The 71,928-nt window shown below is 40.1% G+C and overlaps 2 protein-coding genes across 2 annotated transcripts; both read right to left on the bottom strand.

Moving 5' to 3' along the window:
* Nucleotides 1-35,850: 35,850 nt before the first annotated feature.
* On the bottom strand, nucleotides 35,851-66,621 carry LOC145456951 (sphingosine kinase 1-like). Its single transcript, XM_080335100.1, has 12 exons — nucleotides 66,458-66,621; nucleotides 65,869-65,986; nucleotides 62,501-62,613; nucleotides 61,800-61,946; nucleotides 60,483-60,577; nucleotides 60,303-60,421; nucleotides 46,187-46,360; nucleotides 42,800-42,932; nucleotides 42,225-42,415; nucleotides 40,715-40,881; nucleotides 38,993-39,285; nucleotides 35,851-37,810 (listed from the first exon to the last, which is right to left on the bottom strand). The coding sequence occupies exons 1-12, from the start codon at nucleotides 66,612-66,614 to the stop codon at nucleotides 37,586-37,588; spliced, it is 1,932 nt and encodes a 643-aa protein (XP_080191226.1). The 5' UTR covers nucleotides 66,615-66,621; the 3' UTR covers nucleotides 35,851-37,585.
* A 32-nt stretch (nucleotides 66,622-66,653) lies between these two features.
* Nucleotides 66,654-69,427, bottom strand: LOC145456956 (protein FAM3C-like). Its single transcript, XM_080335105.1, has one exon. It carries the CDS (start codon nucleotides 69,379-69,381, stop codon nucleotides 68,596-68,598), a length of 786 nt encoding a protein of 261 aa, XP_080191231.1. The 5' UTR covers nucleotides 69,382-69,427; the 3' UTR covers nucleotides 66,654-68,595.
* Between the last annotated feature and the right edge of the window lie 2,501 nt (nucleotides 69,428-71,928).

The raw sequence follows: 71,928 nt of genomic DNA, 5'->3' as shown, positions 1-71,928 counted from the left end.
CTCCGGACAGACCACCCAGACCAATTGGATACATCGGTCAATATCCATCGTGTTGTCGACACCGAAGTTTTCTGCTGAGGCTACAGTGTTTGATCTAGTACGGGTGCTCGAAATGATTGCGATCAGTCTTTCACACGATGCATGGATGTCACTACTCCCACATAACGACTCCAGATAAATATCGTGAACAGTGATTCTGCAAATCTCGGACTGATACTGTGATCCAATAAGGTGTGTTTCTGTGGAATGAAGACTGCAATCGTACACCACAATAGAACACTGCCTCGTGATTTCACACACAATCATAAAACACATCATCGTAAGGGTCCAGTTCGTCCGGTGACATTTCGAAACGGTCGTCGCCACAATAGATCGGTATCATTTTGAAACGACATCGTCACAAGTCTATTGACGTCGATTCTGTTGGTCATGTCAATCCGTTTCACAATCCACCGTTTTTCAACTCCCCGCACCATAGTGTTACGACACAGACAAGAAGCGTCGGTGGAAATAATAAAACACGGAAAGCACACTTTGGTGTTATTTGACATGGATTTTACACCCGACGAACCTTACATTCGAACGATGCATTGGAATGACGCATGTATTATTGACGTAGAAGGAACAGAAATGTATCGATTTATTGGTTTCGTACATATCCAACAAAAACCAGGGTATATGATTGTGCGTGGTTCGCATATTCGACTGTGAACGCCCTATTGGTATACGCTGTATAGTTCACTTTGACCGTCGTGCGAATAACCCATGTTACGGTTCCATGTTTGTGTGTCTGTATGTCATGCTTCAGATTGACTCAGAGTCATTGCAATGCGGCTTATTGGTATGACATTGTTATCGGGTGTGCTTGATGACATTAGATCTACATCAAAACTACCGGCTATAATAATGTCTGTGGATCGAAGGCTTACTCCCCGATGTTTGTATACCAACACATTGCATGCAATGTCACACACCTCCATTTACGCGTATACTGTTGTGGGTAAACAAGCGCGACGTATGTCTGGATGGTATTTTTTCGTGGAAACACAGGATGTAACATGTTTACTTTGAATATTGTTCATTGGTTTATCGATTCAGAATTGATATCCGGATCCGGTTACATACTTTATCAGGGTTTCCGATTTCAAACTGAATGTCGAGACATACATTGACCAATAAAGACACAATATAGTAAACATGCGGAGGAAAACTCGACCTGGAGTTGTTATCGCGATGGGAGACATAAATCCAACCGTTTTCCGAATACCGTTATCCACATACCAACCATCGTCGAGGAGGTGTTTTATTCAGACATTTTGACTCTGGAAAATCCAAAGCGTGAACCTGGACATCACAGAACTATCGAAGTCTATTGTCCAATTTTCCGAAACATGCATTTCTGTGTACAAGAGGATATTGTATGTGGTTAACCGATGATATTGATGTGATACGACTGATGGAGGTATACTCTGAAACCGGTAGTCCGTGTATATTTCCGTCACTGCTCGTTGTAATCTATTTCAAACTATCGTCAATACAACAAATACCAAATTGTCAGGTGTGTTTGTCAGATTTCAAAATGAAAATGGTTTTTGTTACTCTAGGAAAAGTTAGATGACCAAGAGAAAATGTATTGTTACACTGGTAAACGCCGGATCTCCAAAGGAAAATGATATTTTTACTAAGGTCAACGACGACCCACCAAGTGAAAATGGTTTGTTGCTCAGGGAAAAAATATATTCCCAAGTGAAAAAGGTTTGTTACCCAGAGAAAAAATATATTCCCAAGTGAAAAAGGTTTGTTACTCAGAGAAAAAATATATTTCCAAGTGAAAAAGGTTTATTACCAAGAGAAAAAATATATTTCCAAGTGAAAAAGGTTTGTTACTCAGAGAAAAAATATATTTCCAAGTGAAAAAGGTTTGTTACTCAGAGAAAAAATATATTTCCAAGTGAAAAAGGTTTGTTACCCAAAGAAAAAATATATTTCCAAGTGAAAAAGGTTTGTTACTCAGAGAAAAAATATATTTCCAAGTGAAAAAGGTTTATTACCAAGAGAAAAAATATATTTCCAAGTGAAAAAGGTTTATTACCAAGAGAAAAAATATATTTCCAAGTGAAAAAGGTTTGTTACCCAGAGAAAAAATATATTTCCAAGTGAAAAAGGTTTGTTACCAAGAGAAAAAATATATTTCCAAGTGAAAAAGGTTTGTTATCCAGGGCAAAAATAGATTTCCAAGTGAAAAAGGTTTGTTATCCAGGGCAAAAATAGATTTCCAAGTGAAAAGGGGTTTGTTATTCAGGCCAAAAATATATTTCCAAGTGAAAAGGGGATTGTTACACTGGGTAAACGATAAATCCCCAAAGGACAATGGTATTTTAGTTAGGTAACGGTGGACCTCAAAGTGAAAATGATAATTTCACACAGGTAAACGTCAGTTGTCCAAACCAGAATGATATTTTTACTTGGGTAGGTGTCTTGTGTTCAACGCTGGTAGTGTGATTGGTCTTGTTAAACGTAGTTACCTAGTTGTACAATTATGAAGGGGTGGAAAATGAAATTGCTATTATGATCGTCAGAAGATTGTTGTATGTAGATTTGACAGTAACCCTATCATTCGCATATGACAAACACAATCATGGCCATTAACTAACTTGCTCGGTCTAGATCAATGCAAAAGAGATGATTCGTTTTTTGAAACCGTAGCGAAGACCACATGTAAATCTATGCGATAGACTTCTATCTCCTTACAGTCAGTCGTGTCGTGAGTAGTATAGTAGATCGCACAACCGGTGGCAGGGGTTCTTATGGCGGGGTCGCATGCTAACGCGAAAACCGGGGGTGGCATGCTAACGTTTTCGTCTTATGGCGGGGTGGCATGCTAACGTTTTCGTCTTATGGCGGGGGTGGCGAGCTAACGTTTTCGTCTTATGGCGGGGGTGGCGAGCTAACGTTTTCGTCTTATGGCGGGGGCGGCGAGCTAACGTTTTCGTCTTATGGCGGGGGTGGCGAGCGGCTGGAAAACCGGGGGTGGCAAGCGGATTTTATGTCTTATGGCGGGGGTGGCGAGCGGCTATTGCGTTTTATGGCTGCGGTGGCAAGCGGCTATTGTGTCTTATGGGTGCGGCCGTGAATCGCCCTTTCGGTATAGGCATCTCTCGCACGTCGTACTTTCGCATGTCGTGCTTTCGCGTATAGGTTGTGTTGGTGATTCGCCATGTATTCTTACGGGATCTGTGGTGACTCGCCATGTATTCTTATGGGTGCGGTCGCATGCGGCTATTGCGTCTTATGGTGGGGGTGACGAGCGGCTCTTATTTCTTACGGTGGGGGTCGCATGCGGCTATTGCGTCTTATGGGTGCGGTCGTGATTCGTACTTTCGGTATAGACTGCGGGCGGCATGTCGTACTTTCAGCAAAAAAGGTGTGAAATAGTTTGCTAAGTCTAGGAATCACTTGCAAGGTAATATTTTGGTATTTAGTTTACCACAGAGCCGGCGTAGACGGTGATTCGAATATCAACAATAACAACGGTCACAAATTAACACTTCAAATAGCTGTGAAATAGTTTGCAAAACCCCGCGATCGCTGACAAGATAATGTCTCGGTCATAACCATCTTTCACGACTTGGTGTCATAACCATACCGATCACTCACGCGGTGAAATTTTCGTAATCAGTTTGACACAGAACTTGATTTCGCTGGTAAGATTTAACAAGTAACGAATAACAGACCGCCAGTGTCGGTAACTTGAATAGCGACAAATTGTCACTTATTTCCGCTCTAACCCTAATCCTTTGTGAAGTGAGCGCTTATTCAAAAGGGTGTGATATAATTTTAAAATCCGACGACCACTCACCGGATAATGCTTCAGACATAGCAATCCCTCATGCCCGCTCACAAGGTAATATTTCGGTAATTAGTTTGTCCCAGAACCGTCGCAGACGGTGATTCGAAAACCAACAATTTGTCACTTGCCCGCGATCGCTATATGTTTCACACCTCGCGAAAAGTGGCTGACTTTAGTTGCGTGATAAGATCCATGAAAATATTCAATCGATGTGTTAGTTTGTCAACTTGAAATGTAACTCACTACAAAAATCAAGTTGAATCGTATTTGAATGTATTGATTCGATCCAACTCAAATCCTATTAACGCGATCTGTTGAATCGAACGTAACCTGAATATTACTGACGCCAACATTCACCCTCATCGGATCATTCACACATTCCACGCCGCTGTTTTAACACTTATAGAATCAATACCAACTATCTCTGACCCGATAATATTCAATCATTTTGGTAATTTGCCAACTTTAAATCCATTCGCGGGATGTACTAAAGGTAAATCCAAATAATCCAGAATGAAATATTTGGACTTTGACATTGTGCGAATTGAAATAGGTTTGACAAACATGACTACCAACTTTCACCCAGTCACATTTCAAGATTATACTTTGAAACAATCCTTGAAACTGACAACTCTAGTCACGACTGAGTTTTCCGTTTATCAAATAGAGTTTCAGTAAATACTATCGCGATATTTTAATGTGTTACTACACACAATAGAATCAATCAATGAAATAACACCTGTTGTAAATATTTCTAACTTGACAACCACTTGAGCATACCGCGATCGACTTGTGACGCGATGAGTTAAATCGGAATATTTCAATCTATTTGTCGAAACCTTGAACAAACTATCGGGTTATTTTTTGTTGCAATCGAGTGAACGGAAATAGTATTACGTCTCGACATCTCGCCATCTTACCATATTCAAAGAGTCAACCACGAAAACATTGTCAAGTAAATCCGTTACCCGACCAACTCAAGCAGTTAGCCAAGCATACACGAGTCCATACAAACACTAAAACCTAAAATCCATAACAAGTTCGGATGTATTCGTATCCCTACGAATCTTTTTTAATCAACTTGAAAAGTCGTTACTATTCTGTAAGATAGAGGGATTACTACGCGGTATATTCTGCAAGACAAACTAATTACTACTCGGTATATTTTGTGAGACAAAAGTAATTACTCTTTGGTACAGGGGACTTGAGCTTAACATAATATGTTTGAGTATACGAGATTTGAAAGTCTGATCGACGTAGTTGCGACTTCATTTCTTACAATCGAACGCTGGTGTTACATTGAAAGTTATCATGCTGTAAACATAAGGATTGACACATCGATTTAACATATGTAATAGTTGATCATGACTTGATTATTAAATTATTCGCGTTAATTAGACCCGGCGTTGTGTTGAAAGTTATGACAGCAACAAACTTTTCAGTACCAATGTTATTAACATATTAAGCTGTAAAACTATGCGTGTCTGAAATGTTCTTGAATGGAAAATTATTCCACCTTGGTACATATCACCCTGCGTATCGCGGATATCAGAAAATATTTTACAAATGTAATTGTCCCCACTAACCAAGACTAAAGATGAAACAACAATTTCCTTTGTTAAACAATAACCGATACAATACTTTATCATCGTAATCAGCAGTGAGAATTGAAACACTTTCGCACATTATCCGGTGTCAAGATATCACACTAGGTGAATTGACATACCGCCGCTTGCATGATACCTAATCCGTTCACACCATTCACATACTTTGATCATTACAAAAGTAAATTGGAATATGTTTGCTAGATGCATTCAATTCAGTTAGAAATGTCTGGTGCACAACAATCGTAATATCAAAAAAGTACTTGCTACACTGTTATTTGCTAAACGTGTTTTGCATTGTTGTTCATTTGTAGTATTGATTGTTCTTGAACCCTCAAATAATAATCCCCGACATGAAACCAAGCCCCTGAAAGTCGTTACCATCACGAAGAAACAATGTGTACGATGTTTGTCAAATGTATCCTACCTGGCCACCAGAAAACAATTTTCACTCACTCGAAATGAAACCAATGTGATGGTCTCCATTCGATATTTTGTTTGTGTCAAATACTTTACAATGATCACATTTGAGTGGTTGAGCTTTACATCATCAAGCTGTTATTTGTAAATCAAGATTTCGGTAAACTTGTAAATGTATCGTTTAACTAACCAACATTTAGTGATTGTTGAACATACGACTTCGAAATACTGCGTTGATCGTAATTTCCATCATCGTGATAATCGAAGTACATTTCTTTCGAATTCGTAACAACCGGCGTTTCTACGACATGATAAATTTTTGACAAGTTATGCTTAGAAGATTGGTTGCATATCGCGAAAAATAATATACCACTCATATTGATACTGTTACTCCATTGATCGATATTTTCAAACGAGTAAAATTTATTACTTGAGTTTCTCCGCTTAATGTAAATGCAAACTCAGCCGTCTTTTAACATCACAAAGGCATTGATAAAAAGTAGGCAATCAAACACAACACTTTGTACGACACTAATTATTGTTCCACACATCTCATTTCATACTAAGTGTATACGAAAGATATTCACGACACATGAAAATATTCGCTCATGCTACGAACATACGCAATGATTGGTGGTGCTTTCAAACTGTTTCGATATCACAAGAACTTTATTGTCTGAATGGGTGTTCATGTATCTTAATAATCAAATAGTTCAACACAGAACTAGTACTAACAGAAACATCAGAGAGTTGTTTACACAAAAGTTTGTATGTGTACAGTATGCGAATACCATGTGTAAGTCCAGCACAATTGCAGTATCCATCCGAGTTTAGTCAACACAAATTTATTACAACGGAGCCACGTAAACTTTCGTGAAAGAAAAGCATACTCACTTCCAGAGGGTTATGTCAACACCATAGCAGTAAATCAGCTACTCCAACAACAAAGTACATATGTTTCTAGCCACGATCCTTACATCTTTCACATAGATCAATCTACTTTGCTAACGAAAAGTGCTGAGTCATCACATGATCGCCCTCACAACAAAACAGCTAGTAGATATTATCATTCAAAATATTCCTAACCCTTTACACACCAGTGACAAATCATACAACGAATATGTTTTGTGGGTCGAATTGTTGTTCAGTGTCAAGTCTACCTGTTGAAACGTACATTAAAACAGCGCAATTCAATTAAAATCACGAATCTATTTTCATTTCCTCACAAACTGTCACATACAGAAAAATAAATTTTATTCCGCCAAAACATACTTGTAACCAATCGCTTTCATTAAACACACAACACCATAAAAGTATTTACTTTCTACAACATAGACATTCCGATGTAGTCAAGAAATATTTTTATTAATCAAAATCATCGACTTCTGTTTACGGCGTTAGTGTGTGCATGTCATACATGTGGGATCCGTATTAAAATGGACACGACACGACTGAATGTAAGGAGATAGAAGTCTATCGCATAGATTTACATGTGGTCTTCGCTACGGTTTCAAAAAACGAATCATCTCTTTTTCATTGATCGAGACCGAGCAAGTTAGTTAATAGCCATGATTGTGTTTGTCATATGCGAATGATAGGGTTACTGTCAAATCTACATACAACAACCTTCTGGCACTCATAATAGCAATTTCATTCTCTCCCTTCGTAATTGTAGACTCACGACAAGTATATTGTACAACTCGACAGCTACGTTTAACAACACCAACGACACTAAACATACGATACCTACCCAAGTAAAATTACCATTTTCACCTGGAGGTCAGTCGTTACCAGAGTAAAAAATACCATTGTCCTTTGGAGATTTATCGTTCACTCAGAGTAGCAATACATTTTCACTTGGGGGTCTATCGTTTCCAAGAGTAACAAGCCCCCTTTCCTTTGGAAATCTATTTTTTCCCTGGGTAACAAACCTTTTTCACTTGGAAATATATTTTATCTCTGGATAACAAACCTTTATCACTTGGAAATATATTTTTTTCCCTGAGCAACAAACCTTTTTCACTTGGAAATATATTTTTTCCCTGAGCAACAAACCTTTTTCACTTGGAAATATATTTTTTCTCTGGATAACAAACCTTTTTCACTTGGGAATATATTTTTTCTCTGGATAACAAACCTTTTTCGCTTGGAAATATATTTTTTACCTGAGTACCAAACCTTTTTCACTTGGAAATATATTTTTATCCTACAGCAACAAACCATTTTCACATGGAAAACTACTTTTACCTAGAGTAACTAATCATTTTCTTTTGGAAATATATTTTCTCCCTGGGTAACAAACCCGTTTCGTTTGGAAAACTATCATTTACCTGAGTACCAATACCGTTTGCACTTGGAAATCTATCTTTTCTCTGGGTAACAATACCATTTTCGTTTTGAAAACTGACAACCACACCCGACAATTTGATATTTTTGTATATTGTTACAACGGGCAGTGACAAAATATACACCAACAACGACTCCGATACATTTGTGCAATCGCGTATTTACTTGTGTTGGTGCATCCCATCAAAATCATCGGTTACCCACATGCAATGTGCTCTTGTATATCGAAATGTATGTTTGGGAAATTGGACAATAGGTTTCGATAGGTCTGTGATGTCCGGGTTCGTGCTTTGGATTTTCCAGAGTCAAAATGTCTGAATAAAACACCTCCTCGACGATGGTTGGTATGTGGATAACGGTGTTCGGAAAACGGTTGGATTTATGTCGCCCATCGCGATAACAATTCCAGGTCGAGTTTTCCCCGCATGTTTACTATATTGTGTCTTTATTGATCAATGTATGTCTCAACATTCAGTTTGAAATCGGAAACTCTGATAAAGTAGGTAACCGGATCCGGATATCAACTCTGAATCGATAAACCAATGAACAATATTCAAAGTAAACATGTTACACCCTGTGTTTCCACGAAAAAATACCATCCAGACATACGTCGCGCTTGTTTGCCCACACCAGTATACGCGTAAATGGAGGTGTGTGACATTGCATGCAATGGGTTGGTATACAAACATCGGGGAGTAATCCGTCGATCCACAGACATTATCATAGCCGGTAATTTTGATGCAGATCGAATGTCATCACACCCGATAACAATACCAATAAGCCACATTGCAATGACTCTGAGTCAATCTGAAGCATGACATACAGACGCACAAACATGGAACCGTAACATGGGTTATTCGCACGACGGCGAAAGTGAACTGTACAGCATATATCAATAGAGCGTTCACAGTCGAATATGCGAGCCATGCACAATCATATACCCAGATTTTCGTTGGATATGTACGAAACCAATAAATCGATACATTTCTGTTCCTTCGACATCAATAATACAAGCGTCATTCCGATGCATCGCTCGAATGTGGGGTTCGTCGGGTGTAAAATCCATGTCAAATAACACCAAGGTGTGCCTTCCGTGTTTTATTATTTCCACCATCGCATCTTGTCTGTGTCGTAACACTATGGTGCCAGGACTTGAAAAACGGTACATTCTAAAACGGATTGACATGTTCTTCGATATGACCAACTGAATCGATGTCAATAGCCTTGTGACGATGCCGTTTCAAAATGTTACCGATATGACGAGCGCAGCCTCGATCTCTTGTGGCGATGACCGTTTCGAAATGTCACCGGACGAACTGGACCCTTACGAAAGTGTGTTTTATGATTGCGTGTGAAATCACGAGGTAGTGTTCTATTGTGGTGTACGATCGCAGTCTTCATTCCACAGAAACATACCTTATTGGATCACAATATCAGTCCGAGATTTGCAGAATCACTGTTCACGATATTTATCTGGAGTCGTTATGTGGGAGTAGCGACATCCATGCATCGTGACTGAAAGACTGATCGCAATCATTTCGAGCACCGTACTTCGATAGTTCACCTAGATCAAACGCTGTAGTCTCAGCAGAAAACTTCGATGTCGACAATACGGTGGATATTGACCGATGTATCCAATTGGTCTGGGTGGTCCGTCTGCAGATAGGGTCATGACTATCTTGTAATGTTACAACACGATAACACCATCGAGTAAATCAGTGAACGGTGTCGAAATATCGATGTAATAGCGCGGACTCAGAGTCATTGCAATGTGGCTTATTGGTATTGTTATCGGGTGTGATGACATTCGATCTGCATCAAAATTACCGGCTCTGATAATGTCTGTGGATCGACGGATTACTCCCCGATGTTTGTATACCAACCCATTGCATGCAACGTCACACACCTCCATTTACGCGTATACTGGTGTGGGCAAACAAGCGCGACGTATGTCTGGATGGTATTTTTTCGTGGAAACACAGGGTGTAACATGTTTACTTTGAATATTGTTCATTGGTTTATCGATTCAGAGTTGATATCCGGATCCGGTTACATACTTTATCAGAGTTTCCGATTTCAAACTGAATGTTGAGACATACATTGATCAATAAAGACACAATATAGTAAACATGCGGGGAAAACTCGACCTGGAATTGTTATCGCGATGGGCGACATAAATCCAACCGTTTTCCGAACATCGTTATCCACATACCAACCATCGTCGAGGAGGTGTTTTATTCAGACATTTTGACTCTGGAAAATCCAAAGCACGAACCCGGACATCACAGACCTATCGAAACCTATTGTCCAATTTCCCAAACATACATTTCGATATACAAGAGCACATTGCATGTGGGTAACCGATGATTTTGATGGGATGCACCAACACAAGTAAATACGCGATTGCACAAATGTATCGGAGTCGTTGTTGGTGTATATTTTGTCACTGCCCGTTGTAACAATATACAAAAATATCAAATTGTCGGGTGTGGTTGTCAGTTTTCAAAACGAAAATGGTATTGTTACCCAGAGAAAAGATAGATTTCCAAGTGCAAACGGTATTGGTACTCAGGTAAATGATAGTTTTCCAAACGAAACGGGTTTGTTACCCAGGGAGAAAATATATTTCCAAAAGAAAATGATTAGTTACTCTAGGTAAAAGTAGTTTTCCATGTGAAAATGGTTTGTTGCTGTAGGATAAAAATATATTTCCAAGTGAAAAAGGTTTGGTACTCAGGTAAAAAATATATTTCCAAGCGAAAAAGGTTTGTTATCCAGAGAAAAAATATATTCCCAAGTGAAAAAGGTTTGTTATCCAGAGAAAAAATATATTTCCAAGTGAAAAAGGTTTGTTGCTCAGGGAAAAAATATATTTCCAAGTGAAAAAGGTTTGTTGCTCAGGGAAAAAAATATATTTCCAAGTGATAAAGGTTTGTTATCCAGAGATAAAATATATTTCCAAGTGAAAAAGGTTTGTTACCCAGGGAAAAAATAGATTTCCAAAGGAAAGGGGGCTTGTTACTCTTGGAAACGATAGACCCCCAAGTGAAAATGTATTGCTACTCTGAGTGAACGATAAATCTCCAAAGGACAATGGTATTTTTTACTCTGGTAACGACTGACCTCCAGGTGAAAATGGTAATTTTACTTGGGTAGGTATCGTATGTTTAGTGTCGTTGGTGTTGTTAAACGTAGCTGTCGAGTTGTACAATATACTTGTCGTGAGTCTACAATTACGAAGGGAGAGAATGAAATTGCTATTATGAGTGCCAGAAGGTTGTTGTATGTAGATTTGACAGTAACCCTATCATTCGCATATGACAAACACAATCATGGCTATTAACTAACTTGCTCGGTCTCGATCAATGAAAAAGAGATGATTCGTTTTTTGAAACCGTAGCGAAGACCACATGTAAATCTATGCGATAGACTTCTATCTCCTTACATTCAGTCGTGTCGTGTCCATTTTAATACGGATCCCACATGTATGACATGCACACACTAACGCCGTAAACAGAAGTCGATGATTTTGATTAATAAAAATATTTCTTGACTACATCGGAATGTCTATGTTGTAGAAAGTAAATACTTTTATGGTGTTGTGTGTTTAATGAAAGCGATTGGTTACAAGTATGTTTTGGCGGAATAAAATTTATTTTTCTGTATGTGACAGTTTGTGAGGAAATGAAAATAGATTCGTGATTTTAATTGAATTGCGCTGTTTTAATGTACGTTTCAACAGGTAGACTTGACACTGAACAACAATTCGACCCACAAAACATATTCGTTGTATGATTTGTCACTGGTGTGTAAAGGGTTAGGAATATTTTGAATGATAATATCTACTAGCTGTTTTGTTGTGAGGGCGATCATGTGATGACTCAGCACTTTTCGTTAGCAAAGTAGATTGATCTATGTGAAAGATGTAAGGATCGTGGCTAGAAACATATGTACTTTGTTGTTGGAGTAGCTGATTTACTGCTATGGTGTTGACATAACCCTCTGGAAGTGAGTATGCTTTTCTTTCACGAAAGTTTACGTGGCTCCGTTGTAATAAATTTGTGTTGACTAAACTCGGATGGATACTGCAATTGTGCTGGACTTACACATGGTATTCGCATACTGTACACATACAAACTTTTGTGTAAACAACTCTCTGATGTTTCTGTTAGTACTAGTTCTGTGTTGAACTATTTGATTATTAAGATACATGAACACCCATTCAGACAATAAAGTTCTTGTGATATCGAAACAGTTTGAAAGCACCACCAATCATTGCGTATGTTCGTAGCATGAGCGAATATTTTCATGTGTCGTGAATATCTTTCGTATACACTTAGTATGAAATGAGATGTGTGGAACAATAATTAGTGTCGTACAAAGTGTTGTGTTTGATTGCCTACTTTTTATCAATGCCTTTGTGATGTTAAAAGACGGCTGAGTTTGCATTTACATTAAGCGGAGAAACTCAAGTAATAAATTTTACTCGTTTGAAAATATCGATCAATGGAGTAACAGTATCAATATGAGTGGTATATTATTTTTCGCGATATGCAACCAATCTTCTAAGCATAACTTGTCAAAAATTTATCATGTCGTAGAAACGCCGGTTGTTACGAATTCGAAAGAAATGTACTTCGATTATCACGATGATGGAAATTACGATCAACGCAGTATTTCGAAGTCGTATGTTCAACAATCACTAAATGTTGGTTAGTTAAACGATACATTTACAAGTTTACCGAAATCTTGATTTACAAATAACAGCTTGATGATGTAAAGCTCAACCACTCAAATGTGATCATTGTAAAGTATTTGACACAAACAAAATATCGAATGGAGACCATCACATTGGTTTCATTTCGAGTGAGTGAAAATTGTTTTCTGGTGGCCAGGTAGGATACATTTGACAAACATCGTACACATTGTTTCTTCGTGATGGTAACGACTTTCAGGGGCTTGGTTTCATGTCGGGGATTATTATTTGAGGGTTCAAGAACAATCAATACTACAAATGAACAACAATGCAAAACACGTTTAGCAAATAACAGTGTAGCAAGTACTTTTTTGATATTACGATTGTTGTGCACCAGACATTTCTAACTGAATTGAATGCATCTAGCAAACATATTCCAATTTACTTTTGTAATGATCAAAGTATGTGAATGGTGTGAACGGATTAGGTATCATGCAAGCGGCGGTATGTCAATTCACCTAGTGTGATATCTTGACACCGGATAATGTGCGAAAGTGTTTCAATTCTCACTGCTGATTACGATGATAAAGTATTGTATCGGTTATTGTTTAACAAAGGAAATTGTTGTTTCATCTTTAGTCTTGGTTAGTGGGGACAATTACATTTGTAAAATATTTTCTGATATCCGCGATACGCAGGGTGATATGTACCAAGGTGGAATAATTTTCCATTCAAGAACATTTCAGACACGCATAGTTTTACAGCTTAATATGTTAATAACATTGGTACTGAAAAGTTTGTTGCTGTCATAACTTTCAACACAACGCCGGGTCTAATTAACGCGAATAATTTAATAATCAAGTCATGATCAACTATTACATATGTTAAATCGATGTGTCAATCCTTATGTTTACAGCATGATAACTTTCAATGTAACACCAGCGTTCGATTGTAAGAAATGAAGTCGCAACTACGTCGATCAGACTTTCAAATCTCGTATACTCAAACATATTATGTTAAGCTCAAGTCCCCTGTACCAAAGAGTAATTACTTTTGTCTCACAAAATATACCGAGTAGTAATTAGTTTGTCTTGCAGAATATACCGCGTAGTAATCCCTCTATCTTACAGAATAGTAACGACTTTTCAAGTTGATTAAAAAAGATTCGTAGGGATACGAATACATCCGAACTTGTTATGGATTTTAGGTTTTAGTGTTTGTATGGACTCGTGTATGCTTGGCTAACTGCTTGAGTTGGTCGGGTAACGGATTTACTTGACAATGTTTTCGTGGTTGACTCTTTGAATATGGTAAGATGGCGAGATGTCGAGACGTAATACTATTTCCGTTCACTCGATTGCAACAAAAAATAACCCGATAGTTTGTTCAAGGTTTCGACAAATAGATTGAAATATTCCGATTTAACTCATCGCGTCACAAGTCGATCGCGGTATGCTCAAGTGGTTGTCAAGTTAGAAATATTTACAACAGGTGTTATTTCATTGATTGATTCTATTGTGTGTAGTAACACATTAAAATATCGCGATAGTATTTACTGAAACTCTATTTGATAAACGGAAAACTCAGTCGTGACTAGAGTTGTCAGTTTCAAGGATTGTTTCAAAGTATAATCTTGAAATGTGACTGGGTGAAAGTTGGTAGTCATGTTTGTCAAACCTATTTCAATTCGCACAATGTCAAAGTCCAAATATTTCATTCTGGATTATTTGGATTTACCTTTAGTACATCCCGCGAATGGATTTAAAGTTGGCAAATTACCAAAATGATTGAATATTATCGGGTCAGAGATAGTTGGTATTGATTCTATAAGTGTTAAAACAGCGGCGTGGAATGTGTGAATGATCCGATGAGGGTGAATGTTGGCGTCAGTAATATTCAGGTTACGTTCGATTCAACAGATCGCGTTAATAGGATTTGAGTTGGATCGAATCAATACATTCAAATACGATTCAACTTGATTTTTGTAGTGAGTTACATTTCAAGTTGACAAACTAACACATCGATTGAATATTTTCATGGATCTTATCACGCAACTAAAGTCAGCCACTTTTCGCGAGGTGTGAAACATATAGCGATCGCGGGCAAGTGACAAATTGTTGGTTTTCGAATCACCGTCTGCGACGGTTCTGGGACAAACTAATTACCGAAATATTACCTTGTGAGCGGGCATGAGGGATTGCTATGTCTGAAGCATTATCCGGTGAGTGGTCGTCGGATTTTAAAATTATATCACACCCTTTTGAATAAGCGCTCACTTCACAAAGGATTAGGGTTAGAGCGGAAATAAGTGACAATTTGTCGCTATTCAAGTTACCGACACTGGCGGTCTGTTATTCGTTACTTGTTAAATCTTACCAGCGAAATCAAGTTCTGTGTCAAACTGATTACGAAAATTTCACCGCGTGAGTGATCGGTATGGTTATGACACCAAGTCGTGAAAGATGGTTATGACCGAGACATTATCTTGTCAGCGATCGCGGGGTTTTGCAAACTATTTCACAGCTATTTGAAGTGTTAATTTGTGACCGTTGTTATTGTTGATATTCGAATCACCGTCTACGCCGGCTCTGTGGTAAACTAAATACCAAAATATTACCTTGCAAGTGATTCCTAGACTTAGCAAACTATTTCACACCTTTTTTGCTGAAAGTACGACATGCCGCCCGCAGTCTATACCGAAAGTACGAATCACGACCGCACCCATAAGACGCAATAGCCGCATGCGACCCCCACCGTAAGAAATAAGAGCCGCTCGTCACCCCCACCATAAGACGCAATAGCCGCATGCGACCGCACCCATAAGAATACATGGCGAGTCACCACAGATCCCGTAAGAATACATGGCGAATCACCAACACAACCTATACGCGAAAGCACGACATGCGAAAGTACGACGTGCGAGAGATGCCTATACCGAAAGGGCGATTCACGGCCGCACCCATAAGACACAATAGCCGCTTGCCACCGCAGCCATAAAACGCAATAGCCGCTCGCCACCCCCGCCATAAGACATAAAATCCGCTTGCCACCCCCGGTTTTCCAGCCGCTCGCCACCCCCGCCATAAGACGAAAACGTTAGCTCGCCGCCCCCGCCATAAGACGAAAACGTTAGCTCGCCACCCCCGCCATAAGACGAAAACGTTAGCTCGCCACCCCCGCCATAAGACGAAAACGTTAGCATGCCACCCCGCCATAAGACGAAAACGTTAGCATGCCACCCCCGGTTTTCGCGTTAGCATGCGACCCCGCCATAAGAACCCCTGCCACCGGTTGTGCGATCTACTATACTACTGTCGTGTCCATTTTAATACGGGCCCACATGTATGACATGCACACCTTAACACCGTAAACAGAAGTCGATGATTTTGATTATTAAAAATATTTCTTGACTACACCAGAATGTCTATGTTGTAGAAAGTAAATACTATTATGGTGTTGTATGTTTAATGAAAGCGATTGGTTACAAGTATGTTTTGGGAAATTAAATTTATTTTTCTGTATGTGACAGTTTGCGAGGAAATGAAAATAGATTCGTGGTTTTAATTTGATTGTGACTGTTTAATGTACGTTTCAACAGGTAGACTTGACACTGAACAGCAATTCAACCCACAAAACATATTCGTTGTATGATTTGTTACTGGTGTGTAAAGGGTTAGGAATATTTTGAATGATAATATCTACTAGCTGTTTTGTTGTGAGAGCGATCATGTGATGACTCAGCACTTTTCATTAGCAAAGTAGATTGATCTATGTGAAAGATGTAAGGACAGTGACTAGAAAACATATGTACTTTACTGTTGGGGAACTGCTATGGTATTGACATAACCCTCTAGGAGTGAGTATGCTTTTCTTTCACGAAAGTTTACGTGACTCCGTTGTAATAAATTTGTGTTAACTAAACTCGGATGGATACCGCAATTGTGCTGGACTTACACATGGTATTCGCATACTGTGCACATATACAAACTTTTGTGTAAACAACTCTCTGATGTTTCTGTTATTACTAGTTCTGTGTTGACTATTTGATTATTAAGATACATGAACAGCCATTCAGACAATAAAGGTCTTGTGATATCGAAACAGTTTGTAGAGTCTAACCAACCATTCTTTAGTTTTGTAATGCGAGAATATCGAGTAAAGTTAATTACTTAGTGCGATGTTAATATCCTTCGTACTTTTGTAAGAGTTGTGGGGTAACATACAAAGTAACTAATTGACACAAACAAAATGGTGATATTGTGAAGATGATACCGCAACAACACAACAAGTAATATTTTGTATCGGGTGTTTGTACTTTAGGAATAGCGGAGTGTGCGATATTTTGGATATGTGTGCACGGTTGTTAACTACGGTTGTTCTTGGGTCTTACGTTGAGTAAATCATAAATATGTCTAGAATTCAAACACATCCAAGTAAGTTCTTTAGCGACTATGATTACATCTACTTTGACGAGAGGAAATGGAAAAATTCAAATGGATACTACTAACGAACAAAAAGTGCAAAATGGTTTTATCAGATTTAGGTGTAGGATATCTTTTCGATTTCTTTACCAGAGTGTGTTTTACAAATATTTCTAGTACACCAAAGTATAGGGTACATTCATCAAACGTCGTACAAATTGTTTATGCGACGGCAACGACTTTGGGTTACTTGGTTTCGATCCTTTTGTAAAAGATTGTCGGACAATGGCGTTATAATCTTCTGTAATGATCGAGGTACGTGATCAAGTTTCCAATCAATTAATAATCGGACATACGACTTTGGTTTAACGAATCATAATATTTCTAAAATGCTTGCTGGTATCATAAGACACAAATCGAAATTCATATCAATCAAGACCTTTGCATGCTCTGAGTTTTGTGATGGCGTTTATTTCACCTGATAGAAATGAACTTGTATCAATAGTAGCACGAAACGCATTTATCATTTTCGGTGTTATTGTTCACCCACTTCGACTGGTACTCGATGCCAAAAGTGATATTTTCTAATAACCTTTACCACAACATCGGGTCTAATTATCGTGAATAATTTAATAATCAAGTCGTGGTCGAGCATTACAAAATCTCATATATCAAATCAATGTGTCAATCCTTATGTTTACAGTATGATACCTTTCAATGTAAAACCGGCGTTTGATTGTAAGAAATGAATTCTCAACTACGTTGGTCAGGCATTCAAATCTGGTATACTCAAATGTAATATGTTAATCTCAAACCACACACACCGAGTAGTATTTACTTTGGTTTATAAAATATATCAAGTAGTAATTACTTTGTCTTGCAAAATAGTAACGACTTTTACAGTTGAAAAACAAAAGACGCGTCGTAGGGATATGAATACAACCGAGCTTGTTACGGATTTTGGATTGTAGTGATTACTGGCGTAGTCTTGTCTACTTTTCATGCGGATACTTTTTGTTTTGGTTGGGTGAGTTAGAAACGGATTGACTTGACAAGGTTTTTTGTATTTTACTCTTTTGTGTATGGGGAGATGGTAAAATGTTGAGACGTAATACTATTTCCGTTCACTCGATTACAACAAAAAATAACCTGATAGTTTGTTCAAGGTTTCGACAAATAGATTGAAATATTCCGATTTACGATTTAACTCATCGCGTCACAAGTCGATCGCGGTATGCACAAGTGGTTGTCAAGTTAGAAATATTTACAACAAGTGCTATTTCATTGATTGATTCTATTGTGTGTAGTAACACATTAAAATATCGCGATAGTATTTACTGAAACTCTATTTGATAAACGGAAAACTCAGTCGTGAATAGAGTTGTAAGTTTCAAGGATTGTTTCAAAGTATGATCTTGAAATGTGACTGGATCAAAGTTGGGTAGTCATGTTTGTCAAAGTCCAAATATTTCATTTTGGATTATCTGGATTTACCTTTAGTACATCCCGCGAATGGATTCCGATGCGGTACTATAACATTTTTGATAATAATGACTTAAGGATTTTCAATCAACAATACTGGAATTTTTTGGTAATGCCAGAGTTGCCAAATGATTAGTTGCGTGTTTTTGTTAAGTGTTTGATTTCAAGTTAATAAAGACAATAACTGTGTAATGCACATACTTGTGATTCTTGATTCTTGTAGAGTTATAGTTGGTATTGATTCTATAAGTGCGAAAACAGTGGCGCGGAATGTACGAATAATTCGATGCGGCTGAAAGTCGGCGTCAGTAATATTCGGGTTACGTTCGATTCAACAAAAACGCGTTAAGGGATTTGTCAAAGGATTAGAGTTGTACCGATTTAAAACATTCAGATACGAATCGACTTGATTTGTGTAGTGAGTTTCATTTCAAGTTGATAAACTAACACATTGATTGAATATTTTCATGGATCTTATCACGCAACTAAAGTCAGCCACTATTCTGGAGGTGTGAAACATATAGCGATCGCAGGCGAGTGACAAATTGTCGGTTTTCCAATCACCGCCTGCGACGGTTCTGTGACAAACTAATTACCGAAATATTACCTTGTGGGCGGGTATGAGGAATTGCTATGTCTGAAGTATTATCCGGTGAGTGGTCGTTGGATTTTAAAATTATATCACACCCTTTTGAATAAGCGTTCACTTCACAAAGGATTAGGGTTAGAGCGGAAATAAGTGACAATTTGTCGCTATTCAAGTTACCGCGGTCTGTTATTCGTTACTTGTTAAATCTTACCAGCGATATCAAGTTCTGTGACAAACTGATTACTAAAATTTCACCGCGTGAGCGATCGGTATGGTTATGACACCAAGTCGTGAAAGATGGTTATGACCGAGACATTATCTTGTCAGCGATCGCGGGGTTTTGCAAACTATTTCGCAGCTATTTGAAGTGTTAATTCGTGAGCGTTGTTATTGTTGATATTCGAATCGCCGTCTACGCCGGCTCTGTGGTAAACTAAATACCAAAATATTACCTTGCAAGTGATTCCTAGACTTGGCAAACTATTTCACACCTTTTTTGCTGAAAGTACGACATGCCACCCGCAGTCTATACCGAAAGTACGAATCACGACCGCACCCATAAGAAATAAGACCCGCCGCCGTAAGAAATAAGTGCCGCTCGCCACCCCGGGTTTCGTATTAGCATCAATATAGCCGCTCACCACCCCCGCCATAAGACGCAATAGCCGCATGCGACCGCGCCCATAAGAACACATGGCGAGTCACCACAGATCCCGTAAGAATACACGACAGGCGAATCACCGTCACCACCTATAGTAAAAAAGGCGAGTCACGACCACCGCGGTTGGCCGTGAAACAATTCAGCGCGCAGGTCATTCGAAATATAGGTCGCACTGCTTAATCCTCACAACAAGCCACGTTTCCGTTTGCGCGGTTATTGTTGGTGACTCGTACATATTCAACACCGCGCGAGAGATGCCTATACTCGAAAGTACGAATCACGACCGCATCCATAATAAACAAAGACACATCACCAGAGATCCCATAAGAACCAATGGCGAGTCACCACAGATCCCGTAAGAAACAATGCCGCATCACGAGCGATAGGGGGTCTGAAAGGGTGTGGTCACCAACACGAGTTTCGCGGCAAGTCACGAGCGAGCCCTATATCGAAAAGGGTTACCGGTCGAGAGGGGCCATAAGACACAATAGCCGCTCGCCACCCCCGCCATAAGAAATAAGAGCCGCATGCCACCCCCGGTTTCCCAGCCGCATGCCACCCCCGGTTTTCCAGCCGCTCACGACCCCCGCCATACTACATAAGAGCCGCTTGTCACCCCCGCCATAAGACACAATAGCCGCATGCCACCCCGGGTTTCTCAGCCGCTTGCGACCCCACCCATAATACATAAGAGCCGCATGCCACCCCCGCCATAAGACGAAATAGCCGCATGCCACCCCCGGTTTTCCAGCCGCATGCCACCCCGCCCATAAGACGAAATAGCCGCATGCCACCCCCGGTTTTCCAGCCGCATGCCACCCCGCCCATAAGAAATAAGAGCCGCATGCCACCCCCGCCATAAGACGCAATAGCCGCATGCCACCCCCGCCATAAGAAATAAGAGCCGCATGCCACCCCCGGTTTTCCAGCCGCATGCCACCCCGCCCATAAGAACCCCAGGCACACCCAGAGCGATCGTATATACTACTGTGGTTGGGTTAAGGTAAGAACAGAGAACAGAAATGGACATTTGTCTATTTTAATCCTTTACTACTATAGTTTACGACAACGTAAGCTGTAAGCTTTGGTCGCTTTCATGGGTTTCACCAGCGTTTCGCAAACAATCCGAACATATGTAAGATACAGTGATTTTTATCGACAATGAATATTTGATGACTTGAAATTGACTCGTAAATTTTGCTCCGAATCACGAGTCAATCCACACTTCTGATACGCCAAGTCAAGTCAATAAGTCAAGTCAAGTCAAGTCAGTTTAACAAAGTGTTCCGATACCCTTGTTTGTACCACATGCCATATTGAAGAAACTGCAGAGCACGTTATTATCGAGTGTGCGAAGTACAGAGGTGGTCAGTAACGAAGTACTTCTACTTTTTCGAAGTACTCAAGTAGTTTTCCACTACTTCTGGTACTTACTCAAGTAGATAGAAGCTTCGCTACTTCTACTTCATAATATTTAGTGATCTACTTACTTACTTTTCGCTATTTTCAGTTTGTCAAGTAGAAGTAGTGTAACCCTCCAATTAGAAAGAGAAACTGGGGAATTCTCGGGCTGTTTTCACGGAGTTTTAACTTTCAATTTTAAGAAAATTTAAGTCACACCCAGAATTTCCGTCGCGCTTCTCATCGAGTAGATATTGAGTTACGAATATGTTTTCACGAAAGTGAATCTTATTTAGGTAGCAGGTTGCATTGTACCACATTGTCGCCCATATGACATATTTCGTCACAGTAAATATGGCCCATCATAACGTTTTAAACTACCGTTTCGCAATCTAGCATTTACCCATCATATCGTAATCTAACACCCCATGGCGTGTCCTAATCTGGAAAAGTGGGCTCTGACTTTTTGAACGTTAGATCTGTTTTAATAGACCACCGTTAAATAACTGTAACGAAAAAAGGCATAAAATACATTTTCCGCTTTTCTGATGTAGTACTGGAAGTTGTCGTTCGCAATTCGCAGTATCATTAGTTTCAGTTCTTTTGTCTGGAGAACATATATGTGTACGTTTAAAAGCAAGTGTAGCATCGCCGTCTATTTTCCTACGATACAATTACACTATATATGGCATTTTAACATTATGTCATATTTTTTATCGTCGTATACGAATCGCGCAAAGTGTTAACATCGTATCCATACAACTTCTCCGTATTGCTCTTCGACTAAATTAAAGGCCGTAATATGCGCGAGGGAACATGCGATGACATTTTCTAAAACGGGATGTTTTAGTAAACAAAAGGCTAGTATCTCATTTCCATAGCAAAACAATCATTTACATCTCCTGATTCAGTCGAATGCTCATGCTGTCGGAAATTTATACCTTCTGGGATGCTTCAATATGCATTGTACATGAAGCTCTCTGCACCCTCCTCATAGCTCAATTTGCAGCTTTTGAAAGTCCATGCAAACGTATTATGACCGTTTTCAAAACTACTTACTTACTTGAGTAGATTTAAAACCAGCAAATTCTACTTCTACTTCAAGTAGTTTTAGGTTGCTTATGTAAGAAGTACTTCTACTTGTACTTGAGTAGATTTTTGCGTTGCTACTTCTACTTCTACTTCAGTAGCTTTCTTGCCTACTTTGACCACCTCTGGCGAAGTAACACAACGAAAGATCCCAGTTTAGAGCCGCAGTACTGGACTTGAGAGTACCCTTCACCACGGAAAATATATTAACTACCGATTATATATTACCTTTGCTGTGGGAATTCATATCGAAGACAAAGAGACAGTACTAAATGTTTAGTTGACTGTATTTACTTATCGCAATATAGATTCGATTAGCAACTGTTAAGTCGTGACGCAAAAGACCATAGTTGTTATATGTGTCACTAAAATTTGTTTTTAAATATAATAATAATAATAATAATAATAATAATAATGACTCGAGTCAAGTCAAGTCATAAGAAAAAGGTGACTCGAGTCTGTCTCGAGTCAAGTCATGACTCGAGTCATCCCAACACTGACTTATATAGAGGCTTTGAATCATAGTTACCTTTGGTGTTTTATCGCTATTACGTATTTGAAAGACACAATGTCGATTTGCGGGTAATATGTATGTGGCATTAATTTTGTAAGTTTCGGCGGAAATCAAAACGTGATTTTATGCCAACATTTGAGTTGATATAATCTGATTTATTGTTGAAGGTGGCGACGAAACATTCTTCATTGGCTTGCTGCAGCTTAGATTATAGCACACAACAAAATAATTTGAAATATTTGAGTTTTGAGCGTTAGTCTCATAGGTTCCATGGTCGTGTGCCGTTGGACCAATGATACGTGATGTGTGATGATGCGTGATGTAACCTCCGGAATTCCTCATCGTGCCAGATTTGGTTAAAATATAGTTTTTTTTTTATGTAAAAATTAGTCAGTTTTTGGTGATCATGACTGGGTGTGTTCGGAGTTTCGGACAGCGTTGACTCTCGGGCATCGTGTCTTATTCGGACACACCATGTCTGGTATGTGTATTGAGAATATTATTGTGAACATGACTGTTCTTATTGTAAACATGAGACTGTTCTTATTGTGAACATGACTGCTCTTATTGTGAACATGAGACTGTTCTTATTGTGAACATGGCTGTTCTTATTGTATTATCATGTCTGAGGTATCTTCGGACTGCATTGACACTCTGGACATCATGTCTGGGGGTGTTTGGATATCATGACTGAGGTGTGTCCGCACTGCGTTGCCAATCGGAAATCGTGTTCGGACATCATGCCCCGGCCTGTGTTCATAAAATCATGTTTGGGGTGTCTTCGGACTGCGTTGACACTCGGACATCATGTCTGGGGCGTGGCGAGTTCGGACATCGTGTCTGGAGGATGTCTGGGGGTATTCGGACATCATGTCTGGGGTGTGTCTGGGGAAGGGGCGTTCGGACATCGTGTCTGGGGTGTGTTCGGACTGCGTGTACACTCGGACATCGTGTCGGGGGGGGGGTTCGCACATCGTGTCGGGGGTGTGTTCGGACTGCGTTGACACTCGGACATCATGTCTGGGGCGTGATGAGTTCGGACATCGGGTATGGAGGATGTCTGGGGGGCGTTCGGACATCATGTCTGGGGTGTGTCTGGGGGGGGGCGTTCGGACATCGTGTCTGGGATGTGTTCGGACTGCGTTGACACTCGGACATCGTGTCTAGGGGTGTTCGGGCATCATGTCAGGAGTGTGTTCGAACTGCGTTGACACTCGGACATCGTGTCTAGGGGTGTTCGGACATCATGTCTGGGTTGTGTTCGGACTATGCTTCCACTCGGACATCGTGTCCGGGGGATATGGTGGTGGTGCGACTGATGTTATTGTGAATACAACGACTGCTCTTATTGTGAACATGAGACTGTTCTTATTGTGAACATGACTGCTCTTATTGTGAACATGAGACTGTTCTTATTGTGAACATGGCTGTTCTTATTGTATTATCATGTCTGGGGTATCTTCGGACTGCATTGACACTCTGGACATCTTGTCTGGGGGTGTTTGGATATCATGACTGGGTGTGTCCGCACTGCGTAGCCAATCGGAAATCGTGTTCGGACATCATGCCCCAGCCTGTGTTCAAATATCAAGTCTAGGGTGTGTTCATAAAATCATGTTTGGGGTGTCTTCGGACTGCGTTGACACTCGGACATCATGTCTGGGGCGTGGCGAGTTCGGACATCGTGTCTGGAGGATGTCTGGGGGTATTCGGATATCATGTCGGGGGTGTGTCTGGGGGGGGGGCGTTCGGACATCGTGTGTCTGGGATGTGTGCGGACTGCGTTGACACTCGGACATCGTGTCTAGGGGTGTTCGGGCATCATGTCAGGAGTGTGTTCGAACTGCGTTGACACTCGGACATCGTGTCTGGGGGTGTTCGGACATCATGTCTGGGTTGTGTTCGGACTATGTTGCCACTCGGACATCGTGTCCGGAGGATATGGTGGTGCTGCGACCAGGGCTTTGGAGCCGGAGCCAGAGCCCGGAGCCGGAGCCCCGGAACCGTGGATTTTCACCGGAGCTGGAGCCGGAGCCGGAGCTCTATATAAAATTCAGCCGGAGCCGGAGCCGGAGCTGGAGCCCGTTCTTTGAGGAGTAGCTCCGGCTCCGACCTATTTCATAAGATGCAACTATATATATGCAACAACCACATCTGCTGATTTATCATAATTGAACAACAGGTCTGGATTTTAATGCTGTGCACAGCAATGGCATAGAGTAAAGTGCAATCTAGTGCAACTATGATGTTGTCGACAATTGACAAGTATTCAGTATGACGTCACAAGCCGGCACGGTGGCACCTATATGTCTTCGTTGCGCTACATCGGATGTTACTGATGGCTGACAGACTCTAGATTACTATAGATAACTAACCTATGGGTAAATTAGTAATCTATATAGACCAGGAATGGCCAACCTTTTCGGCTAAAGTGGCATATGCAATTGACGAACGAGTGTGCGGTCCACTAGCCGCGACAAGCGGGTAAAATTTTCTAAGTCTATAAATAAACTAGGTCAATAATATTATTACTTGAGTATTGCGGATCTATTGTATACCGCCCGCTAGGCTCAGTTTGCAAGGACGCGACTATTCGGCGTCTGGTCACATCGATATCGAAGGTCTCCGATAATATGCGACAATCATGTTGTGCCTACATTTCACCGTCGACGATCTTTATGCGAGCGCAAACGCGAAAAGCCTTTCTCCCGTAATTACGAATACAGTTAGACTCAATCGGGTAAATTAGGCGTTTTTTCACTTTCAGTAGGAGGTAGGCTACCAAGCAAGAAATCGTGTGACAAATAAACACGCGAAGCGTGAAGAAAAATTTCGCTACTATTTTAGTTTATTGTAATGTACGACGATTTACTGAAAATGTGACTGGACCCTGGATCTGCCAATGCGTCGGAAGTCGGAAAGGATATTTTACTAATCAACATCCCAAGTGTCGCAGCCAGAATTGTAATTTTTGTTTGGCATTGCAAGTTCACAATCTGAGCAATTCATTTTCGATAATACAATAGGAAATTACCTCGCGGGCCACGCAAAACCTCTCCCGAGCCACATTTGGCCCGCGGGTTGGCCACCCCTGATATAGACACGCCATTCGATAATTTCAGAGCCGGAGCCGGAGCTGGAGCCGGAGCAGTGGTGATAATGCGTCTCCGGAGCTGGAGCCGGAGCTAATGTATGATAGAAGAGAGCTCCGGAGCCGGAGCTGGAGCAGTTTAAATTTACGGCTGCTCCAAAGCCCTGGCTGCGACTGATGTTATTGTGAATACAACGACTGCTCTTATTGTGAACATGAGACTGCTCTTATTGTGAACATGACTGCTCTTATTGTGAACAGAATTGCTCTTATTGTGAACATAATCGAACCAACCCTGTAGCAAAAATTTGCAAACATTTTTATTTTTTTTTTATTTTCAAATTTTTTTTTCAGAGAATAACCCTTGTTGAAAAAAAAAAAGTTTCATCCGGAAATTAGGGGTAATTTGAATCTACTATAGACACCAAGAAAAAATTTCACTCAAAAATTTTGCCAGAAAAAAAAAATCACAAAAAAATAGTTTTAAAAATCATAAAATCGGATGAAAGTCAAAAAAACGTTGACCATTTTCCACCAAATTTTCACCAAACTTCGACTGTCCAACACAGCACCTTGTGTCAAAATTTCAGAAAGATTGCTTCATTGGTATCAAAGTTATGGTTATGTTACTGATTTCCCAGTTCGAGGGGTAGCCTAGCCCTGAGTATCCAGAGCAAATTAACATTCCACAAAACACGTCGAATCTTGAAAATGTAAACCGAATTGCTCGTATACTTTTAGATCGCCAATTTCCCGTTAAAACACTGCCGTCACGCTTGCTAGAGTTATTTCCAACAAAATGTTTCAAATTAGGTAGTATATCCTGCAGCGCACAGCGTGTGAAAATCGAAGAAGGGGGCACTGCATATCACGTTTGAGTGTGAGAGCCCCTTGCACATAAATAAATTTTGAAGCTTTGTGCACGAAATGAATTACTAAATATACTTGAATTTGAGAGCTACAAATTTAAATCGTCAGAATATTTCTTTTCGTATCATCAAGTATGATAATATCTAGTGCTCCGGTTCACAACCTCACATGAACGTTATTTAATATGAGTTAATTTGTTTGGAACACATTCATGTTAAAATTTATAACTGGGTACAGCACTAAATTCAATGTGAGCAGATATATGCATCCCATTCTCAGTTGACTTACTTATTGTTACACAAAGCACTAAGACAAAATCCAATACCTTGATTACCCCGTATTGCCAATCGCAGATGCGAATTCGGGATGGTCCGAACCACAGGGTATGAGACCGTAACCGATTGTTGATATAACAATCTTGTTCTATCTCTGAATATACCACACACAATTATTATATGGTTTATTATAGTCGAATGGTCCTCGAGCGCGAAATATTTCTAATACCAAAGTGCCGAAAATACCGACTGGACTTTCACCGCTTACCAGGACCGAAACTGCTGCAACTTAAACCCCCAATCGGTGAGCTCGAAGGGTGCCCTAAATTATTTCGGTGAATGAAGATAAATTACACTACATGTTTTAACGACTCCTCCACGGAAGAATACTCATAATTATAGAAAATAGAAATTCATATTTCAGCGTCGGCCATTACCACGCCACGATGCACGAAGACATATGAAGTTCCGGTCAATATGGGACTCCGAGAAGTGTGTCAATAAGATCGTCAGCGGGGAAACCTTAGCTGAAGAGGATTGCCTTTATGTTGACCATGAACTTCGATGTATATAAGTATAATTGTCCTTAGGTGCTTAAATCGCTCGTGCCGAATTATCATGTCGTCGCAATCTGAACCCCACATGACAAATAACATCCATCTGATAAAATTATTTGCTAGTGAAGAAATACCAATTTTTTATCGTGTGCTTACTTTGGTTTATTATGAATATGCGTTTCAATATCTTTTGACTATATAGCGGACAAGAGGTAACAAAATAGCATCACGTAACGAACCAACGGACCGACGGACACGCCAGAATATATTCAATTATTAGATACGTGGCCGCTCACTCAGCGCTACTGGTAAATCTGATTACGTGGGTTGAGAGGATAAAAGTCTATAGCGACATATATATGCAATTACCACCTATTCATTCATGCATTAGATAAACTTTTGGCGCCTAGGATGACAAAGTCCCACAAACTTTGCTGACCATCGAAAGCACGCGACGGGGTTCTTGGTATCCTGAGTCCTCAGAACTTCGCGTCTCTCTGACGGAGGATATACGGAGGAGGCTTTGAAGAGCGCTGGACCGAGTTCGAGGTGGCATAAATTTGTCTCCGTGCTTCCATGTATGTCGCGGAGAATGCCAAAAACATGCAATATAATCGTAATGCGGCACATCGCACTGGCATCAACGTACAGAACACATCTGGTCGATGGATAACGGCTCTTTTCATTGCAGTATATATTGCTCTAGTCACCATTAGTTACAAGTCGACAACAAATACCAAGATGGCAAAAAAGTGCGCACTGAAAATTTACTGGAATAGGGGACCAAACGATCGTTTATTACATCGATTCGATTTGTGCGAATAGCAATCGCATATTCTATATTGTATTTATGCAAATATATAAATTAATGCAACATAAAAACTAGTCCTATGAATAGAGGCCAGCTAACAATTGTTAACCTCAAAGGTGTTTTATAACAAACACCCCATATCGTATGATATAATCTGTAGCAAAAGACTTCTATTTGATCGCTTTGATATTTGATCGTACATTTCATCACATGACTGAAAATTGTGACCTCAGCACGTTGGACGCGACCGTTCGTAGAATTACTCGGCCTCGGACTGATTTTGCGACAAAATGAAGATGACTCGACTTGACGCGGGTCAAATTTTACATAAGGACTATTAGTGACCAATGTTCCGTCTAAGTTGCGTACGTGCGCAATTGCGCAGTGCTAACGCGGTCTCGACGCACAGAAAATCTAAACTGCGCACAAAATATCCGAAGTGATGACCTTTTTTTAGTCGTTACGCCTTGTTGTCCAAGGGACCGTGCAGTGAGTTGGTGAGTGCGCGCAGATTCGTGACTACTTAAAGCAGAGGTCTCAAACTCAAATGTGCTCGCGGGCCAGTTTTCCTGTTTTGACGACGCCGCGGGCCGCAGCATTTATAGGGGTATTCTATGTCTTTCTAAGTAGGTCTTATTTTGCGGGAATGAATCGTCCTATTGAAAGTGAGCCGATCCAACAGACTGACAGTGAACACACATCGTCAAAATGTGATTTATTCTTGTATCAATTTAGGCATGGCACGAATAGAATATGATCACATTTTTAACTATTTGAATAGAATTGTTGTTGTACTTGATATATATATTAATTATAAATAAATATAGACACCATATGGGGGACAAATGTATGATACCATCATAAAGGCTATCGGGTTATTATTTTTCAGCTACTATGAATATTTTGAATTTAACAGCTTGATAATAGAGACCGATCTGATATCAAAACATTTTTAAGTTCAACATTGTAATTCCAATCCATGATTCGGGTATAATTCTGATAAGTAGGCTATTAATCTCATGGCCATATATCTTCAAATATAGGAGCAGAAAAGAATATAAATATAATATAAATATATTAATGAATGTGTCCTAGTGATTGAAATGTCGGAACGCCGAACGGCCCATTGCTGTTACATCGTTGGAGCGTCCCACTACGGTACTCGATACCTTTAAGTGGCCATGGTTTAGCGACCAAAGATGTAACTAACACATTGCCTATGGTTGCCATAACAACTTGATCAGTTAGCGAAATACCAAGCTGCAATCTTCTATATTACTCCCCTGATATACTCGATTAGTTTGTTGCGTCCATGGTTCTAAAAAATTCACTGCATTCCGAGTCACCACAAGTTCACTCGAGTCATTTCCATTTTGCCATCGAGTTAGCCCGAGTCTGAGTAATTTAGGAAAGGTCGCGTCTAAGTCCAATTCACAAATTCCAGTCGCGAATCGTCTAAAGGTCACGATATGTCACCATGAATTGGAAATGTGGCGAAATAGTGGATCTTCCACTGCATGGTAGCGTTTGCAATTGATGTGATAGTAAAGTTTGATGAATAGTCTGAGGCTTTCGGAGCAATTTAAGAGGGCATTTTCCTTTTATAACCTGAAAAGATATATGTGACACTTATATATTGTGAAAGTACTAAAAATCTTAAATGTCGTCGTGGGCCGCGTGCTTGAGACCTCTGACTTAGAGGGAAGATTGCTTGTGACTCAGAACGCCGCCACTTGGTCACAACCATGGACACAGCGAGCTATTCGAGTGTCATCGAATTAATAGATCAGAAGGTCGTAGATTGGTATTTCGCTACCTAGCCAAGTCGTTATGGCAAGCATTGGAATTCTGTGGTCCCTGTCGCCGTGAATGTATTTGGTAGGCCTATTGCATTGTATCAGCGGTATGGTGGCCAAAACTTTTCGTCTTCATGCCCGGACGCAGGAGGGGTTGGCCTCGAAATTGCTGAGTCTTAAAGGCCCGAGCTCGTTCGTTACACACCCCTAGATCTACACTAGTTACTCCCAATGGTCTGCAACCATGTTTTCCAGAGAAACCAGTCGGACAAATCTTATCATGAATTCAGACCAAAGGTCAGCATGTCCTCATGATCAAGCTATATTTTCTGCGTGTCTCGCTTATTTGCTGGGCTTTTATGGTACCCAACACGGTGACCTTGGATTTGTAAAAACTATCACAGGATTTTTTGCAATATATTCTACAAATATTACTTACATATTAGGGCAGTGCATGGACCGGAGCCGGACTATAGATATCCGTCTGGATTTTTTTCAATTTTGGCAGGAGCCGGATCAGTACTTTTTCTGGTACGGCCGGAGCCGGTTCGGAGCCGAATCAGTACTTTTATGATCCGGTTAGAATCTTTATTGATAAGCATGACTTTTGTAATTAAATAACTACCAACCAACCAGACATGGGGTAATCGCGATTAGTAGCCTAGTCGTAATCGATTACGGCGACTACAGCATTTTCAAGTAATCGTAATAGCAATCAATTACATTAGAAAATAATCCGAAGTAATCGTAATCGTAATCGACTACTTCCCATATCTAATCGATTTCTTTGTGAAAGAACGATTACTTTTTATTTGTATACGGACTATGACATAAACCAGGCTCGTGATAGCACAAACGTCTGATTTTCAAATAGGCCTACCATTGCTCATTATTACGTCAGAAGTAGCCTATTAGCTTTGCTAGTCATTGCGTAAGAAGTATCCACAGCAAATAGATATATTCGATGTACCTACATTAGTCTGATTGTAAGAACACCCGCCGTGCTGTATACAAGTTATCAAAACGTTCCACACGCCAGTACCTCGCAGCAGGATAATTAATGACCACTCTGCCTAGTATAAAATAGTAACTTGTGTATTGATGTTTGGTTATGCTTATAGTTAAACGCAGTTTGACCGATGCTGCTTGGCGAGCAGTAGGCCTACCGGACAAAGATTTGAAATTTTGTACCCGTCAAATAAAACATTACGGTTTCCACAACGAATCATTCAAACTCGACAGCTGCATCATAACCGAGCCGTTTTGGCCGTTCCTCGTAACGAGAGCTTGCAGTACATTATCTGTATTAAGTTGAAGGCAGAATGTTATGTTCTCTGCATCTTATTCTCATATGACTCTACCTGAAACGTGCGCCAATCCTCATTTCACAATTCTTTACTCAGCATTGGGACCTGCCGTCATTGCCATGGGCTTATATACCATGTTAGCGTGGGTTGTAGCTAGAATCAGGACCAAAACAAAAACAGCAATTCGTCCCCCAGTCCAAACGTTGGTCTTAGGCCCTCATAGGGTGATTTTTTCAAGTTGAAGACTGAATTTCGTCATTAATATTGGTAATCGCGTTTTTTATTATTAATTGGTAATCCTCTCTCTACCCTGATGTTCAGATTTACCTGTAGAGCTGACACGTAATTCATAATTATAACGTCTGATATCCTGTTTTACTTTGTTAATTCGTGACCTCCGGTCTGTTATATAATCAAAAGATATTGTTGTATCCCAAACGTAGCACACTGAAAGAAAAACTTTCGTGAGACGCAGACATAAATTGTCATGTCTTTAATGCTCTGTGGGTGCCCGGGTGGCATTTTCATTGTGGGCTCAGATTGGAAGGACCGTGGACTATTAGTCACGCCCACCTAGCGCGGCTATTGACAATGAACACATACCCTAAGTTTCGGCCAAGGTCTTTCTTTAGTAGCACACTTCGTGAAGTCGCGTGTTGGTCGAAACTGCATACGTCTCTTGGTGTAGCGTGGCACGGTATTGCCTATTACTATGAACTAGGGTTGCATTTAAAACAAAAATCAATTTAAAGCAAACATGTTTGAATCATGTTTTTTTTTAAGCCATGACGTCAAGAATGTGGATTGACATTGACATTTACAAATATAGGATAAATATAGCTCCTTTGACGAAATATCTGTCCTATAACTGTTGAACCGACTATTTTGAGGGTTCCAACCATCCCATATCGATGTACGTCGGCTAAATCGGGTGGTTATTGTCCGTATAGGCTCATACAACATGTTTTATGAAAAGTATTTACACAATTTACACAACATAATTTTACAACCTAAAAATCGCATTTTTTTTTAAAGTTTCTGTTCAAAACATGTTTTAAACAAAGTGTTTTAAACAACCATTTGTTTTAAATGCAGCCCTACTATAAATAATGTAGGCTATGCTTTTTTTGTTGAGGGGAAGACGTATGCATTTCAAAATCATGCTTATCTAGAAAGAATTTTCAAGTCAATTTAATCTCTCGAAAATACTCAATAGTTTATGCTGGTCTACGAAATACTTGGATTCCTCTTCGAGCTCGCTTCACACCCTATTGGGAAATTTGGGGTGCGGCAGTGATGGACCTGACAAGAATGCAAATCGTTGGGTGCGATAAATCGTGACGCAACAAGCAAATGACGCATCTTTTTTTAAAGGAAGTTTGTTATCTCATTAGGTTTTTTCAGCGCAACCCATATATTGTCTTCCAATATAACTTCTAAGATGCAAAATAAATGTAATCGTGAGTAATCGTGATTACTTTTCCAATGTAATCGTAATCGTAATCGACTACTTCCTGATTTTGCTGTAATCGTAATCGCAATCGATTACATCCATGAAGAAATCACCCCATGTCTGCAACCAACCAACCACACGCAAGTAACCGACAAGCCAGTGCGAAAATAAACGAGCCATATTTATAAATTCACGGAACAACCGCACCGAGTAGGGCGGAGCAGGATTGGACATCCGGTCGGACTTTTTCATTTTTAGCCGGAGCCGGATTCGCTCGGCACTATTACTTATTAACAGATCGCTCTGACACCGTGTCGACCTAAAAGTATACTCTTTGCGACCTATACTTTATTAATTCTTGAAGGAGTAAAAATTGCGTTACAATAACTTGCAAATATGAATCTGCAATGATGGCATTTACTACTATCCTCGTGCCTCGCGCTAATCGAACTGTTATGACGAAAATATGATGATTGTTCAACGAAAGAAAGCAGAAATTCAATTTGGCCTCATTTCAAGAAATCAATAATCGTCCGATTATTTTATCTGAACAAGACACACACAATGTACAATGCGATGTAAAGAACAGATAGGATGCCGAACGACCAGTTGCGGTTGCAGTTTTGGTCTCTCTTAAACAGGCATCCGCCTCGACCTAGTGCCCGATGTCACAGTACTCTTTATCGATATTGGTCTCTATTCCGCAGCTCTTTCTTGATCTTTCCATTCCTTGTGAGTACGCTCTTTCATCGGGTCTTTTTTGTCGTCATATAAGAACAGCTCAGAAGGGCTGATACACTGTTAGCCTATGTCTGCCCCCACCACACCTGCTTTCGAACCAGGCTTTTAATTACGTAATAACTATACGTCATGTTTTGAGATACTATTGTTGATATACAATGTTCCTTCCAATTCTCTACTAGTTGCTGACGATTACCCCTGACGAGTATCAGCCGAAAATATTCGGGTTTATTTCAATATAAATATAATATTAAATAATAACTATAGTGCCCAATATTAATTCCATACGACTTGTGAGAGACAACGTTATTGTTGAAGCTACGATTAGTGGTGCGTCGTAAGTCAAATAAGTTTATACAATTGTGTCACAACTACAAAAGTTAAGGAGCCACTGCACTCGAATATCCTATTAGGTAGGCTATATTCGAATTATCCCACGAGAGAAAAATCAACATTTTTTTGCGATTGTCATCCACACCACCTTCGTTATCCGCGCCGCATTTTTTTTTTCTTCGCACAAGTGCGTACCATCACACGGGTTGAAAAGCACTGGCATACCAGTATCATTATCCGTTTAGTAATATTTTCATCATTTCAAAACACCACAAAACTGCGATACAATGATGAATAGCTTATATCACATGGAACTCACGCTATGAACATTGGAGTCGCAAACATACTATATATTGCGGAAGGCGTATGTCGTCTGATACACCTGCTTAGAGTTGTGACCTGAGTGTGACGTAACTTGATCTGACAACTCAACGGGAATGCAAGGACAGTGGTCGAATGTATGGAATAATGATACAGTAGGATATGGCGAATGAGTCTGGCGTATACAAATATACGGGGCTAATAAATGGTAAGTCACGTGGTAGCGAGAAGAAGGATATAAGTCACGTGGTGAACAGGTATGGGCGATGCACCATAATGAGAGCGCAGGGCGACCTCCAATAGGCTTGAAATTTTCAAATAGCCCAACCCGGATATTTTCGGCTGACGCTCGTCCGGGGTAGGCTAATCGTCAGCAACTAGTAGAGAATTGGAAAGAACGTTGTATATTAACAATCGTATCACAAAATATGACGTCACCCGCATGAAATTTCAAATAAGAGATCGTCCGATGTACTATTTCAGATTGTACACGAGCTCCTATTGTTGAGACAGCCTTGGCTAATGTATTTTGATAAAAATCCGCGGCACACAAATGAAAGTGTGAACAGCCCCTATTGACGACGCGAAATCTGTAGCCTATATAATTTTTCGCACAAGCGGGACCATTCAGCAGATGTTTGCCAATGGCAGAATCGAGGCAAATACCAAGGATAGATAACTCTCACACCAGCATCTCTGGACCCAGCTAGGTTGCCGCACTGCGCGCCAATCTCCTCGTTGAGACTCTGGATTAACTAGATTCCCTTTCGGCATCGGCATGGGTAAAGACGTGAAACGCCCCCATTAAAAACTGCACTCGTATGTTTCTTAGCGTCGACTGACTCATGTTTACCCGTTGTTCATATGAAGCGATTCTCCGTTTCGACTTTCAAATCCCCCATCTGAATATTCACCACTGCGACCGCGGGCGAATTATTTGGTTCTCGCGGGCACCGCGTTGTTCGTTCCTGCACTAAACCAAATCAATTAGACTAAGTTTGCTGGAAATGACAGTGAAACAATGACGAACTCACGAATATACCTACGGTACTATCAGGGATATATAGTTCTATATATTCCTGGTTTCTGTTTAGTAACTCATATGCTACAACGCGAGCAGCACATCGCAGATAAACTAGTGGCGTACCCAGAAATAATATTTGGAGGGAGGCCAATTTTTTATGAGTTCACAGCACTGACCTGATATTTTGCTACAACAATATAACATTGCTCGAGCCCCCTGAATAGCATGGGTGACTTGTTACATTCGATCGGGTACTAATACGATTGAAATTTAAGAAAAATAAATACTTATTACAATTACTAGGTAGGCATAACGAAATCATCCCTAAACGACAATGCAGTACTCATTAGTTGCTAAATTTCGACGTTTACACATATTATCGCAATTAGGACATGTACGGAACCAAAATCAAATCACACAGTATCAAACGGAAAGCAGCAGCTGCCGTCAAACTAAAAAACAGCGAGCGGGAAACGTGAAGATATAGCAGGATGCGGAATGATAAATTTCGAAGCGAGTAAGGGGAAGAAATTATTGATAATGATAATAACCACCGAAATCAAGTCCGTCACGAGAGTGCTTTTGCATATGTAACCTGTGGCGGAGTAGCCAACAAGGTGTGTTCGAAATAACATGATTGAAAATACCTAACTGGTAGAGCTGGGAATGAGCGAGCACCTGAGTAATCCGATTCCGAATCGAGTATATGAATACCACTGTTTATGATGTTGTAACAGTATGACATATGTAACTATGATGCGACCACAAAAAAAAGAATGTCAACTATACACTACATTGGACAACATGTTATCGCTACGTCTATTCAACAGGGCGTTTAAAACAATAAGGAGGGTTAATCACTATTTCAGAGAAATATCGCTTCCGCCAACGTGAGCGGCAAGGTTGTACAAAAATACCTTTTTTTTTCCCGAATCCCGGGGATTCACTGATTATGTTGTTGGGTTGCCTACAAAAGGCCGCACGCCAAATTTTGCTCAATTCCAACCGGTCAAAGTCGACGCAGAGCCAATTGAAATTTTTGAATTTAGTATGTAATTTTTAAAAACATTTCAAATGTTACTGTCAACCCGATAAAATTGTTTAGTGTCTACCGAAACGATGCAAAAAACGAATTTTACGTAATTCCAACCCATTAGAAGAAGCCATTCGAGTTTTTCATTGATAATTCTGGGATTTTTTACCGTCTATGCTATTTTTGCAAATCATAAACTTTCAGCTGCAATAACTTCCCTTCTACTGGTTTTAATTGAACAAAATTGTTAAGCATCGTTCTTTTAGGCAGCTTAACAATTCTATGGGGTTGACAGTAAAATTTGAAATTTTATTTTCATTTTATATCGTAAATTTAAAAAATTTCAATTGGGTCTGCCTCGGCTTTTACTGGTCTGAATCGAGCCGAATTTGATGAGTTTTTTTTTTAGGCAACCCAATAATATATTCAGTGAATCACTGGAATTTGGAAAAAAAGTTATTTTTGAACAGCCCTGCGTGGCTTGGCTTTGTGCCACACCTTTTGTCGATGAGATTTCAAAGCTTGTACAGCTAGAAGCGAGTAGTAAAACTGTGGTTCTCGCTGATAAAAAAACTCATTTGAAAAAAATGCTTGAAAAAATCCGTCTCTTACCCTCCTATTTGCATCGTCCCAATCAATACTCGATTCGGATTCGAGCACTCGAATCACTGCGCTCTCAGCCCTACAAGCTAGCAGTGTAAATCCATATTCCATACATTGAAGGTAGACAAACTAATATATGCATATATTCAAATTTCATAATGATTATAAGCAGTAAAGTGCCTCGACGAAATAGAATAATATATGATCTCCGACAGCCGCGCGGAATAATTGCAGACTCTGGCGAGGAAAAAATCGGTTGTAAAAAGCGTAGGAAATCACAGGATAGCGGACGTGTTTTTAATCGGACACGCTGGACATGATATTCACTTTATGCGGGGTGATCGAGGCTTGGATGGAGCAATGCGACGTCACTTCGCCGTCAACGGTCATGTGACCAGTGATGAAGTTGAGAGGTTCGAGACGGACAGCCCGGCACGGGATGACGCACGAGAAGTCGCCCCCTTTCTCGATGTGGGTCCCGTCCTCGAAGCCGAGAAGGACGCTGACCATCTGGGCTTTGCTCTGTCCGAATGGTTTAGACATGAACAACACTGATACAAAGTAACGTTACCACCGCCAGCAGGGTTTCTGTCGACATGGTTTAAAAACCAAAGTCAGTGAGCTGATGACTGTTGACTAAAAAAAAAAACCTTGGTTCGACTCCCGGCTTTCCTGATTTTTTACGAAACTGACGTTTGCTGCATCGGGGTCGAGTTCTTGATCGCATTTCAGGACATTTTATAGAAAAAGAGGACAAATTCCCAAAAAGAGGACATTTAGGCGTCCTCCGTTGACACTTTCAATTTATTAAAAAAAGGGCAAATCCGTACGGTAACCCTAGCTTATGGTGCCACAAATGGATTAAATTTCAAGAGTATTTATCAGACAACGGCTTCGACGATTGCGATGGCATAAACTTACGAAAAATAACTATCTGTTTGACATCACTCAAGAAATTTCGTTAGCAAGTGTTGAAGTAGCCTGGGTCTTAAACCTTGTTCAGTACTAGGAATAGGTATAAGAACTTTGCTGCCAACCAACGACCCCCCACGAAACACCACACGGCTGGCATTTAATTTCAGAGCTTACAAATCCCAGAAGTAAGCGATGTAATTAGATTCAGGCGTTGACATTTCAGTCCGATTTGAGTTGGCCACAAATACTTTACTGCAGGAGCGGGCAGCCTGCGACACACAAGCTATATGGGACCCACAGTGAACATATAGGATACTACTAATATTTCATAATAGTCAAGGAGGTTTAGCCTATTCGCATTACTCACTTGAGTGGTTATGTTTCTCGACAACTTTTCACTTCGACTTAACTGCATTTTTTAGGGAAAGCAACTTACTTGTTACACAGTAGATCTTGTAAAGTTGACAGAAATTTTTGGATATTCATGTATCATTTTTATGTAAAATTGTCGCCACATGTCGTCAAAATAGCCCTGTATCACGGTTACCAAGTATATTTTCAAAAATTGAACTTATTTGTAGTGTGATTAGTTGTTCTGCACGTTTTTGGAATACTGAAAAGTGAGCAGTTTCGACCCTAAAAAAGCTGATTGATAGTAGGCTACACCAATCAAGTTGGTGCAAGTTGGCAAAACCAACTTGAGTACTCAAAAAATGTAGAAATATTCCACCACTAACCACCCGTGATGTGACGGCTATGTAAACGCACAAAATAACAAGAACAACTTACAATTCCCTTTCGGAGCGTGTAAATGTAGAGAATATCTTCGTCAAGCTTGGCCTGAGGCACGCCCATCATTTCATTTCCGATATGGCTCAAGTACATGGACGTGACCCAAACGAATTCGGACTCGATGACGGCCCAATCTTCGGGCGCGGGCTCGCTGCACGGAGCCCTCAAATGGTAGACAATAGCCGAGTCCCGCCAAGCTGCGGGTATCGCGTCCGGCACTTCCACGGGCCGCGTTGCAATTGCGACTTCTGCAGGCTGGTCGACTTTGACCGGTGTCCGTGTACCGTCGCCTACAAAGACAGAAACAGATGGAATTAATCGACCGGCAGCCAATTCTATGTAGGTGCAACTGCTCTCTAAATATGACGTGGCCTCAAAACATATTTTAAGGAGTGAAGAATAGGTTTGGGCAAAATCGAATATCTGAATAATATGACGACGGAGCAGCATCAATTACGTGGAAAGTCAAACATGTACCTTTTATGCAAACACAAAGAAAATAATGCCAATTTTTCATCACACTAAAGTTTATTTGGTATTATGTCGATTAGTCGAACACGCAATGCTGTATGACATTGCTGTAGCTTGATCACTACTTCAGAAATATATCATTTCAACCAATGCACATGGCGTTGTACTAGATATGTTGCATGCTGCGATACACCCAATCAAAGTTTACAGCAGGGGTTCTCAAAGTATGAGTCGCGACGGCACCCGAGCGATCTTTTCATCGAAGTGATATTTGCTGAATTTGTTGCAAATTTTTCTTCTTTTATGCGGATCATTTGTACATATTCGAGGTCACTGTGTTGAGTACTGTTGACAATAAGCGAGACACACAGAAAAGTCTTTGCTTCATTATGTAAATGTGTCAATCTTTGTATTACACAAAATTAGTTTGAATTCATGACAAGATTCAACTGACATTGGTTTCTCAGGAAAATACCGTCGGAGACCGTTTGGATGCTTCAGTGTAGTGGTGTGCAATGAGCGGGAGCGAGACTATGATGCACAGATGTTTTGAGGCCAACCTCTTACGCGCCGGTATACGTGAAGACACAAAATTTCGGCCGGCATACGGCTGGGCAAAGTGCGGTGCCAAACAGATCGGTGGCGATAATACCGTGGTCAAGAATGACTGTTGCTGGTTAGCCAAAACCTTAGACATTGATATGTCCGATTGTTGAAATGGTCTGCACCTGTACAGTTCCGTCGTTGCAATCTGAGTAGTACAAATGCGACCGTAGAGGAAAATAATGCGTCCCAATTGGACATCGATTGCCGCTGAAATGTTCCATACAGATGAGTTGACTACCCTACAATTGCTGCCTGTGCTGTCTACGTCATATGTCCGAAAAGCAGAGCATACAAATATTAAAAATACATTCTATTTGATGTTTGAGGCTTGGGTCGCGACATGCCACTAAACTCAGATTTGGGTTGCGGCCTAAAAAGTTTGAGAACCTCTGGTTTACAGCCTTCCGCATCCGAAGCAGTATCAAACTCTCATTGATAAATTCACTCTTAGTCGCAAGAAGCATATAATTTCAGAACTAGAAAACAATAATCTCGATTCAGATTCGAGCACTCAAATTATTCTACCCAGCTCCAGCGGCCGTAAAGCATGCATCACACTTTTACAGAATACAATACCAAGAGACAGCGATAGTATTGGTGATTTTGAGACAAAAAAAATCTGCCACTGGTCGTAATATTCACCTTGCACATCATGATGACTGTCATCATCTCGATCTTGCGCTGTCTCATCTTCACCAGAACGGTTTTCCGCATTAGGTGCCACATCAGCGCTATCAGATTCTTCCCTGTCACTCGCGTTTGACGTCGACGGAGTGTTGCCATCTTCCGGACTAATGCCGCCGCTTTCTCTGAACACAAATCTCGATTTTCAGTGTTTTTTCCCCTTATGAGCTACGCACATCCAGATTAGAGTAGAAAACACTTTACAGACTAGGGAAGGAAAGAGATCAATAGAACCTGAATATACAAGAATCTGAAATATCAATGGAACGATTATTTATGGATGGACAGTAGGGTTGTCCATAATTTGGAAAATCTTACAAATCCTCGGTTGTAATGTCTTATTCGATAGATTATTGATAAAAAACGACACTGAGCCTGAAAGAAGCTCACAGAAAGGCCGTTAAGATTTCGTGCAAAGCGTTTGAAAGTAGCTGCCGAAGAATGGGCGTGCCACCGACCATAGAACGGCGAGAAGACTAGTAATCAAGAAACCACGGCTCTTGATTGGATAATCGGCTATGCTTCAATGACCACATCAGCAGCAGCTTGCTGATTAGGTGAACAAGGAGTCTGCTACTGGCGGCGATTCTGAAAGCGCATTGTATATAGGTTGACAGATAATGATTTAGGATTGATTAAGGGTATGTTGAGGTACGAAATACATGATGAACAAATAACAGCTGCTTCACAAAAACGTGTAAAGCATGACTGCTTTATTGTGAAAGAAACCGCCGTAGCCTATATGCCTTGTTTTCAACGAGGGAAAGCATAGGCGCTTATGCAAGTGACGACGGATTCCTAGTTTCAGAAATAATATATCATTATTGAATACAAAGATAAAGCTTAACAATGACACTATAAGTTAGGTGATCTTATTGCATTCTAGACTTTAATTTTTCACTTCTACAAGAAGTAGATTGACATGTCTTGGAAATCAGTGCTTGTACTCATACTCGAGTAGAAATTTATGACGTCACTTCCTCCGGTAACAATCCTGATTACTGCGGCCACATCTAGGTATACTGTATTCAGCTTATTGCTTTCACCAGGATATCCGATGTAGTACGACACAAACTTTACTGAGTGAGTTTAGAGGTCTTTGAAGATCTCGGAGGTACAGAGCTTCAATATACAATTGAATTATATATTCATGAAATGAATCCGAATATTTTCTGCTGACACCCGTCACAGATAATTTACTGGTTGCTGACGATCACCCCTGATGTGTGTGTCAGCCGAAAATATTCGGGTTTATTTCAATATGAATATACTATTTAATTTAGAGTTCGTATGAAATATACAATTTGGTTTACCAAAATCCCGATATCTTGAAACTAGTTCTAGATATCCATGAGCAAAATACCAGCATAGCTGTAAAGCTAGGATTTTAATCGAATAATGCGGTTCTGATTCAAGTTATTCTCTGATTTTAACTTTAACTAGCTGAAGACAAAGCAGAGACAAGTACCCATTTTGCAGCACCTCCTCGTCTGGTTGATGTTTTGTGGCATTCACAAGATGGACATCGGTATGTAAAGCGTCCTCCTTGACGCAATGTTTTGAAATCGACCTTCCAAACACGGAACGGCGGTCGTAAGAGATGGAAGAGCTTTTGCTGTTCGCGGCGTCACGGCTTCCTTTTCGACTCGCAGAGCTGTCCTGTTGGCGAACAGGATCATATGATCAAGAGCTCTGGTAAACTAAAGCCTAACAGCATGCGGGAATTCAAATTTCATGAAATTGTTTCAATGTAGCGTGATTACATTTAGCCTAAATGATTTACACATGGGAGATCGCCATATATTCAAATCTAAGGAACACACTTGCGACTATACAGATGGATAGCGATATTTGCAATGTTAGCGCATATTCAAGAGGTGGGAAGACACAGTTACTGCTGTTTGATAATAAATGCATTAAGTATTAGATGCATGCAAAGAGGTATTTCACCTAATAAATTAATTTGAAGTCAAGTTCTAGTCAAATCACTATAAAAACATAAATGAATATTCTTATTCAGAAGTTTTCAAACTACGAACTTACGAAATAGGATACTGATCGCCCGAACGAATACGCGTTTTTAACAGCAGGTAAATACGATATCCGTCCGTGATAGAGTCTCATATTTGCTACCCGAATCGCACAGCCAATGGCAAACCGCACAGGCCCCAATTTCCTGAAAGATGCAATACCATTTTTAGATGACTCACTTCTTCACAAGTACTTTATAAATTACCAAAGTGCTATATGTATTAAGATTAGTATTGGTGGTTATTGATCATGAAAAGTTGGTGGTCAAACTAGATTGGAAGTTAAATGAGTATGACTGATTCTGTAATATCCTATGCTAGAACAGGTGATGCAAGAGTGGAGTTACGAAAAGATACTGCATGGCTGGATAAGTACAAAATATGTAGCTTTAAAATGTAATTTGAGGCATCAGATGTTTTTGAAACTAGTTGCCACTATTTATGGGTTAAAATGACATGTTAAAGTGTGAGCGGAAGTATATAGTGCTCGGTTAAGATCTTGTCAAGATCTTCATTATTATCATCGGTTGAATCAACATAACATGGTAATGCAACCAGTATATCAAATATAGTGAAATAAAACTTACCAATTTATTGCACTCTTAGCATTTCTGCATTCCCCAGTGAGCTCACAATTTTGGAAGTTGCCTTGGGGTATCAGCAAATAGCCTAGTGCAGTGGTTCTTACCCTGGGGGTAATTACCCCCAAAGGGGTAATTTACCGATTTCCGGGGGGGTAATTCAAATTGTCATTTCATATTAACTTATAACGCTGCACTGAAATATTTTCAAACGTAAATATTAATGTAGGCTAACATATATTGTTGCCAGCTTGTAGACTTTAGTTTCACTTAACACACCATGCCTGCTGTGACAACATAGTAAACATAACCAATAATGATTATGAATAACAGGGTCGAATGTAGTTAAGTATATTGCTAGGTGATTCCAATTTATTTTGCAGTAGTGCGGATCATATATTGTTACGCATGCTGGTAAATTGAAAGACAACAAGGGGCGTTTAAGTTCAGCTTTACACCTATAATCAGGGTTGCCATACCGTCCTTATTTCTAAGATTTGTCCTTCTTTTGAAGGGCCAAGTCTTAGAAAACTCATCCGTCCTTATTTCTAAGAAATGTCCTTATTTTCGACTTGCGTCCTTATTTTTTCTTATTTTTAACCACTACAGAACTTCGATCGTTTTCCTCTGGTATCTGTGTTCCATATTATTCTGAAATTATGCTTTTGCGTGGAGATTCTATGACATCATAAATGAAAGCAGTTTCGTCTGCTACCGCAGCGGACGTCATTTTAGCAGTAAACAGCAGTACCAGATTCCTGCTGTTAAGTCTACCGCAGAATAAGCTGTGGGGAAGGCAACAGTTACTGCGCAGTAAAAAAAGGCGCAGTGCAGTCGACACTTGGGGAAAAAGTAGTAAAGCCATAAATCATTGATAAATTTATTTGCATTTTGTGATACGATTGTTGATATACAATTACCCTACTATTCAATTATGATAAATTTATCTAAATTACATTGCACATATAGTTTTACGGCTTAATCTGATTAGTTAAAATGAGCAGGCGCAAAAACATTTTTCGTGACAATTATATAAGAGAGAATTCAAAGGCGAGTGTTTCGCACATTGCAATATCTGCAATTGTGAAATTAACCTGGAGGCCATAGTAAAGACAACTATTTCAACTCACAATGATACCCAAAACACAAAAAGTGTGTCATAATGATTAATTCGAGCCAGTTGAGGAATAATTTTTTCACAAGTCGTTCAGCACCAACGATCACAGATTACAAGGCAGCTACTGGTGATGGTCTGATGGGCATTCCATAACACCAGCAATCATTCCTCACAAACGATTGCACATTGCAATGGTTCAAATCAATATTCCCCGATTCAAACATCGTAAAGTTTCCTTCGGTCAGGACCAAGACTACAAGCATTGTTACTGGAGTTCTTGCTCCATGCGCTCAAAAATTATTTTGTCTAAACTTGGTGCACGGCCTTTTCTCATCTTGGTTGACGCCTCTAATCACAACGAGGTGAAGAAGTTTGGTGTATCACCCTATGGTGGCCCAAGACCATCGTTTTTTGGGTTACGGAGGGGGGCTGACGAAGTGCTGTTTCGGCGCTGCGTAAAAGTAAATCTAGACCTGAGCGGTCGTGAGATCCATGAAGCACTTTCTAATACCAAAGAGTTGCTGGAGCAGATTGTTTCTGGCGAAAAGTATGGAATGCTTTATGCCACGGCTCGCATAATTACAAAGTATGCACAAAAACGCTTTTTATTGCTAATCTAATTTTCGACTGTCCTTATTTTTGGTTCCATGTCGATGGCAACCCTGCCTATAATGCAGTAACAATATCGTACAAATATAGTTGTTAGTATTGAAAAGTGCAGTGTGGTCTAGTCTAGTCCGAAAATTAGGTCTGACATCATCAAAATGCCTTCAAAGAAGGGAAGATATTGGAACATTTTGGGTTGGCCTTCAAAATGAATAACCGATCTTCATCATAATGGCACTGAACTTTCTGACTGAATTTCCTTCGACATATTGCTGTGAAATAGGATTTTCTGCGGTGGTAAACCGAAATATCGAAATAAATTTGCGATTGACAATTGCATGAGATGCTGTCAATTATGCTCCCCTTTGCCTAGATGTGACCACTTGATAACACAAAAACCAGCATCAGCCTTCCCATTGACTTGATATTTTTTACAGTCACTTGAGTGTACGTTGTGACGTCACTTTGTGTTGTTTCACAATTAATTGAGTGTTAGCGGTAATTTGTTATTTTTTGAAAAGGGGTAATTCCATCCCGTCATTTTCTTCTTGGGGGTAACGGTATGAAAAAGGTTAAGAACCACTGGCCAAGTGTGTTGCTGCAGACTGCCTTTTTACCGCCATTCGGGTTTTGTTCATTAATTTCAAATTGTTTCAACAGGAAATAACATATTGCTGTGATGCTATAATTGGAAATAATTTGTACGCACGTGTTTGAAGAGGATACATCTTTCAAACCAATGTGCTATTAACCGTGATTAAACCATATTAGGCATTTTAATTGCCATATCTCAGTGTTTTACAACCTTTTTCAAGGCGCAGAACATGTTAGGAACTGCAATAATATTGAGAAACACCAAACTGACACACGCGTCGATTGCTGAAGGTATAGGCGAACTTAGCTCACGCTCACACAACGACATTCTTATTATAACATAACAGCAAATTGAAAGTTCTAGCTAATGACTGTAAGTTTTCATTGGGGAAAGTCCATCTCATTAGCAAATCATGTTGCATAATGGTAAGCACGAAATGTAAATTTCCTCGTGGAACACATGATGGTTACTTGTGTATTCGTTTAAGTAATCAGTTCTTACCTTAGCCTTTCACTCTCAATATCTACATCCGCAATGAAACCCCAAGCGAAGTTGAGAAACGAGTAGTACTTGTCACGGTTCTCTGTTTCAATGGCTGCTAGGCTCATCTTTTTCTTTTTCCCTTTCAGAACTTCGAAAATGGAATCCAATTCGAGGTTATTTGAAAGAGCTTGCCTGGGAAAAGAATTCAAACAAATGATTCCTATATGTTATTGGTCTCAGTACACAGAGAGGCGACTAAGTCTCAATGAAATGATCACACCACGCAAAAACATGTAACTACTAAGCCTGCTTTTATAGTTGTCTCGAGTCATTTTCAATTCACCACCGAGTCAAGTCTGAGCCACAGTATTGAGACACGAGTCCAAGTCATTCTTTCCACTGTTCAGTTCCAGATTTTAAGTCATGTTCAATTCACCATTTTACAACTCTGCTTACCTTGCATTGATAGTGCAGTGGTTTTCCTCACTCTCAACGGTTTCTGGCCTCATTTTTCAAGTACCATTACCAATGCCAATCTACTAAATACCAATAAATTGGTAACTTGAATATTCTTTGCCATTACAATGAAAGGCCTGTCTTGACCGACCTAGTCTCGAGTCCAGAGCAATGACTTTGAGTACAAGTCGAGTGAATCCACTAATTACTCCAGTCAAGTCGAACCATTTTCCGTATTTAAGAAATGACTTGAGTCACCAAAAAACCGACTCGAGTTGAGTCATGACTCGGGTCATAACAACCCTAGTGTTGCAATAATTTTATTGAATGCAGCTCAATGAGCTTTAATGAGCTAGAACAAAAAGGTTTAATGAGTCTAGGCCAAAAAGACAAGTAATTACATCCTTGATTTACGGTCAATCCGTGAAATTGTCATCAAGCGATCAGGCAGTAGATAATTCTGCACGAAAAAGACGTATTTTCAATAATCAGCAGATTTTGGAATCTGTGAATGTGAGCCCCAATCTGTGGATTTAACAAAATGACTTGTACGTTTCAAGCTGCAGCCATCATAACCTATTATTGAGCTTTTGACATTCCAGCAACATTCAGTCGTTTTGTCACAAGCGGATTCAGTCTCCAAGATCGCATTTTGGTTTATTGGTAGAGAGAGTAAACAGTCTCTAATCACTTATCGAGTATTTTGATTAACGGTCAATAATGGCATATAAGTTGTCCTAGGCTTCACTGAAACCAGTCACATACAAGATTTGAGTGTTTTCAAACATCTGACTAAAAATAATCTGATGTTCTTAATAAAAAAAACTGCTATCATGACACTATATATATCATAATGCCTTCAGCTCCTCTGCTTACACACAGAGCTAATATTGGAAAGGGTCGTAATGTCAAAGTTTTTGTCCTATTATCCGACATACTTTGCTCAAACACGCTACATACTTGCCATAAAACGCACGAGACTGTGAATACAACTGCAACCTAGCACGCAAAACGTATTCCCTGACGACATATTTCAATGAATCACATAATTTAATGCGGATATCCCAGTTCACCCCAGGAAAAGTAGTTTTCAGGATACTTATACATCTATATAATCATAATATAATCATAACATATAATGTTACAAGCACACATGTAAAATCATAAATGTGATTGCAACAAAATACAACATTAGGAATGTAAACCGACCACAATATTCAGCTCGAATCTCTAACATTGAATTTGAAAGGAATTAGATACAACAGTACCATATCGAAGAACTAATGATCACTACTTGGAATCGGGTTAGGGTGATTAGTAACAAAACTGCAAATGCATAACTTAGTTTCACAATGTTCGTTATTGAAGTGAATGATAATAAATATTTTGGAAGAATTATAGTCGCCACTTGATAATGGACGGTTAATATCACTTGGCAGCAATTCAAGTATTCAAGTCTTCAAGTAGGGAGTATCGCAATGCCTTTAAATTCATTTGGACAGGTCTACCACTACTAATACTCTCCAACAACTCCACCAGGACCGAAGGGAAGGGAGTTAGCAGAGCAGGGGTTTGAAGTAAATAAGATGTAATCTTGTAAATAGTCCAGAATGGACCAGGATGAAAATTGAGTGCTTTCACTTCCTAGTTGAGTGTGAATCAGTAACTGCAACATAGTTTTTAGGAGTCTTATTTGGGTCCTGTACTTGACAAGTTCTAGTTGCCTACAACAGGGGTACGCAAATCGTCATCATCACCCTCAGTGAAAAGCTCACCATTGATTCATCCGTTCAAGATTGATGCAGAACAATCAAAGGCCTTAAATTCTGCAATTGGCAAACATTTGTTTGATAATCCCGCTTGTGTGAAAAATTATCGAGACGACAGATTTCGTGTTGTTGCGAGGGTCCGTTCACACTTTCATTTGTTTGCCTGGGAGTCGACTTTTATAAAAATACACCAGCCAAGGCTGTGTCAACAAAAAGAGTTCGTGTACCATCTAAAAATAGAACATTGAACGCTCTCGTATTCGAAATTTCATGCTCGTAACGTGATATTACGATCGTTGATATACGATGTTCTTTTGAATTCTCTACTAGTTGCTGACGATTACCTCAAATGAGCGTCAGCCGAAAATATTCGGGTACATTTCAATATGAACATACTATTCAATATACAAAAGCGTATACAAAGCATAACTCTTGCTTCACAATAACATGATACATCATGATGTAAATTGAAGCACACTACCTGGTAATTATTCGGTGTTATTAATCACAGTATAGTTCTGGAAGATTAGGGAAGAAGAAAATTCAGAATCAGGTAGTAACGGAGTAACTTTGGAGAAGGTATATGTACAGTAGATGTTAAATAATTCGGCGCTTCTTCGATATACGCCCGAGATCGAAACAGTGTTTCACGTAACACCAGCAAGTGCTTCCCATGAGCACGATACAATTTTATAACCGTCAAAATAATTTTTTTTGCCTTTGGAGAGACAGATATTAGGGTTGGAGGTGGGTTAGGGTCGAAGTTGGGTTAGGGTATCTCAAGATTACGGTTGGGGACGGGGTATTAGGGAAGAGGAAGGAGGGATATTTCGGTTGGATGTGGGTTAGGGTCAAAGTTGGGGTTAGGGTATCCCAAGATTAGGGTTGGGGAAGGGGGATATAAAGGTTGGGGGAGGGGTATAAGAGTTGGATGCGGGTTAGGGTTAGGGTCAAAGTTGAGTTTGGGGTATCCCAAAATTAGGGTTTGGGAAGGGGAATATTAGAGATGGGGGAGGAGGGTTTTAGAGTTGGATGTGGGTTGGGGTTAGGGTTAAAGTTGAGGTTAAGGTTTCCCCAACCCTAATTTCCCCCTCTCCCCCAACCCTACTCTTGGGATACCCTAACCCCAACTTTGACCCTAACCCACATCCAACCCTAATCTTCCTTGTTTCTCTTCCCTAATACCCCCTCTCCCAACCGTAATCTTGGGATACCCTAACCCCGACTTTGACCCTAACCCACATCCAACACCAATATATCCATTCCACCAACCCTAATATCCGTCTATTCAAATGAAGAAAAAATTATTTTGACGTTTATAAATTTATATCGTGTTCATGGGGAAACATTTACGGGTGTCATGGGGAACACTGCTTTGATCTCGGGCGTATATCGAAGAAGCGCCAATAATTCTTGGTACAACGCTAACCAGTCGAAAGAATTATGGCATGGCTAAACCTACCCATACAGAGGTGAGAGGCTGGCAGCTGTCAATTGCTAATGAAACTGAAATCATACATGCCTATTTCATTAAAATATCTGACGCAACAGCACGTTACAACTTCCACAATCAGCATTATTAGAATCGATGAATTATCAGGTCAAATTTGCTAGGTTAAACACGAGTGCAATCAGGATGGCTTGGAGTTGGTACGCAATAAATAAATCGTGGACCTAAATTCAGATCACCATCCAATTAAATTGTGATAGAGAGATGTCAGGACAGTTAATGGCATGCATCGCAATTAACACAACATCAAAAAACGGATGGTACCGAATAATAACAAAGTGTCTCTATCATATCAAAGGTATAGTCATGATAATGTTTTCAAAACATGAAAAAATTCATACTGCACATGAATGCAGAGTAGTACTGAACTATGATAGAATTGACGAATTTGAAAGTGTAGCGCCTTCCAATAAGAACTAGATAACCACGGCACCAGCTTATGGAACTGGAGCAAAGCGAATATTTACCGGATATTTCAATTTTAGGCACCAGTCAGATCCATGCATATTCTGATATGGTCGGACTACTAGCGATTGAGACAGAGCCTCATGGTGGATATTGGCGGGATGTTTTTTATTATTTTTTGGTCGGAGTCAGATTTATACTTTTTTTGATAGGGCCGGAGTCAGATTCCATTCAAAAGAAACAGGAAACTCGTCAATCCGACCAGTAGTACCTCAACTATTCGACCATAAATCGGAACTGTATTCAAAATATGTCTATGTAAACTTTTTGAATGGAGAAAGTCAAGAAAAAATACTAACGCAGAATGTCACTATTATCGCGCCTGAAGGATTGAATCTTCACATACTCGAAGGGACGCTAAGCATTTCGAGACGAACTGCAGCACATTAAAATTGGGAGGTGATGGAAAGAACTAGTGTGGCTTTGGCAAAGAAGATTCTGTGGATAAAAAACGACAAGAACCGACTACCTTGTAGCGAAGTGTCCTAGAACAGCGGTTCTCGACAGCTGGTCCACGGAACAGTCCCGTCAACTTTCGGCCAGCTCTATATATTCTCAATTGCATGAAGAGTTTTTAAACAGAATTTGACAAAATTCCACAGTACCATGTAGTGACATTTGACAGTGTAATAGAATCTTGTGAACAGCGAAGTCATATTTCTTAGGAGAGCTTCTTGGAGGCACAGAGGTTCAGTGTACAATTGAATAATATATTCACATTGAAGTGGATGCGAATAATTTCGGCTGACACTCGTCAGAGACTATCATCAGCCACCAGTAGAAAATTGAAAAAAGAATTATACATCAACATCGTCACCTAGCTGCTGACGATTACCTTCAAAGCCTCTGCCGACAATATTCGGGCTCATTTCAATATGAATATATTACTTAATCGCACTTCGTTCAAAAGAATCCCAACAGTCGCGATCGAGTCTCAACATGACATTGACTACAATACAACCATACTAGTAGGTGTAATATCAAAAACAAAACAAATTTGTCATTAAACTGAAGTTGCAATCCTCTAATTTTGGAGTTATATAAATAAATTCTGGGTCGATTTTGATTTCTGAAATCTTACCAGCCGTCAGCCAAAGAGCTCTAGAACCACTGTCCTAGCACACAAACATCTCAACCCTTTGCTGAGCACATAACTCTCGCCACGCCAGGCACCACCCAACAATGCAGCGCTCCGAAAGGCAAAGCCTCCCCATCCGCCGTAATCGCATGCCGTCTCTCTTTCGGCACGATACGTATCGCCCTGCATTCGATGGTGCGACCCGCGCATTTGTCTGGATCGTCAAAATTATGCAGTCCGAAACCGTCAGTCATCAGGTTGTATGCCTTGATGCATTCGCGACGGCTCGAAGCGCGGTCGTTCAAGGTGAGGTATATCTTCCCGCAATCGAGCGCGCACTGCTTTTGAACGAGCACGTTTGTCGCTAAATGCGTCAGGTAGCTTGCTAGCACGAGGTTGTACCTGTCGCGTTCGGTTACCCAATCGCTGGACATCTCTTTTCCGTCATAATATCGACAATCTCGGTTTATGCCTGGATCGCCAGCTTCATTCAAAACTTGACTTTGAGCGTGATGAGAGGTGTAAGGAAGATAGCTTACTTCTATGTCATATCTTCTCAAAAATATGATCCTAATAATCGAGTAAATCGCAGTTCTAAGTTCCCCTCCCAAACATCGGATAGATTCGCTTTCCATATCAATATCAGCTATCAGACCAAGGCTGAGTCCCATGAAAGAATAATTTATGTTTCTCGCGCCGTCTCCGTCTCCAGAATCCCCGGTATTCGCGCCGTTCAAACTACTGGTTTCCATAGCGACGAGGTCCATGGGCCTAGACAGGCCGCGGCATATTTCAAACATGCACAGCGTAGCCGACCTGGCGACGTCGTGGAGCCTAAAATGCACAAGTAATTGGACTCAATCGCATTTGGCACTGCTTATCAGGCTTAGGCGTTGTTAATTAACATTCGGTTGCAGCAAACTTTTGCTGCAAGCAATCTTAGAATCTTAGTAGCATTCGCGATAGACTTGATTTCTTCGAGCATTGTTAGCGTGAAACAATTACATACGTGCAGGATTCAGAACTCATTTCAACTCGGCATAATATTATCGCCGATCGACATGAATTAAATCTGATATTCGACAAAGCTTTTAGGACATTGTTCATTTTTCTCCTTGATATTTTGCGGTATCTACACCAACTTGTGCTACACATACACACGATCTGTGCACATGCATACCATGAGTGCATGATACGCACATGCCATTGGGCAAGGAAGCTGCAGATATAGCCTTTATGGCTTTATAAGTCCATTTTAGACTTATAGGTAGGGCATCTCAAGCCGAATGCTAATGAAATTCGGTGTTTTGTAGATTCCCAGCATAATTTGCTATCGAATTCAACATCACAATAAAGAACTTTCTCAACAGACTTACGTCTGATGAGATCAATCACTGGGGACTGGCTATTTTTTTGAAAAAGAAGTACAACTGTTTATAGTATTTAAATGAGGAAGACATTGGCTAGGGAAAATCAAAAGCAATGTATGCACTCGGTGAGCAAAATGTTTGTGAACATCAATCAACTTAAAACTTTCCATAAACTTTCCATAACGCACAATTCTATTGGGATGAGTTATCCATCGTAGATTAATGTGTTGATTCCAATTCACTCATTCCTAGAATCCCAAGGATAAATAGGCTACATCTGATCCCGATCATAAGTTTGCGGTAGTTTCATATAAATAGTAAGGTCAGAAGAATCTGCTGAGACCCTAGAATATCTGCTACAATGAAGAGCAAGTCAGCAACACAACCTTCGTGTACGGATTAATCTTGCTGCCAACATTGCATTGCATCTTCCAATTAGATCTCATCTGCAAAGGCATGACCCGTCACAAATTCCATCAACATACTGTGACATGAAAAATCACAAAATCAAGGTCATTGAGGTGTATTTATTGAACTTGTAAATTACCATTTGAAAAATGAATCATTACTCGTTGGTTTTGCATACTTGCCCAGCTGTGCTGATCACCACGCACAGATACACTCAGGCGCGTAGCCAGAGGGGGGGTTTCGGGGGTCGGTACCCCCTCCTTTAGAAGCGTGAAACCCCCTTCTTAAACGCGAAACCCCTTTCTTTTGAAATGATCGTTCTGACGCTAATAGTCGGTTGCAATTCAATAAGTCGTATTATCAGTGTTGAGTGTGGCCAATTAGCGAAAGGCGTGTAGCCAATTAGCGTCCGTGCGCGATGCACTGCACAATGTAACGCGACACGATCATCCGCTGAGATGATTGCGAAATTAGGTCATTCATTGCCGCGTGCTCGGCAATAGTTGCTAGCCTGATTTGTCGCGTCTCCAACAAGCCTAGTTCCGCTGGCTTGAATAATCTCATCTGCTATAGGCCCGGTGTGCACGATATCATCGCTGACCTACACAACCGCATCTGCAAGCGGCCTAGTATACGAAAGATATTGCTAGCCTAACTACCGCGTCTCGGGCCTACCATGCTTTGGCTCATATTTCCCGATGGCTCGGATAAAATGGTCGTTAAGTATATGCTGATTAGCGATTGTGATTAAAGAGTGACATCTCGAAACTGAATTACATCGAATGTGCGCAAACATATGCGACGCGTGCGTACGTACAGTACATGCGTAATTGATTTCTGTTAATACTTGAACAATAGGGCTGTTCAAAAATAACTTTTTTTTCCTGATTCCAGCCATTCACTGATTAAATTGTCAGGTTGCCATAACAAAGGCTGCACACCAAATTTGGTTCAATTCTAACAAGTATAGGGCTCCGCGGATCCAATTAAAATTTTTAATTTATACAGGAAAATTGAAAAAAAAAAATTTTCAAATTTTTCTGTCAACCCCATGAAATTGTTGAGCTGTCTTCAGAGACGATGCAAAAAAAATTTGACTCAATTCGGACTAGTAGAAACGGAGTTATTCGAGTTTTTCGTTGATAATTCTCGGATTATCCCCAAATTAAGGATAATTGGAGAATTATCAACGAAAAACTCCAATAACTCCACTAGATGCCTATATGCTGTGGAATATTTTCTTGGCCGATTTATTCAACTGGAAAATAGTCTGGTGTGAATGGGCTTTCTGATTTCAATGTAGGTACCTTCAGAAATTGTGTTGAAAATGGACAGGCGCTACGAGAAATCTCACTGGAAGCACAAAGGGTACGATCGCTAAACAGGCTAAGAAGCAATGCTATGACTGTGGCTCAATAATTATTATATTCAAGTTGTTATTGATATGTTTCAATAACAATGACAATAACAATAGCCTATATTTATCACGACTTTAACAAAACCGGGGTTAGGCTACACCGCTCAAATGCTCTGATATCAGATCAATCTTCAGTATATTTTAAAATATACTACATAAAATTGTGGCACGTCAAAGGTCTACTAGCTGCACTATTATAACCCGACAGTTTTACGATGTCATGATGCATCCTCTCGTATCATGCCTATAACTTATTAATTAGAAAAATTATGCCCGGAACAAAAGAATTATTCAAATATTTGAAAATGTGATTTTATTTCGTGTCAAGCGTGAATAATGCAATAGTAAATCACATTTCCACGATGTTTGTGGAATGCCTGTCTGCAAGGACCCGTCAAATAAGGCCTGGAACCTATACATTGCATATCCCGATTATTGATGCTGCGGCCCGCGGCGTCATCAAAAACTAGGAAATGGCCCGCGAGCACATTTGAGTTTGAGACCTCTGGCCTACACAATCGCATCTGCAATAGGCCTAATACGAAAGATATATCAATAGATCATCGCTAGCCTAACTCCATCGCTAGCCTAACTATCGCGTCTCGGGCCTAGCATGGTTTGGCTCCATCTCTCGATGGCTTGGAGACCATGCCGTTGATTGTACGCTGATTAGCGATTGTGATTAAAGAGTGAAACATCGAAACCCCGCCCTTCTATTTTAAAACCCCTTCCTTATTTTTCGGCTGGCTACGCGCCTGGATACACTGAATTAAAAATTATTGATAGACAATCAATCAAGCTACCGTATTCGGTTAATATATATGCTTTGAGAAAAAGCGGTATCAAAAAGTTGAAATGTCCATCAGGAAATGTTAAATTATGATTTATAAAATGACCAAATATCTGAATGAATTAAAATAACTTCCTTCACTTACTCATGTGGAGTTGATAATATCAACCAACAGTCATCATTTCCACCGCGATAACCACCACCAAAATATCATAGAGAGCCAGTAAATCAGTATTCTAATAAGACTAGCAGGCTACAACTACAACTACTAAAACATTAATACAGGACCAGTATACACGAAAATTGGTCAAATTCGTCGAAAATTGGCATTGAAGTTCACTAGTTGAAATTATGCTTATCAATCTACACTGACTCACCATTCAAAGGTATCGACAAGATCGGAAAATTGTAAGACATACAACAAGTACATCAAATCAACATAAGTACAACTAATTAACTACAAATGTTGGTGTTAAAAAGCTGACAGAAACCACACAAAGTTAGTGCAATGCTTTGAAAATACGGAAGCCATGCATCTAACAAAACTATAACAGGAACAATTACAGAACGATTACGGCACCTAACAAATAATCAGGCATCTATACCTCACTGTTTGTGTTTTTGATAGGAAAATGCCGAGTTCTTCTAACGTGAATGTGAGGGACCATGGCATATAACATCTCAATCATGGAGAAGCGATCATATCTAATTCTGAGACCTATTTTGTTGTTTCAAGATTTTTAAAGTAACTGGCAGCCAATTACTACATTTTCTTCTTCTGATCTAGTATTGCAAGCACTTTTAACATGAGGCTTGGTATGCCTATAATTAATTGAAATCAGATCATGGCATCAATAATGTTTTCTTGGTACTGAAGCACCCACAACTGACTTCATACATGTGGGAAAGCGATGAGTTACTGCAATGAAATTGATTCCTTGTAATGGACACAAGGACGGTTTTCATGAAAATATTATTGCAATAGTGGCTAACGAGAACTAACAAGTATTCAATGCTGCACACAAGTCACTCCATGACAGAAATGCTGCAACACTCCATGCGTGCGACAAATGTGCAAAACGTCACGGGTGTCACTGTTTTATCGTTGCTAAAAATACCAAAGTTCACTTATGATGAATTGCAAGACAATGCAGCGGAAGACATTAACATATGTCATAAATGTATTTTCGTTCTAAATCTGACAGGCTATACCTTACAGAAAATAAGTGATGAGTGCAATATGTCCTTGAAGGGTTCACCCCGAACATGAATGAAGTATGAAGTTAATAAAAAGAGTAGGCTTTTCGACATGTCAAACTGAATTAAGAGCTATAATCTGTGTTTGGGTATCAGGAAACCATTACAAATAACAGAACGAATGAGCAGCATGCAAGAAGGCACAGTCGACAATCAGACGTGTAAGTAGCTCTGTTCGATTTGATCAAGTGCAAATTTTTCGGCATTCATCATTACCTGGTGACTTATCCGATACAGAATGATCTTGATGCGTACGTCTTCCAAACGGACAAAGTCAGGCGAAAAAATTTTATCAGCCCGCCCTGATATACATTGTTTCTCTACATTGTCTACGAGGTCACAGCTCTCGCATCGTTAGTTAAGCGTCAGCAAGAATGCCATGTGGATTTTTAAACTACCGCAACGCCGACACCGTAGGCTAATCATGTTCAGAAGAAAAAATTCCCCTACAGTATACACCTATTTCACAACCGACTTAACACGTTACACGTAGCCATCAGTCGCCAATGAAACCTAGTAAATGTTTCAGTAAATGACAGACCTAGACTACCCACTACAAAATGCTTCTTCATTGGATAGTCCGCTATCATTGCACCTAGCAGCCAGTGACTATAAATTTCAAATTCAACATCTACTAACATACACAACGGCTCCTTAAATAGGTGAGACAGTGAACTGAACTTGAAATTCTCAATTAATCCAATAACACCCATTAGCTATCATGGGTGTGCTTTAATGGATGGTTTCCAATTGACTACGGCGAGAGTAGAATTTGTATTTGATCCACTCATAAATATTAGTGGTGGGCTACAAGTAGGCTGATTGAACAATTCAAATACATTCATAGATACCCGGCTATGAAAGATGGATCGCATTAGTTTCCGAAACCCCAGTACACAATTAACAATCGCCAAGAACGCGCAACTTGTTTTTTATTGAACTCAATAGGAAGTTCTCGAGTTCGCATTATTGGGAAAACAAAAATCAATGTTCCATAGTATGTTGCAATGCGAGGTAAGATTCCATCCGGTAGCACACAGACAAAAAGACTGTAAGTTCAAGGGATATATTCATCCAATACAAGTTGTGATATTCATCAACAGAAATCGTATTTGAAAGGATCACTCATTGTTGAATGAGCCGAGTAGATAATGGGTGTTTTACTGATGCCGATGTCTGATAGAAAAATAATGGTGCAAATATATAAGTGGGCAAGTGAAATTAAGGGTTGTTAATACCACTGTGTTGTTAAATAACAGGAAACAGTAATCATTTCAGCAGTATGTGTGATCAATAACACATTTTGCTAAGTGCGCCTGATGCAGCATTTACCTGTCCATTGACTTATTATTGCATTCATTCTCATATTCCCAAGTTTGTGGTTTAGTCAAGGCGGCTATTTAGTACCTTATGCTTAGTTCGTAACAAAATCAAACAAAAAACACCCACGAACACAACACAATCATCATTGCTGAAAATCGCCTTTTAAATGAAGTTTTGTGATTCAGAAAACGAAAGTAATCAGCATTGGCTTGAAAAGACTCATTAACATGCCCGTTAAAATTGCAACTTGATTTCTGATGACAATTTGGTCCCTTTGATTTACCAATAATATGTCTATTGGCCTGAGTTTATGGCTTGAACAGTGTAATTACAACTAACTCTGAACATTTTTAAATATTCAGAAATCCTATTTCACGCATATTTGGCCTATACCCAAGTTGAGCTGTATTTTGGCAAACACCTTCCAGTTTCGCATGGCTTACTGCCACAATGATGCCATGATTGAAAATGAAGTGCTCAAAATAAAATGCGATATCTGCATTTTCGTCGACATCATGGAAAGAGGAGATGAAATACACACTAAAATGTTCATTTTCGAGAGATGATCATTCAGTTCCGATTGAATGATAGCCATGTCGAATGATTCACAAGCAGTTACCTATTTTGAGCAAGCCACAACGAAAATGATGCCACAATGTCGTTACATGCAGGGTATTGTGGTGCATTATGAATAAACATAGCACTACTTTCCTGATCAGCCTACCGTATCACTGACTATTTTAATCAAGGAAGCACCGCATACAAAATTCATTCAGAAAAGGTTCCCAGCTTAGATAGCACCTAGCCATTGCTACACACACAATATATGATATTTGTTGAAACCTTTCCAAGATAATAGTAAATGAAAGCATTGTGAGAAAGCATATCTGTCTTGAATGATTGACTACAAAACAGGATCTGGGGGTGGAATGTCACCTTTAACAATTCTAGGGATTTATGACATTGTTATTACCACTACATTTGTAATCGGACATAAAAGAGTAATTGCCTGTATACTTACCGAACCAAAATGGACAATGAAAATTGAGGGTAGGCCTACAGCGGAGTTGAGCCCAATAAATTTAACGGTGAGCCCACCTAACGAGAACTGTAAAAAATTGGCTTTTCTCTTTATACCTGTATTGCTCTTTTACTTTCAAAGCACTGCAGCACCTGGTTAAGTGCCAACATTACAATGAAGCGTCGTATAGGAGTGAGGTCTCTTTTGCTACAAAATCTACCTGCACCTCACAAATGACTGGATCTCACATGTAATCAACGCCACGGCCTACTGAACAGCCATACACAACCACGGATACTCTTTAAACCAGTGGTTCTCAACCTGGGGGGCGTGAAAGCATCTGAAGGGGGACGCGAAGAAGCAGTAAACTGTAAAAAATGTCCGAGCGCGAATTACCTCCAATTCAAGCGTGTTTCTCTATATATAGACCGAATTTCATGTTTTTGAATTCTCTCATCAACAGTCATAACCTGCCATGCCATCAAACAATCTGTTGGGGTTGCTAGCATCCCGGTTGGATTTTGTGATATGGTGATAAGGGGGGCGAGAAATTTTTCACTATCATAATGGGGGGCGTGTCTAAAAAACGGTTGAAAACCACTGCTTTAAACTGATTCATATCAGCAAGACATCAGTCTCAACCGACCTCCAAAAATAATGCTCAACAAATTTTGGCTCGAGTATTGTAGTGTTGAGCTCTACAACACAGACACAATTACATATTAGATCAGGGTTGTCCAGAGCATTCTTTCTCAATGAGGGCGAAACACAAGCAAACGCCTAGGCCCAATTCGCTTTGCATTCATTTGCTGTCTCACATATTTTAATGGGGCACTGCTATTTCAACTAACAAATGGATGGGATCAACGTTTCCTAAGGCAACAATCAAATTTTAATGGTATCGCAACCTCAAAATCCAACTCCCGCATCGATGCGCAGTGCGCACTCTAATGGTCTGTTGTGTCACAAAAACGGAGTAACAAAGTAATTTGGCAGCCTGCGATCCAATAGGCCTATATAATATGTTTTGGTTGAGTCGGTAGCAAAAAGTCTTGTTTAATATAATATCTGTTACCTGAAGACCAGAGATTCAGTGACTGCCCAACCTAGTGTTGACACTGCCATGACTTTCCCTGAAGTGTTGTCAGGTTCAAGCAGTATTCGATTACATTTTTGGATCTTCTTATGGGGCTGATAAGGCTGACTCGCAGGCCACAGTCGGCCTGCGCATCATAGTTTGGAAACCCCTGTGTTACACGACATAACTCACCCTGTAGATGCATAGACGATGGCAGCAGCGAGAGCATTCCCTGAACCGCCCGGCACAATTCCAATGGGCATCTCGATGGCTTCCTGCCAGTCAGGACGATCCATTAACCCGTTGATGACCTGGGAGTGCAGCAGTATTACCAAACAGTTCAATAACGCAACAAGCTGGCACGGATACCACCTCGTGTACAAGGCCGTCTCCCGAGACGATAACGATACCATCCCAGTCGCTGAGCTTGAGATTTTTCGCAATCTCTCTCGCGTGCCCCGCATATTCTGGAGTGAATGGTGAGCATGTTTAAAATTGCTAGCTGAGAAGATTCAGTGCCAGATCGAAGTAATCGCAGTATTTGTATTCAGTATCTAGCATTATCTCTATGCAAACTGTGTGATGTCGCAAAAATTTGTATGTTGGAAATATGTCAACGGTATAAATGGCAAATTTACCAATACTGCAGTTGTTGATATCAAATGCGCCGTGAAGTAATGTTATAGCCGATTGGAGTATTAGGTATCATGGTCAAGGATCAAATCTCTTCAAATTGTAGACGAGAACATGAAATTCACCATGATACATTACAAAAGTGCGAGATATTCCAGTTTGTACACAGCGAGATAAGATTGAGTTATTCCTGCTTCACCTAGTTGTGAAATTTGACGATTCACTGCTTATTGCTCACGCACCCACATAGATTCAAGTACGGTAAAATATATCAGGTGTCATAAAATTATTTTGTACACAATAAAAGATTTATATATACATTATAGAAGTGCCTTACAATTACAGGACTGTATACTGGTGTAACATGTAACTCCAAATTTTAGGTATGCACGACTCACTGCTACATAAAATGAGTAGAGTAAGATCAGTTTAGAGTCCTAAATTCATAAGTGGTTCTAGTTACACAACACCTCCATGGTACCATTAAATCACCTTTAATGATCCATCATAAATCTTATTCATGGAATGAACTATCTGAACTCAGTGTCCCAAAATCCCAACAGTGCTTGTGGTTACGCACAAGCCAAGGCATAATTAACTCATGATTCTTTCATTAATCACAAATCTTGTTCACAGAAAACACAATGCAAGTGAAAAATATAGGCCTAGAAATCTGATTTATGAGCAAATAAAAATGAATTTCATTTCATGGTATAGATAATAATTATAGCATGGCAGTAAGCCACTTGGTAAGTTTTCCTGAATGGCTGGCATATGAGTGAGAAAACTTTTGTATTTACATGCTTGACTGAACTGTGGTTAGATTGCCACGTTGCCCTTTGTATGGAGATTAAATTGATCCCCATGAATGCACACTTGCACACTGTAATAATAATGCAAAGCTAGACCTATAGTTCCCTCCTTTAATCCCTATAGGCTAAAAGACTAGGGTTTAATAAGAAACTTTCAATGAACAGATGGCATGATGGTTATTGAAATATGTTGTCTGTTATTGAGGAAGGCTAAAAAATCAATCTGCAATTCTCATCAAATTACCTGTATTTCGCACTGTGTGTTTTATCTCAGCTTCCAACAGCATCGGCTTGACTTTCTCCTTGTACATGGCAGTGGCTTTCTTCCTTCCACTAAACGGATTCACGAGTACTAACAGGTTTCTGGTCGCCAGAGAGCCATTTTCTGTGTCTATGTGAAGAAGATATAATGCCGTTAATGCACTATGCCAGGAGCATTGAATGTGTGACCTTAACAGTCCGTCACTACCCAGTATCGCATCAACATTGAGATCCTTCATTTAACAAAAATTGTTTTGTAGATACTGCTAGACAAATTTTACAACTTTCTCGATAGCACAAGGCTAGAGATGTGAGATCGTACCGCTGTGATGTCATACACACACACTGATTGCTGAAACCATGATGCAAGGTAAACGCATACCCGCAATAATTGTTGGAATGATCGCAAAATACACGCCAACGTGAAATGTCAATCCAAGATTTCATTATTGCTGCTGAGTAGTAGCACCACCGTAAAATTGAGTTATACTCAAGTACACTTCAAGTGTAGTATAGTACTTTCTAGCCAGGAGCAACACTGCTTCAACTAGAAATGAGAAGCTTGAAAGTAGGCTACTCCAGCTCAGGCTCTAGACAGGCTATGTCCGTGACTTTCTTTTGAACTAGAAAGGCAGCAAACCAAAATTGCGTTACTATTATAGTTAGTGAAGTAAACGAACATGCCTTCTTTCGTTCGAATTATTTCGCCGGCAACCAGTCTTTTAATAGTCATTTTCCACACCTCAGCGACAGCCGAGTTTTCTTGATACGTCCGATTACAGTCAATTGTGAATGTCCTATCAAAACAAACAACGTGTGAGATGCAGATATACCTACCATTGCTCAACACAGTGAAAAATATTGTAAGTCTCTGATTAGACCGGCGGATTCTCAGCCCTTTCTTGGCCGTGGCCCATTTTCCGGTTCGAAAATGTGCTGTGGCCCACCTCTCATCTTGAAGTCATAATCCTGTTCAATGCGTGGTAATCGACTGCGCCGATATGCCTATTTCTCTAAAACATGCGCATTTGTCTCTTAATTTATCGATGATATTTAAATGTAGACCTTACGGACCATTACAACGAAGCGCAACGTAAATTTTCAAGTTGAATAAATATCCTCCAATAAACGACCAACGAAATAATCTTGGCCTCTTCGGGGTCCCGCAATCAGGGGTTTGGGTGCTGCAGTGACAGCCTTGGTAGATCGTAGGCCGAAACTCCTATATATATTATGATCGTCCGCTGCTCCATTCGCATCGCAAAACACAAACATCAAATCCACGCATCCACCGTGTGATTGGGATTTTAGTTCCACTATTGTGGGGAGTAATATAATCATTCTGGGTCAGCTTCAAACAATTCATTGGTGAATGGGTACTACAGAGAAGTGGAGAAAGATTTTTTTAATATGTATGCAATAACACAACTTGTGCCAAACCAATTGAAGTTGCTATGTCAGAATATTCAATCCAATGATGCAATCAATTCATGTGACTCTTAGATTATGTACAATGATATCAGAGTGAACATTTTAATCCGGCTCCATATATTAGTGCACTCCGCTAACACCTCAATCCGTTACGATTCGTTGCGGTGGTGCAGTATGCCTCCACCAGAAGTTGCCAATAATTTGCAATTTTGGCTATCTTATCTTACAATACTGCGACTTACCTAAGTAGCCTACAGTAAATCTATACATCAATTACATTTCATTCCGAGTTTATTGCACAGTGCACACCCCTTACAACGGCATACGACATATGCCCCAGCCCCTGCCGGAATGCTTGGTTACTTCAGCATTACCTTCCAGTTATTATATACTCGAAATTATTTTAGTTGTAGTAGTACATGCAAACTCCATACGTGCCAACACGTCTATCAGAGTCGGATGAAAAGCTTTACGTAGCCTACGTATAATTAGATCGTATGAATATATTTTTAGCGATTAACATAACAAATTTAACTAAACTTACATAAATTCTGAAATTTTCGAAATAGCTTTGTGGCCCACCTCAAATGCTCCTGTGGCCCACCAATGGGCCATGGCCCACCCTTTGAGAACCCCAGGATTAGACTCAACAGCTTCATTCCGGAAATCTACATCATTAAACTAATGAGGCATGGAGCTACATTAAAGGGCAAGCATTAGGATTAGGAATTGCATGGAACAGTTAAATTATGATTTGTCCTTTTATGATGTCAGGTATAGAACGCGGATAAATGCATGCATGATAAATTCATCTCATGGGCCGAAATCCTTTCGGAGGAACAACATTACCAAAACCAACATTGCATGCTTGCTACAAGGAAAAAAACTCATGTCACAAACAACAAAGAGTATGTTCCACGAGGAAGTTGGTATCGCCTATCTATTCAAGACCAGCATTCAGTCTAGACTTACAACCAACACCAACCAAATATCTTCCAGAACAGTGGTTCTCAGCCACCAATCAGCCAAATACATACATATTTTGTAACTCAATCGCAATATTGCAAGAAGTTGAACACTATTCCATTGATAACAGAAATAGATAACCAAATATAATTTTGATTCAGACATTTGGAATGTATTTTTCTGCATCATGTCGCATATAGAGTTTGTAGTCTAGCTTGGACTTAGCGTACGTCACAATGCTGAAAGTACCGTACCAAACTGTTTAAGAGTTAATTATATTTAGCAATTTTGCAGTACATTTTATCGAGATTCGGCAGTTTAAAACAGGCTTGCCAAGATGCAGTTCGATTAAATGAAACCGAACAAGCAAAATCAAGTTAAGGTAGTGGTGTTTAACAGGACTTTTCCTTGCAAAAACTGCAAGTCCAAAGACTCCCAGTCACAAATCAATCTCACTTTTCTAATTTTGACTCGAGTCAAGTCGAGTCATTCTCAATTCACCTTTAAGTCAAGTCCGAGTCCAAGTCGGCGAGCAGAGGGTCGAGTTCGAGTTATGGTATTATGACTCGAGTCCGAGTCCAAGTCATTGTGTTGATTGATCAGTTTCAAGTTGACGTCTTGTTAAACTCACTTTTTTTAACTCTGTTTGGTGATAGGCTATCGAATGGCTCGCATTTACAATATAGTAATTTTTCCCACTTTTAGCAGTTCCTCGACACATTTTCAAGTACTAGTACCAATAGACGAAATCCCAATAGTGTGGTTACTTTACTATTATTCGAAATTACAACGAAATGTGGGTCTTGGTCGTCTGAGTCACGAGTCATATGACTTGGTTCGAGTCATGCGCAATGACTCGAGTCCAAGTCGAGTAAATAAACAAATTGACTAGAGTCATTTCCGTATTTTGAGAAAATGACTCGAGTGAAGTCGGGTCATCAGGAAATCGTGACTCGAGTCGGACTCCATTCGAGTCAGGACTCGACTCATTACAACCCTGGCTTTAATAGAACCATGTATAACAAAAGGCAGCCGCAAATTTCTCATGGAATATGATTTTTGAAGGACAACTAGTTTTAAAAAAATCGTTTTCAAATTCTATAGCCCCCAGGCTAAAACAGTGGAGAACCCTGTTCCAGAAAACAGATCTGGGTTTCAATAAACCATATTCAAAGATTTACCCAAATTTTCAAATCTTTCCATTTTTAGCTATCGAATGAAAATATGTAAAGGGGGGGGGGGAATATTGAATAATCTAGCAGCGACATGCAACAATAAAGTAGTAGCCTAGAGGTAGATAGTACAGGAGGAATTGAGGAAGGATAAGGAATTGAAATCTGCAAATCTACCAATTACCGACAATTAGCTACACTGGCAGCACCAAGTGACATCGTGCTCGATTTCAATCTGTTCATCTCAGTATCCTGCAAAGCGCAGCGCATAGATACACAAGACTTTGTTTGTTTCCTACATTCATGCAGAATAATCAATGCAACCGAGCTGGCGACAGAGCAAACAATGCAATGGGGAGAATTCAAACAGACAAACAAATTGTTGAAATACCAATACGCAAGCTTCACACTCGTATGCTAGGTCCTTCCTACCGGACACTAAATCAATACCATACTGAAAAAGTCGGTGAAATAATATATTACTTTGTTACTCGCTGTCTCACAACGCTGGATCCCAGAGCTTTCTTTTTCAGCGGATATGAGAATATACAGAGATAAGCGGAGGCGATGTTATTCTTCTTCGCTTGCAATATATGGCACCCTAAATCAAGACAACTTGAAATGTGATTTCACAGTACCGGTATGCATGCAATGCAATGAATTGATAATATTGCCAGGGAAAAAAGTCAGTACTCAAAAAATATAACCACAATGTGCCGATGAAGTATTCAAATTAGCACACATTTGGTTTAAATTGGGCCTTTATACAAATCTCAAGTTAACATTCACAAGTTAGCATTCTAACTTTAATCTGTTACATCATTCATAACACCTATGGAGCGGCCATATGTTGGCAATTTACAACACCGTCAATTACAGTTCAGTTCATTGCAAAAGGGTCAGTTAAGATTTACAGACTGAATCTCTCGTCAGCTTTTCGTGTCCTGTGAGGGGACTACAAGTCTAGCGCACAAAGCGATACTTCCAAACACAAATACAGTCAGCCTAAAACTACATGGCATTGAATCCACAAGAATAACATATTTTCAGAAGCAAGGGTAAAAGTTCGAACCTGTCACGTCATCCAGCATAATATCGTCATTCTTTCGACTACCGTTCGAGCTCTGGGTGATACGTATTCGACGATTTGTCAGCGTGATGCAGAACTTGATTTTGCCAGGATACAACGCAAAGTCTTCTTGGAGAATATCGTACTCCTCATCCTCCATTGGAACGAAATCCTCAAGGAGCTTACAATAACGCTAACACTAGGATATGTAATTTGCATAAATAGATACAAAACAATTTTTCATATATTTCTAGTTCTAGGGTAGCGCTTCCAACAATGTGGATGACATGGCACATACTTTTAATGGGGCGAATCCTGGATTTGACCTGGTTCTCAGTATTTCAAGCCATTGCTGACTTCAAGATAAGCCCCACCACCAGTAAGCCGCATATCAAAACAAAATCGATACATGTCTCAAAGGCAATTTAATAATATATCGCTAGAGTCTATAAACATTGTGCGGCAACAAATACAGCAATACCTCTAGCCAAGTTCAACTCAACAGAGGTGTTCAGTGTAAAATAGTTCTAGCAATTGTGATATATCTTATACTTTGCTACTACCTAAACAATAAACGAGAAAAAGAATGGTCATTTCGTGGCCGCTGTGACACCAAAACTGATCAAGTTAATGTATCACGATCACCCTTTAGGTTTAGTACATGGCTGTTAAAACTGAGAGTTTGAACTAAAATCAGGAGCTGAACTTATCGCCTGGACTCGAAGTACGGCCGGTATGACTTGTTACTAGAATGGATTACAAGGCTTGTATAATAAGCAAAAAATATCGCCATGTCATAACAGGCAAAAAATATCAAATACACATCTCCCGTTGCTACAATGTGATCAAAGCACAAAACTCAGTTCGGTGCATAACAGTGTCGGGCAGTAACTTTTTGCATGGCATACCAAGGCATCATTTTTACATTAGTAGAAGTTATCACACTTTTGGAATCTATGCAGCCAGGTGGAAGAATGGTAGGGAAAAGTTAACGGGCGTGTAGGGCAAATGAGACTGCATTTAGTGCCGTCATGCGTCATCGACGATTCTACAGCCTACCTATGGGATTGAATAAATGGCGCTTGTTGAGCATGAGCAGCTGTGTCCAAATAAAAGCAATCTAGTGGCAGAAGCAAAAGACCAGAAGACACCGTGAGGGCATTGTGCTTTATTGATCCAACTCATTTTGCTATCACTGCCTCCCCAAAGATCAATATACTAGGTGAACGGCCGATGGTCGTGTGTGACATGGAATACAGCCATAGCCCTGGTCACTAAATAAGGTTGATATCATATTGTACTTTGGACACCATTGGTCCTGTTACCACTGTCATCAACATTTCGAAGCAACAAAGCGATAGGCCTACAGAAGATCATGTGATACCGGAGATTATACGGCTCCTTTATGAACAAATTGCAATTAACACACCTGGATGAAACAAAAGGCTACAGATACGTTTCAGTTTCAGTTGGGTGCACACTGCACATAATGCGGTGTACAGCAAAAAATATACATGTATAAGGATTCTGGCTTCACAATCAACTAGATGGCGTTGGTATAACAAACAACATACCAAATTGCACCAGCTCAATTACAATTCCACACATTTCAATAGCCCAATGTCACACTTCATACCCTATTCACAGAAATGGATAAATGTATACTGCAAGATGCCAGTTTAGAATCAAACAAACGTGTAGTTACATGGAAATCTTTCATAACAAATCACAAAAGCAGATACGCACAAACACAGCTTACATACAGAAAGGCGCATAAATAGGGTAGAGACACTAAATTGTTAGATATAACATCACTGATAGTGATTTCAAGTTACTTTCTTCGAACGGCTATAGGTGAAGACTGCAGAGTATAGACAGACATCTTACTAATTACGACACTGACATCAAACGGTTCCCTAACAACATATCAAGACGTGTCAGGCATAATTTCGATATAAATTATTCAAGTCAGTAGTGAAAATGGTACAAATTAGCTAAGATTGCCGTATCTTGAAGATCGTGCTATAGACCATCTGGTACACTTCACAGTGTATTTATATTGTCATCAGCACCGGTTCGTTAACTCTAGCAAGTGTTTAGGATGCGCATGCTGCCTAACACACTGATCAAAGTCCAACCCTTCACAATTTTGGCAAGCACCCTTCTAACGAAATGGCCTCCGGCCAGTCCCCGAACTTATTTTTACTTTTATCGTTGACCGCGATATGTTCGAAATCAGACGGCCTCTTTGTCTTTTTGCCGCCGACAAAAATCCAATTGTCCCGAAACGCGAGAGATTTAATTTTTTGACTTCCTAACTCCGCAAACATAGCGCGTGCTTCATCGTCTAATTTAAACGCAGCGTCATCGTAGGTCGTCACCAAGACTACGTGATTATCTTGTAGTTTCTTCAGAAAGGCTTTCACCTCCGTGCTATCCTTACCGTACAAATCGAAAACACCTTGGTCTACAGTTTTCCCGTTACTTCCATCTATGACTGCAATGTTCATTCCACGTTCGACGTTATTCAGAGAGTTCTTCAACACCCATTTTCCATCAAAACATACCGACGGGCCGATAACATTAGCGGCACCCGATGATACGCGGAATGCGAATTCGGCATCTGTGCATTTTCTCTGCATGTCGCATTTTTGCAGGCGAAGCTCGTCTGGGACATGCAGATTTTTATCAGCATCATCCCATTGTTTTTCCGCTTGTTTTATAATGTCCTTGTCGATCAACGAATCAGGATCGTCGACTTTATCAGATTTGTCCGGTTCTTTCGCATCCTGCTTTTTCTCTTCGGTTTTTGGGGCCGCCGATTGAGGTTGCGAGAACAGTCCGGTGTAAAGCTGGATCGTGTACCACGTCAAACCGATCACAAAGCAAACCAACAGGGCTCGAGGGATGATGGATCCTCGCACCATTCTCCTAGTTCCCGTTCGAACAGTACAAGCTACAAATACCGATTATGTTGCTGGAAATGAAAAATTAAGGTTATCAGTCTTATCACAACTGTTTGATCAGTGTGTCAATTGATTCTTAGGTGTACTGAAATCTTTTTGGGAGTTTGGAATAGAAGTGCCTTATTTACTAAACAAACAGTTCAGAGTCCACAAAATATGGATGAGTAGCCTATTACTGTGTTAGTCGTCTGCTTCCAAATCCTAGTCCATAATAGGTGTAAAAGCAATTAAAAATTGGTTGTTTTCATTTTTATAGTTATTATATATACGGCAATTTATATCTTAATAACTAATTGAAAGCTATATAAGCAACGATGTCAACGATGCAACCTTTCTCAGTTTTAGTCAATACAATAACATTAGCCATAAACATTTCCAAAATTTCTCGTCTGAAGTCTGCTAGGGTAAATTTTAAAAAGTAGAAAAACTGTAGCCTACTCTATTTCGGATCTCACAAAATGGTAACACTACAATAATATGGCCATATCACTATCACGCAGAAGCTTACCCTCGTTTATACAGGTTCAGTTCAGTTTATTATTTCATCATTCTATAAAACACCTCAAGAATGCGATCAAATGAAAGGATAGGAACGAGTCGAAACAACTCGAACTGAACAACTTGGGTAGTAGTCTAACTATATAAGTTGAACCACACAGTATCCGACTGACTATGCGGATCATCACTCGTATATGCTCCACAGTACGATCGATTACATGGGACGTCCGGACGAACAGTTGTGATCGCACAGAATATAAGAGACATCTCATATTATTTACATATCGCCCGGTACTTCACACGCCAGCGGCTGTGTGACGCTCAGATTCAACGTAACCATAATCCCCAAAAATACCCAGTTATCAGGTACTGGACTGGACGTACAAGTTATCGCTCGGTGTCGCTACAACTCAATAAATGCGAAAAGTTCACTGAGCTGCGTGCAGTCTGAGAGAGAGAGAGAGATCAGATTTATTTTCGCCGGCACCATCGAGATGCTTTGACGATGGAGATGCGATACGACCTTTAAGCAAGGTCATCTAGTCTGCACCACCGTATTTTTCTCCTCCACGCTATCCATGGATGCTGAGCGCCTAGCTGGATAGCCGCGGATACCAGTTTTAGAGTCTTTGGTCTGACCCGGCCGGGGATTGAACCCACGACCTACCGATCGAGAAGCTGGACGCATAACCATTACACTATCTGGCTACGTCGAAAATTGCTATGCTATAAATTGCTATGCATAGAGATAGTAAGGCGGAATATGGACGGAGCTAATGAGGATAGCCGAATTGTAAGACAGTCTTATACAGCTAAATGACTGATAGTGTTATGAAGGTAAATGTAGTATCATCATCATTGGTTTATTAGCAATTTTATCAGTTCAGTACACCACAAAAAATGCGATACAATGAAAAGACAGGAAGGTGTCGAAGCGACAAGGAGCAGTCTATGGAATCTGACACCCACCTTGGCCTAGGCGATGTAAAGAGGAGGCATGCACACTGAATGGAAGTAAAGAAGATAGTATAGAAAAAGAAAGCGACAATAAATAGGGCGGCATGTCATGGGAAGCGAGATCGATAGGTCAGTCGTGGTCCGGTAATCTTGAGGATGGACTGTATTTATTTAGTAGTAATTGCTTGTATTTCGACTTGAATGTGGACATGCTCGTCGACTGTCGGATGGCCGGCGGGATACTGTTCCACACATCAGGTCCGGCATATTTGATAGAGCGATGATCTTTTCGGTCGATCATATGATATTTGGACGACGTGGACGCGCGTGTGTTGTACTTGTGCGCTTTTGATTCCGAGGTAAAGAAGTCATTGAAATATTTGGGGCAACGACCGCAGTGGAACTGATACATAAACTTGGCGATTTCTAGTTTCCGCATATCTTCTATGTTTAGGACGCCGAATCTCTTCAGCAGCAGTATGTTGACGAACGGGGAATAAGAAACTAGGACAGGAGTGGGAAAACTTTTGAGCTCGCGGGCCGCATTCAACATCTGAATCCAGCTGCGGGCCGCACTATATAAAATTGAGATTATAAACCAAAACGCAATATTGGTATTTGATTATATAGTGAGGACATGGAGATAATATAGATATCAATATATGCTTATTTACAACAAAACAAACATTTCTTTGATGATATCGTACACGTGTCAGAAATAGTGGCGAGATTTCATAGGCTGATCAAAATCAATAACCAATTTGTCAAAACCAGCACCGTAACTGCCGCACCCCTAACCCCCCAATTGGGGGGGAGCCCGAGCTCGTAGGGGGCCCAAAATTATTTCGTGAATTAGCATAAATCATAGAGTATTTTTTGAAAATGTATGCAATTTTTTCAAAGTTTTTTCGCACTGTGCGCGAATTCAAGTAGCCATTTATCTGTATTATTGGGTATTGGGCCATTACCGCGCCACGACCCATCAAGACATACAATCAAGTTTGAAGCCATATAACATGCGACTCCAAGAAGTGTGCCAGAACGATCGGCAGC

The sequence above is a fragment of the Botryllus schlosseri genome, chromosome 15 (genome assembly GCF_051294905.1).
Source record: "Botryllus schlosseri isolate E-star chromosome 15, Bs_hap1, whole genome shotgun sequence".
NCBI lineage: Eukaryota > Metazoa > Chordata > Ascidiacea > Stolidobranchia > Styelidae > Botryllus > Botryllus schlosseri.
This window is presented reverse-complemented; position numbering and strand designations above follow the sequence as displayed.

Coding starts and splice junctions, on each gene's coding strand:
- LOC145456951 (XM_080335100.1), bottom strand. CDS start 66,614: ATGGAGGATGAGGAGTACGATATTCTCCAAGAAGACTTTGCGTTGTAT. Junction 46,361..60,302: donor ATCGTCTATGCATCTACAGG/GTGAGTTATGTC, acceptor TTCTTTTCCCAG/GCAAGCTCTTTCAAATAACC. Junction 42,933..46,186: donor ATTGAGAGTGAAAGGCTAAG/GTAAGAACTGAT, acceptor TGCATCTTTCAG/GAAATTGGGGCCTGTGCGGT.
- LOC145456956 (XM_080335105.1), bottom strand. CDS start 69,381: ATGGTGCGAGGATCCATCATCCCTCGAGCCCTGTTGGTTTGCTTTGTG.